Raw genomic sequence first — 72,089 nt, 5'->3', positions numbered from 1 at the left:
TTAAAGAATGTATCTGTGGATAATTGTGGCTTTAATCGGTCGAAGTTGACTCCATGTCGTGGTGTCTCACATAACTCAAAGCCAGGCAAGCTGAGGACAGGCGCTCTCTCTGCTCCATCGTCGTTATGGTAACCAAACAAGTCTTCTTCTGTCTAGGTTTGTTTGTAGGTTTAAGTGTTGTTCTTCTATGTGGTCCACCTACTGGAGGGGAGTGTTTACAGCATTTCCGTTTCACACATGCGCAGTCTACGCGTCACTTTGAAGCGCGGTCTTAAAATTCGGTCAACTCAAAGACGCGACGCATGCTGTAAAAATGACGCAATTCTCGTCACGCGTGCGCGGGACGCAGACGCGGGAGTGTACCATACGCTTTAGGCTTGAGCACTGCCTAGGACACGTCTCCTTGCACACCTTGCCCTTAACAGAAACAGTCACATTAACGTTTTTTGGCTATAACTCTTATTATTACTATTTGGCTATATAACACTTATTAACAGTTATTAGCAGGCTTGAGTTATTAGCAGTTAGTAACCTTAATAATAAGGTTACTAACTAGAATATATAACAGCTTACACAATCAATAAATGGTAATTATAACGTTAGCATACGTGACGCAGCTGGGCTGGCGTATAGGGACATCAAACCATAGACAGTAAAAGTCAAACGCACCTAAAACATTTCAATTCATTTATCCGTAGAGACATGCTTAAAACGTCCCCTGAATCCTCATTTTCTCAGCTTTCATGACTTGATCCGCTAAACAGTCTGAGCTATATGAACTGTAGTAACGTTAGACACCCAGTAATGTGCCCCCTGACTGTAATCAGCTAGAAGCTAGACTAGCTTCTACGTTACAAAGTAACGTAGCTGCTCTAGCCAGCTAACGTTAACATTATCCAGCTAGCTAACATTAGTTACATCAAACAAACCTAAACGTTTTGCTTAATTTCTCCGTGGAGTACAGCTTTAATTTCGACCCATTCCTGAACGTCCAGTACATTCCCCTCTGACTGTAACCGCTAAGGTTAGATAAGTTACTTTGTAAATATACGGTTCTTCCACTCACCTCTTTCGGTGGACTTTTCCCTCCGTTTAAATCTCCTCTCCGGTTCACATATGGTTTCCCAGCATCCCTCAAAGACTTCCTTGCTCTGTCCTTCCATTTGTTCATGTTTGCTCTCCTTTTTTTGCCGAGGTTTTGCCTATTAATGTCCGCAGCGGACATGAAAGCAACCCGCGTCGTTAGTGGACATAAACGTTTTTTCCGCGTGAGACTATTTTAAAGTTTAAAATACAGAGTATTGGTCGTGCATACACCGCCCAAACTGCTTCTAAGTAGCACACATACATTCATGTCACATGGTTATCTAATTTTTATTTTTTTTGGACTTATACGGTTGTTCGTCGCATGGACTCAATTCACAAATGAAAAAGCCATTAGAAAGGTGATTTTCTGACGTTTCAACAACGAAACTGAGTTTGCCATCATTGTGAGAAGTTCCCAAATTTGTCGCTAATCGCTAAAAAGGTTTTCTATCGCTGGGGATGGCCAAACGTCGCTAAATAGGTAACACTGACAATACGGGAGAACTACTTTAGAGCCAGATCCCCGCTCCAAGATGGGATGGCGGCGGTGTTGACGCATGCTGAGAAGCAGAAGGCGACATCTAGTCAGTATATATATCTAAGTTCATGCCATGAAGCTAAAATTAGTTGATAACGGCTGTCATGTTACAGTATGGACGAAACCTACTAGCTGTTAGCCAATCAGAGTCAAGCAGCTTAGCTCGTTGAATATTAATGAGAACTAGCGCAAATCGAGCTGAGTCTTCATGCAGGCTTTCAACACCACGCTAGAATGGCTTGAAACAAGGTAACCAAGGCATGTTTTCCACAAAAAATGTTACAGAGTCCATGGTAGAACTTACCACAAAGTAATGGAATACGTGTGGCAGGGAATCTTTAAGACCATCTTATAGTGTTAAAGGAATTATCCGGAGTAAAATGCACTTTAGATCAATTTACGGATGATTGGGAGTACATACGTTGAGTTGACATCAAAATCATGTCATTCGGATGTGTTTTGAGAAAGTTCAATTTTACCGTTTTTAGTCAAAACTCGTTAGCCTGGAAGTGACCAGGGCAAGCCGCTACAAAACGCTATTTTTATACCTCTTCTACAGTTCCAAACAACATTACACTTACGTGGTAGTGAGTAGAGGGTCCCTAAAGCCAAACTGAAGTATCCCGAGGTCTTTATGTGGTCGGATAGAGTCCAGCATCAAGCCAGTACCTTTCCGGAAATGTTGCTGCTGCAGCTGGCGTCTTTAGGGGAAAGTCCGTAGGAGTCGATTGCCGAGTGTGGAGTAACACGCTCTGGAAATTCACAATTTCGTCGGCGTTTAAAAAAAAAAAAAAAAAAAAAAAACATAGTCCAATATTTCTCGAAATTGAAATGAAGTTGTATGGACTGGACTATGTTTTTAAAAAAAAAAAAAAAAAAAAAAAACGGCGAATTCCGAATTGCATACATTTCCAGGGACAGGAAATGGCCTCTCAGGAAGTATGTTCGTAATCAACCATCTTTGCCTGCACCCTGTGGCTGCAACACGAAACTACATAGAACACGAACACTGGAAATTTCTAGCAAGCTAACTACCTACAACACTACATACCCATACGTTGAAGCTTCTCTCATAGATATACGAATTAACATCCCCTTGAATGTCCATACGAAAATGAAGTTCATCAAGTAATGTCAACTATTTAACTAGTTACACTGATGATGCAAAGTTTGCTAGCAAGTAAGCTAATATGGAAAGTTTGGGGTCATCCCTATGTTCCCCGGGTCCTATGTTCCCCGCTACCGGGGAACATAGGACCCTTTTTTGAAAAAAGGGTCCTATGTTCCCCTGATGCTTCCAAGTAGACTGCAGCCGCACGTCAAGACGCGGGTTGGTAAAGTGCTGTCGCGCGTGTTTGAGCTCCGAGTCGCCTCTTCTTGGAGGAAGAGCGCATGTTTGAATCTGCAAGCACGTTCACTAATGAACATTTCTTGACGAAGCTGGCCTATCTTAGCGATACATTTGAGTTAAATGTCCAGTTACAAGGCAAATACAAGCACCTAGCAAATAAGATTAGGGCCTACTGCATTCACCAAAAAAAACTTGAGTATGGGACAGGCGCCTCGATCGCGACAGTATTATGCCTTTGAGATTTCTGAGCGAAATCGCTGAAACGTCTGATTGGGAGGCACTCTTGTGATCCCATGTATTAAACAGTAGGCCTACATCACATCCCTGCAAAGTTTATTTCAAAAATATTTCCCAACCAGCAGTGCTCAGTATGACTGGATTATGGATCCATTTAATGCAGCATGTTGGCATTTCATTGACTATATTGTACAATGCTGTATAATGGCCTATGCTTCCTAATATGTTGCTGGAAAACAGAAATATGTGTGTTATGTATTTATTTATTATTATATCTGCAGCACCAGCTGATTTTAACTTTGTTGAAGAGGATATATTTAGAACTTGTCATTATTTCAATAAATTTGACAATTTTAAGCTTGACCTACCACTTTCTTAGAGCGATGAGGGACAGGTGGGGCTCGAGAATGCCCCCTCAAAGTGGGGAATGAAAGAAAAAGTTTGAGAACCACGTGATCTAGTTTGTTAACTACCACAGTCACGAGTTGGGTCGCGATAGTCTGTCATTTTTAAAAAGTGGGTCCCCAGAAAAAAAGTTTGAGAAACACTGTTAAATCTAGCCGAGTCTGCATGGCTTCAGTCCCAAGCTTGTCATTGTCTTTGCACTTGGCATGTCATTGTTGATTCTTACTGTACAAGAGGTGAAGGAGGTGATCTAAAATAGCCTTTGGTTGAGCTGTCGGAAGAATGGGATTAATTTTAATGGAACAAAGAGATATCAAACTACTGGGCTGTAGACCCAAAGGGAAATTTTTGGATTATTGACGAGTCAGACCAAAGGGGCTTCGGAGCAACGCGCAGTCCCCCCTGAACGGAAAAATGAACAAAACAAACCAATTAAATATCAACTTAAAAAGGCATGTAGTTGTAGCGCGTTTCTTCTGTGAGAGGTGCAGCTCGTGTGTGTTGCTGTCCTCAATTTAGTGCTGAAGCGGACAATGCGAAGTTACCTAGAATGTTAACTTTGAACTCGTTATATTCAGTAAAGAAGCACTACACAAGTAAAACCATTGTAGGCCTATGTTATAAAAAATTTTCTTCATCTATTCTTTTACTCCGCTATACTCAATGTGGAAGTTAGGAAAATCGCCCTTCTGGCTTGTGTCAATATTGCACCGTGCGCGTATGTGTAGGTCTACCTGGTGTGCTACGACAAGCAACATTGATAGAAAAATACACTTTGCTACCGTTTGTGCACGAAATGTGCACTCGCAAGCATATCCCATGCAATTTCCGTGGTCAGATACAAGGCGGGGAACATAGGACCCCGGTCCCATACAAATAGCGGGGAACATAGGACCCGGGGAACATAGGACCCGGGGAACATAGGTACGCTCCCGAAAGTTTGCTAGCAAGTTAGCAAAGTTTGGGGAATGTGTTGCGTTTGGGCGCATATTGCCATCTAGAGTGGCAGAGTAAAACATTAATACTTGGGTCTACGAAGATCATGACAGTGGTTCAGTCAAATCTTTTGTCTATCCCAGCCGAGCTATAACTGTAGCTCAACTTACCTGTGCATGTAAACATACATGGATTTCTATGCAACGTCACGAAAACATGCATGCGCAACCAAGAGGCAGAAAGCACCATACAACAGCATAGAGCAATGCAAAAGAGCAAAAGAATAAAATTAGTTTTTGTGCTGAAAACTGCACAAATCACGATGGTTAGAGAATGTTAAATATGTTCAATATCCCTAACGGAATGCATGTCTTAGCCAAAAATGGCAAAATACGATGTTATATTAATAATGCAAATGAACGGCAAACTTTGAAATATAGTCTGAAATGAGATGTTATTATCATTGAGACAACAGGGGTATACAAAAAAATCTGTTTGTAGCTTACAGCAGCCGACTATTTAGGTTAAGTTTATAACGTTGTGGACGGCCACCAAGCGTCTTCTGCCCCACGGCTGCGCGCGCATCTAGTTTTGTTGGTAAACAGGAAACCCGTGTATACTGACTGACAAAAAATCAGAATGAGTAGGCTAATTATAACAGACGAGTAGCCCTGTGGACACACAATATTGTTGGAAAATTGAGATGTGTGAAACACTATTTGACTGAAATGGTAATCAGAAATAATTTGTTATTAAAAAAGACTAAAATGTTTTGACTAAAACTTGACTAAGATACCTTCAGTTTTCCTTTGACTAAAACTAAACTAAAATGACGAGACTTTTTTAAGAAAGAATAGCATCTTAAAAGCAGTGCATGCGCATTCACGCTCGAGCATGTTCGGGAAACCAAACGAACGATCGTAAGATGAATCGTAGAAAATCCTTCTAAGAGTGTGTCTCCGTTGTTATCGGGACCTGTGGGGCCCTGGTTCCCTCTACCGACCATTTCTAGACTCAGACTGGTTAGCGGGCTCTCTCTAACATAGGCTGCAATTATTGTGATTTGGAACATGGACAAGAATATAAAGACTATTCTACCACTTTGCCTTTGCAGAATGGAATTGGTGAGTCTTCAATAATTTGTTTTCCAAGCATTTACGTGAAGCACATGACATGCCGTGCCGACTGAAATGCATTCTATTCTGATAGCTAGGTGCCCAGATAGCAATTTCCTTTGGGCCGGATCCGCATAAAAGCCTTTAGATCCCCCTGTAGCGGACATACGGTTTCTGACTGTGGGCCAGATTTGCTTCTGATAGAGGTTTCAGCTCTGCTAGCAATGCTGTTTTATCACCGGTTTACAGATTTGTCCCAGGTCCGATTTCCGCAACTCAACTGGAAGTCAGGAGATGCGTTTAGAATACAAAACACTGATTTGGCCCAAACCTGGATTACGGATATGAGCCTAAGGACCATTTTTTCACAGGAAACCCAGGACATTGATTAAGGTGCTGATTCTGCTAAATTGACTGTTCCTTCCCTACTTCATTGTAAACTTAGCCTGGAAACCAGACTCTGACTTCGCAGAGATCTGGCCTAGATCCATAGGCATTTGTTTATTTCCGGGTGGGAGGGCACAGTTTGAGGTTTAAAATCATTGGAGTTCCTTTGAACCAATCACTAACAACCGGAGTTTCTCTGCAGCACGCCCCTAACAACCACGGGTGCATCTTATCAGCAAACAATCACACGTTTCATCTGCGTAACTCTCGCCAAAATGCATCATATTGTGTTTTGTGAATGTACCGAAGTCAAACTTTCATATAAATGCATAAGTATGTCCAAAGCGCCACTTTTAAGCTTGTATGCGTTGTCGTTTTCGGGTGAAATGACCTTTTGAATGGGATTCCTATAGGGCTACTACTTATTTGATACAATCGCGTCAAAATCGCTATTTTTCAAATACTATGAAGGCTCGACACAACATGAAACTTTGATCGAAGTATCATCAGTGTCTCTACACATGAACTCGAGCATTGAGAACATTGTTGGTGTACACAGAGTTTACTCAAAGAGAGGTCTTGAACAACTCACTTGTTTTTTCTGCTCGCTGCCATTTTGCCATCTTGCAAGGAGTGAGTTGTCCAAAATCTTTCTTTTTAGTAAACTATGTGTACACGAACAATGTTCTTAATGCTCGAGTTCATATGTAGAGACACTGATGATGCTTCGATCAAAGTTTCAAGTTATGTCGAGCCTTCTTAGTGTTTGAAAAATAGCGATTTTGACCCGACCATGTAGCCTACTAAACTACAGTTTGACTCGGGTACGTTCGTAGCCTATTTCAAGTGACAAAATCTATGACTAAAGTTTAGCTGACGATATAACATCCTACTCCACTGTGACTTCGTTCATGACACTCCTGTTAATAGGCTAAAGTATTACTTACATTTGCTCAAAGATTTCATAAGTAAGTCATTTTCGCTCCCTACGTTGATGTATTCCAAGCGATCTGCTTCAGGGGCGGGGACGTAGTAATTGAAACACCATGACTGGGTACGTAATCGCTCTCAGGGACGCCCACTGTTCGCTGGTTGGTCGGCTGCCCAACTGCCGAAGTAAACGAAAGCGGATCAACCTATTCCAGACGGAGTACTGTAGGGAAAATAAGGCCAGGCTATTGTCAACTGGCTGCTAAAGAAAAAAAAAAGGTATTTGGGAATAGCACAAATTTAGAAACCATGGGGGTGCACTATGTTCCCATGGCCACTTCATTTCTACAGTAAGGCTGGAAAAGAAGATATAGTTGGCTCAATATTGATCAAATGGTCGTTTCATTATTTTTATTATTACCTAGCAGTGGTAAAAGTAGTCAATTGTTGTTTGTGTCAGATCTAACAGTACTATGAGACAACCCCATATTCTTGCCACGCATGCAGAAGTCCAAGCAGTATAACGTTAATCAAGGATCTTTGGTTTGCTCACTATCAATCTTTTGACATGACTTGCCAGCCTGCGGTTGGACTAGGACGCAGCCCAACTTTTCAAGGTAGGCTATCTGCTTTTTATCTCTGTTGGTTTATTCAGAGACAACAACAAGCAGCCGAGCGATTGATAACTTTACTGTAAGGTTATATGCTATTATTTTCCAGCAATATACTAGCTTAGCTTGAGCAAAACAGCCATCACAATAACTATTTTGGAAAAAAAGTCATAAGTGTAATTGTGACAGCCTATTTTCAAAAAGGAATAAATGGCTGATGTTTATTTTGTGTTGTTTCAGATTGACCATGGAGATGACTGAGGAAGACATCCTGAATATCGATGGGAACAGTGTAATTAACACGACTTATTTGCACTTCTACAGCCAGGTTCTTGAATAAAAAATAATAAGACACTTATGTGTAAAGTCCCCCCCACCCCCCCATTGTGTTTTTAGCCTAGCTTATGTTTATTAGTTGAGCTATTGGGAAAACGTTACGAACTTTAGCCTGGGTTAGCAAATGTGTAGCAAACAGATTTTTCAGGATAATTAATTACCAATCACATTTCACATGTCAAATAAAGCCGGCTGATATCTGATAAACGGGTCCGTACCACACACAATAAGCGGACCCATATTGCATATGATAAGCAGATCTGGAACACGGCAGTAACACAGAGTATCATACGGAACTGGGCCAGTCCTTAGCCCTTATTGGCACCAGATCCGTCAAACGGATCCAGACCAATTTTGGACCGATGTGCTTTTGGACGCCGGATCAGGTTCATTATGCAGATCCGTTCCGGAGGTGTGGCCAGTAATGTGTCAGCCTAATGTAATGTAACAACTTCACTTAAATACCTTAGTTGTATTGAACAATTGTACAATTGCAGACATTCCTTGTTTTGGTATAACTGTTAAACTTGTTTGCTTTTGCCTTTTAGGCTCCAGACCAGACCAGAGGTGATGACCGTGTATGACATTACATGTGTGCCTGTCTGTGTGCACACCTGTGACAATGTTACTAGCAACATACTAACATACATTCTTACACACATGTGACCATATCTCAACATATCTGTGCACATTCCATTTAACCATACTGAGACTTATCTGAGATCTACACTGAGACATTCTGAGAACTATATTGTTGTGTCAAGTCAAGTCAGTTTTATTTTTAAAGAGCATTTAACATGCACATAGTGCAACCCAAAGCGCTCCAACAAACAAGACACATAACAAGACAAACGATGCTGGATGGAGCGGCGTAGTCGCCAGCGTGCCCATGACATCAAGACATGACAAATACATTTAAAAAATAACAAATACAAAAAATGCTGGACGGAGCGGCGTAGTCGCCAGCGTACCCGTGACACCAAGACATACAACAAAACAAATAAACAAATAAAAAGTGGAAAAAAAAAAGAAAATATATTTAAAAAGGGGAAAGGTGATGTTAAAATTAGTCCAATTTCCAAACCAGCTGAAAATGACCAAGGGCAATGATGATCCGTGAAAACTGCAGAGTGTCTTCACAACCGATATGCCAACAAAGTTCTTTAACGTTAGCAAATGATCAACCCGGTGAATTCACTGGCAGTCTGGAGATCACGTTAACGTTAGGCCTTGTAGACTGCAGTCTAGAGATCACTGGAAGCACAGTCTGAAGTAGTGGGCGATCGTGTAGATCCGCAACTCGGTGGACTTCTAACAGCGACCGTCTGTTACTCCGTGAGACTGCAGCTCCTCACCGCTAGGCTAACGTTAGTCTGCAGTTGGCATGGCAGCTCGCAGGTCAGCAACAGCTCGGTGGCCACGGCAGATCTTTCGCAGAGTAGCTAGCCTAAGTCCAACTGTCCTGAGAGATCCCATCGACCAGACAGTGAAGTGCACCGTTCACGGATGGATGGAAAGATGTCAGAGGCCCAGTTAGTCTGCAGTTGGCATGGCAGCTCTCAGGTCAGCAACAGCTCGGCGGCCACGGCAGATCTCCCGCAGAGTAGCCCAGGTCCAGCTGTCCCGAGAGATCCCCTCGACCAGACAGTGAAGTGCAGCACCGCTCACGGATGGATGGAAGGATGTCCGATGCCCAGCTAGGGCAAAAGCTAGCCATAGCAAGCTCCCAATGGACAAACGTCAACAACGTTTCAGCTGACTTAGAAGCAGTAAAAAGGACTAAGAATAACACGAAAACTATCAAAAATAACGTAAATAAATAGTAAAAACATTTAACTAGACAAACCAATACAAAACAAATAAACATGACATTACATAAAATTACGAACATTACATAAAAACAAAAAAAACATGATGCCAGACGGAGCGGCGTGTCTCGCCAGCGTCCCCGTAACCTAGCAACTTGTGTGAGGATTATACTCACTGACTATATGGAACATGTATACCTGTGAATCATATTTGTCAACCATTCATACCTTTGAATCATACCTGTGTTGTGACATCTGTGAAACTTAGCTGTGCTGTTAGACCTCTGTTTTTAGACCTGGGGCCGTATTCACAAAGCGTTTTATCTTACCACTAGGAGAACTCCTAAATCGCACTAAAATATTTTAGCTAGGAGTTTTCTCTTAAAAGTTATTCACAAAGCCTTTCAGACCTACTCTTAGTAAGGAAAAATGACAACTCCTAAACTAAGAGTGAGTCTTCGTTGCTATGGATGACGTCATTACTCATGCACGAGCTTGACTGAAGTGACCACCTTGATTGGCTGATGATTGTAACGCGGGAATGATTCCAAACACCTCCCTTACGACGATGAGTGACAGCTGACAGGTCTGAGAATGCGTGCGCTACACAAGTAGTGTGAAGGACGGAAGATGATGAATAACTGAATAAAAAGGCCTAGCCTAAATGAATAAAGAGTAAGGCAAAACAAATAGCCTAGTAGCCTAATGAAACATAGGCCTACGGATTGATGCAGTATCATTGCAACATTATTAAATTAATCTGTCACCATATGCCTACGTTTGCAAAGAGGAGAACATTTTAATTTGATTCACAATGAAACGTTACATTTAATTTACATGTTAACAATGAGTAGTTGTGGTTGTTGTTGGTGGCGTTATTGGGTCCCTTATGAATGCAAAATTGTTCCCTCGCGATTGGAAGCTCCTGTTGCCGCATACGCATTTCAAAACATCGCGACGTGAAATGCCGCAAAAAGCTGTTTGTGAATAGGTCTTAGTGAGTTAGGAGTCCTCTTGACTTCTTTTAAGCTGTCCCAGACTTAGGTGCTACTTTTAGGTCTAAAATGCTTTGTGAATTACTTTTAGTGAAAAAAATTAGGAGTCCTAAAGTTAGGAGTGACACGCCCATTATTTTTAGGAGTTGCTCCTAAATTCGCCACTTAGGAGCTACTTTTAGCCTTAAAATTCTTTGTGAATACGGCCCCTGGTTTCTCCCTGATTATTGGTTAACTTTAAAATTGATTTCAACAACTTAGTTTTTTTGTCTTCAAGCTTGCATTGGTTGTTAAATGTTCATTAGTGTGTTCTGAGCATCATTCTGCTGTTGTTTCTGCAGGACTGTATTAAAACAAAGATCGATCAATGTTGAATTAACAATTTATTTGTACTGACTGTCTCATACTTTAAGCTAACATCTAGCTAACACAGTTTCCAGGCTGCACCACGTGGAGGTTTCTGTATGAGCAGCCCTTATTATAAGCGGTCATATAATGATTGTCAAAGTTTTTTTTTTCTTCCCCGTCATCTACTTCCTGAATTTTTGGCCAACGATACCCGGGACACCAAAACACCGGTGCACATGAAATTTGGTGGGTATGTAGCCCCACTAGACTTTTACGGAAAATTTTCGTTTCGTCCCTGGGGGCCACTCCACCGCCAACCCCCCCCCCGCCCCCCGCCCCCCGAATCGCAAAAAAAGCAGTTTTTCCTAAATAACTACCTGAACCGTGGCACTGAGGATGAAGAATCTTTTATGGTATGTTGGTCTCAAGGGCCCACATCAACCTAGCCCATAATCATTTGTGATTTGCACCCCTCCGGTAAAAAATGAAAATGCAATATCATTCTGCTTTAATCACCCCTATCTTCAGTTAAGATGTTCAGAACTGCACCAAATTGTATGTGTATGATTGACCTGGCATTCTCTGGGGGTATGCCAAGTTTCGTAGAATTTCATCCATGGGGGGGGTCTAAAAAATTTAGGTTATGTGTACATTTAGTGACTGTACACTCATTGGCCTGTAGATGACGGTGCACACATATACACATGCACACACACACAGGTACGCACATACTTGGCGATAAGTAGTCGTTTGTCCACTAGATGGCGCATCGTTGCAGTGAGACGTAATTTTGTTGGAAGTTAAAAGTGGGTTGGAAAAACAATGGGCGCTTCCTACAAGGAATGTAGTTTACCGCAGAGAACGTCTAATAAGGATAGGACGATGTTCACATGAAATGTAATTCCCATTTCTTCTTGAAGCCGAAATAAATCTGAGAATGTTTATCGGACATGCTTGGTTTTTACTGCAGGTACGTTAATCTTATAATATCAATAAGGACCTAGGTACAATAATGTTACCGTTAGCGTTGGTTGAGTGATGGAGGCCAATTTGATTGCATTTGTAAAAAAATATAAATGCGGTTATACCAAGCAAATTGATAGCAGCACTGTAATTGTATCTTTCGACTGTCATTTGTTGCAAGTGCTACAAAAATCATTCTGTGCAATGGAAGATTTACCAACGTTACACCAGTCTGATACAGTTTTGCCTATACATGCGTGAGACTGAGACGCTTGTTTATTTGTTTTAAGTGCGTGCAGGGTGTGAGAGGGGAATCGATGTGCTTTGATTCAAGCTTGGTAGTTGTAGTCTGTGAGATTAAAAAGCACGTGTGTGTGAAGTATCCAAACAATGACACCTTCATTTCATTATGGCTGCTTTAGCAACACACCTTAAGCTACTGTGTAGTGGGTCCCATTTAGAAGTGGCTACTTCATTCACGCTTTCCTTGACTCATGGAGCTGCGTGAATTTTATTACAACTTTCCGCACGATATGGCAGTTTAAGTCCGCTTGATACTGTAAGGCGTAAGCCATTGGTTTCCCAAGGAGATTTTATTTGTGTCGCCAGCATAGCCTATTGACAATTTATGTTGTAAATAGGCCTACCTTATAGGCCTACCTGTAGCTTAGGGAAGCTAGCAGCTAATGAAAGCCAACATCCTGAGGGTTTTGCGGCAATTGGAAGCGGAACGCAAGCCTTTGGAGGACATCGGGGATCCATGGCATCCCCCACTCCCGATACCGCTGCATTCCAGTTTCAAAGTATAGGTTCCGGTCCACAATGAACTGGATAGGGATCGACCAATTATCGGCCTGGCCGATTATTAGGGCCGATACTTAGCATTTTTATAAAAATTGGTATCGGTCATTTTTTCCACCGATAAGCCGATATTGAAATGGATAAAGAATGAAACGCGCTACTTTGTCTGTAAAGCGTCTCTCACTCCCTGCATTTGCTACTCTGTGGTCAAGAGCATTGTCCCGCCCACTACACCGTCTGATTTGTTAGTTAGCACGAATATAGCCAATCAGGATCGAAGACTGAACACAGACAAAGTTTAGGATTCTCACTGAGGCAGACTGTAGACTGGGCTTCAGCTGTACGAGCTATTTTTCGAAGGTAAGGAAGGTAGCCTACATTGCTGAAGTTGCAATGAATCACAATCATCTACACTGAAGTTACAGAAACACCACTTTGTAAGCTATTGTCTCTTTGATCCGGATCAATAAGTAAAGCACCCACTTCCTTCATTTAGCGAATTCCCGATTGATGCACGTTACTGTTTACTAGTTAGCCTACAAACTCGGGTGCTGCGTGTTGGGAGTTCTCTGCCTCCGCCTCGTTTGTTAATTGTGAATAACGGGACACCACGGCGGACATATATACAGACAAGTCCTAAATTATGCGATAGCGAACGTCAAAAAGTCTAATTGCTCCTTTTTGAAATGGACTGTCAGAAAAGACAACATGCACCCAGGGCCAGCCGCAATTTAATCCGACCTGAACTAAATCGCGTCCTGAGCTTTAGGCTCTCAAAAGTGTAGCTTGTAGCCTACACATGGACACAAATTGCATACTTAAATAGCCTAAGAACTATTTTAAAACTGTTTTGTTAAACTATTCAACTGTAACACTTGCCATCACGCATGCACCTCTTCCTCTCCCTCTCTCGTGCACTCACACACACGATGGCAAAGCATCCTCTTTGTGACAGGTCCCTTAACAAGCACATAGCCCATTGTGTAAGTCTAGTCTATGAAAATAATTGCTACACAGGATTTACACTTGCAAGTGATGTAAGTTGATAGACAATTGTGTATCAAAAGAAGAAAGAAAAGTTTGCATAATTAAATGCTTTTGAATTATTTTTTTGCAGCATATCGCCTTTACTACCTACCCCCCTTTTTGACAACTTGCATATCGGTTTTACATATCGGTTATCGGCCTCCTATTTTGGTAATATATCTATTAGGATCTAGTTTGTTAGTTACAGTTTTGTCATAACTCCCTGATGCATTTTTGCATTTAGAATAACCAGAGCGTGGATATCTCAATCGGAAAATTAAACAATATCGGGCGCCTATGGACTAGGCTGGGTGAACCCAGCCTGATCTGCCCGCTATTTATTTTTTGATTTCTTAAAAGATTGAGCTTGGTCTGGTGAAAGCCAGACAAGCCATGGACCTCAGTTACACAATGCAAGGGAACATGAATTAGCCTATGTTTTCACGAACAACAACGGACAACAGCTCGCCTTTGTTTTTTATAGCTGTTGAAAACGGCATGGAACTGACAGAGATGTTTTTGTTTATTAATAAATAAATAAATACATACATAAATAAATAAAAATATAACATTATGCTGATACCTTTTACTTTTCCCAAATACAATGTAGCCTACAGGTGTAAGTGACCTTTCATCAATCCAGTTGCAATGGATGAACTGTGATGAACTGCCCTACTTGTGATTGTTTAGAGATTTTAAAGGTTGTATAACAATGCTACAACTTCTTTGGCTATTCTACAATCTATTCACCTTTTCAGCGCCAGTAGGCTACTTTCTGTGCAGCCGCACACACACACACACACACAGGCATGCCAAACAAGCATACACAAAAGTTTCAAGAGTGGGGGATGGAGTAAAAGATGGAGACAAATTGATTACTGTGATTTATTTTCGCGGAAAGGATGTACAGAACTGAGCGGCGGTCATATTTTGTACCGCTATGCGGTACATCTAGTTTAAACTAAAACTAACACTACACACTAACTACACACACCAGAACACACACAGCAAACCACACTAGAACTATATACAAAAAACACACGTCTTACGGTAGCCATTGTCAGGTCTCACACACTCATGCATGTAAATAAAAAAGTCATTAAAAAACAAAAACAATATGCCCCCTACCCTAACCCTGCATCTCCAACCTTTTCTGCTTGAAGGCCCTGAATGACCTAGCAAGCATCCCTATATCCTGACAGCTCTTAAGGTATTGCCTGTATGCCACTGTTGGAATCCCAGACAGTGGCACCAAACTCAGCTCCTGGGCGGACCACATTCTGCTGGTGTTGGCTGGCAGCACCATTGCCCTTGATCGTTCAGGGACTTCATCCTCCTCCTGCAAGAGCTGAATGTCTTTAGGCTCAGGATCACTCTCCTCTGCTGGAGGATCTCTCTGCACAACAGCTGGGCCCAGCCTCTCAGGACCTACTTTAAATGCAATGCCTGGTCCAAGTTGGTAAAGCTGCATTCCCTTTATGTTGTGAGGTAGCGTAAAAAACACCTTGGCTTCCCTCAGACCTTTGATAGTCATTGGGGAGCTCCTATACAGCTCAAAGAGACCCTCAAACTCAACAAATGTCCCATTTTGTATGAGCCCAACGCAGCTAATGAAAGCCAACATCCTGAGGGTTTTGCGGCAATTGGAAGCGGAACGCAAGCCTTTGGAGGACATCGGGGATCCATGGCATCCCCCACTCCCGATACCGCTGCATTCCAGTTTCAAAGTATAGGTTCCGGTCCACAATGAACTGGATAGGGATCGACCAATTATCGGCCTGGCCGATTATTAGGGCCGATACTTAGCATTTTTATAAAAATTGGTATCGGTCATTTTTTCCACCGATAAGCCGATATTGAAATGGATAAAGAATGAAACGCGCTACTTTGTCTGTAAAGCGTCTCTCACTCCCTGCATTTGCTACTCTGTGGTCAAGAGCATTGTCCCGCCCACTACACCGTCTGATTTGTTAGTTAGCACGAATATAGCCAATCAGGATCGAAGACTGAACACAGACAAAGTTTAGGATTCTCACTGAGACTGTAGACTGGGCTTCAGCTGTACGAGCTATTTTTCGAAGGAAAGGAAGGTAGCCTACATTGCTGAAGTTGCAATGAATCACAATCATCTACACTGAAGTTACAGAAACACCACTTTGTAAGCTATTGTCTCTTTGATCCGGATCAATAAGTAAAGCACCCACTTCCTTCATTTAGCGAATTCCCGATTGATGCACGTTACTGTTTACTAGTTAGCCTACAAACTCGGGTGCTGCGTGTTGGGAGTTCTCTGCCTCCGCCTCGTTTGTTAATTGTGAATAACGGGACACCACGGCGGACATATATACAGACAAGTCCTAAATTATGCGATAGCGAACATCAAAAAGTCTAATTGCTCCTTTTTGAAATGGACTGTCAGAAAAGACAACATGCACCCAGGGCCAGCCGCAATTTAATCCGACCTGAACTAAATCGCGTCCTGAGCTTTAGGCTCTCAAAAGTGTAGCTTGTAGCCTACACATGGACACAAATTGCATACTTAAATAGCCTAAGAACTATTTTAAAACTGTTTTGTTAAACTATTCAACTGTAACACTTGCCATCACGCATGCACCTGTTCCTCTCCCTCTCTCGTGCACTCACACACACGATGGCAAAGCATCCTCTTTGTGACAGGTCCCTTAACAAGCACATAGCCCATTGTGTAAGTCTAGTCTATGAAAATAATTGCTACACAGGATTTACACTTGCAAGTGATGTAAGTTGATAGACAATTGTGTATCAAAAGAAGAAAGAAAAGTTTGCATAATTAAATGCTTTTGAATTATTTTTTTGCAGCATATCGCCTTTACTACCTACCCCCCTTTTTGACAACTTGCATATCGGTTTTACATATCGGTTATCGGCCTCCTATTTTGGTAATAATTGATATCGGTATCGGCCCTGAAAAAACCATATCGGTCGATCCCTAGAACTGGATAATGGAAAAAATTGTTTTGAAAAAAAACGATTTATAATGGGAGTCAATAGCAGCACCCATTTCCGGTTGAGATCGTTGGATAGGTATTGATGAGAGGAATGCATTGGACATGGTTTCCATATGTTTCGTGCTGGTTGGTACCTTGTATACAGATATTAGCCTGCTGTTGGTATATATTACCAATCAGCAGTTTCCAGGCTGCACCACGTGGAGGTTTCTGTATAAGCAGCCCTTATTATTTAAACTAAAACTAACACTACACACTAACTACACACACCAGAACACACTAAACCACAGCAAACTACACTAGAACTATATACAACCCTAATCTAACCCTAACCAAAAACACGTCTTACGGATGCCAATTGTCAGGACTCACTCTCTCATGCGTGGAAATGAAAAGGAAAAACTGTAAAATAAAAACACTAGCCCTAACTCTAACCCTAACACTATGAAAAAACACTGCACACCACACAAAAAACACACTCACACTGCCATCATCGCTGCCCTTTTTTTGTAAAAGGCAGTGAAGGTCCTGACACACGTTCTGTGTTTGGCAGGCCTTGACATACCTATTGTATGCCACCCTGTGACTGTCCGCCGTGTCAATGGACACCAGGTCCATCTCCATGGCACTCCACCGCAGCTTAGTCGTCACAGGTAAGACCTTGCTGGTTGACTTCAGTGCAGGGAAGTCCTGGAGCACCTCAGGCTGAATCAACTCTTCGGGTTCTTGCCTGTCCTCGGGGATAGGGAATTGCCTTGTGCAATTTCCACAGCCTCAAAGCTGTTACTTTCTCCATAAGCTCCTGGCCCAGGATCAGCCGTTTCTGTAGGGTGGCCTGAGAAAGTGGCATGTCCCTAACCAGCTCCTTTATAGAATTATAGTCTATAAACTCCCCATTCATGCGCATTCCAATGCAGCTGAGGAAAGTGAGCTGAAGGAGCTTTGGGGTCTTCCCCAAGGGTGGGAGGCGTCTTTCAACTGCATCGAGCCAAGGCATTCAGTAAAATTGAAATCGTTCAAGATTACGGGAGTAGCTCAGCCCCCTCCGTTCAATCTCTTGACAGATGTCCCCCGTCATAGCCGCCAGTCTAGCTTCTTTCGGAGCTTCCGACTCTTGGCCATGTACTGCAAGGTACAGGTTCGGAACCATCCTCACTAATTATCCTTCATACGAAGGACCGGGAAGTACTTTAACGCGAGTTCCTGGAACCCCAGGACCAGGCACTCCACTACGTTGAAGCCGGCCTCTTCCACGAGCTGCTTCCCACGGGCAAAGGTGTGTGGGAAGGAAAAGTTATACTCCGACCCGAGCTTCTGGCAGATCCCCTCCACGGTGATGCTGCCAGTCAGGGACATCCCATCTGGCAGCTTCTCTGATGTCAGGATGTACAAGGGCACAGCAGGGGTGTTGTACAGGTCTGAGAGAATTACCCTCAGCATGACAGCACCAACCACACAAGGCGCTGCCTCCAGCGCTTCAGTGAGGGAAAACAGCCTCCTTACACGCTGGATAAGTTGGCTGTTTCCCGTCCAGGTGTTTAAGGGTGGAGGACTGTCTCCTACTGCGGCACTGTTGAAAGGGGACAGGCCTATGAAGCCCCTGAGGCAAGTGGCCGTCCCAGTGTATTTTTGCTATCTGGGTGGCTACCAGGCTCATTCAATTTTAATTGCAAACAGAAATGTGAAACAACATGACATTACATACTTTCATTTCCAAACAATGAAGGCTGCTTATAACAACTTAATATTGTGCATATTAGGGGTTTGCATGGCGTGTCATCAGATCTGGACGTCGCCATATTGGAAATACTCGCCTCATTAGAAAGCATTAGGCACTGAAGTAACATCGTCAAGGAAAATGGTTAATTATTGCCGTCAAACAGCATTTCTTCAGAAATTAATGTCTAAAGGAACACGCCATCTCCCATCTCCCCCAGAGTTAGATAAGATGATATATATCCTTCTTGTTTTCGTGCATGCAGTAACTCTGTCTGAAGCACCCACTATTAGCATAGCTTAGCATAGATCCTGAGGTGGGCAGTTCCAACTAGCCTATCTCCCAAAAGTGTCAAAATAACTCAAACATTGTTCTATTTACATGTTGTGACTACTGCAGCTTTTCAGGTGCTGTGTACAAATCACTCCACCCAAGTAGCAAGGCTTTTCCTAAATGAAAACATAGTTCCAAGTTTGAATATTCTTAGAAAATCGCCTATTTGTAGCCTGTATGTTGTAACTATACAAGTCACAACATGTAAATGAGAAATTGTTGTAGTTCTTTTGTCACCTTTGGGTGCTATAGGCTAGTTGGAACCAGGGGGTCAGGATTTGAAGGGTTAGCTTCAGCCACTTAGCATGGCATTTGGCCGCCGACATTTTTGAAAACATGGCGTTACATGGTTGCAACTTCCGGCACCAGTTTTTACATGCTGATTGGTAGATGACTGGGGGTCATCCCTATGTTCCCCGGGTCCTATGTTCCACGCTCGGTGCTAGGGTTAGGATTATGGTTAGGGTTATGGTTAAAAAAGGGTCCTATGTTCCCCGGTCCCATACAAAGCAGGGAACATAGGACCCGGGGAACATAGGTACGCTCCCGATGACAGCTCATGCACGATTTTAGTGTTGGGCACGAGCGTCCTCGCACGTCCATGTTGGTTTGCATTTCTGGAAGACGACAAATAAAACAACTAACTACTTGGATTAAGCTACTGATACTTGACTTAATGCCTACATGGTTTAGGCTGTATTACCGGACTTTGTGGCAAATAAAAGAAACATTTTAATGTTGTCATATTAGGCTATTATTTGCCGTATATGTGGGGTGCCAATTACAAGTAACTGACTATGACCATACACTTTGGCAGATGCATAGCAATGACCTATATCCAATTATTAGCCTACTCATTGCGTTGTGTATGAAGACTATTTTAAAACGCACAGGCTGTAGTTCTTTAGAACGTAACGTCTGGATCATGTAACCTATGTCTCCCCAAGTGATTTAAAACTAAACAAATGTCAATGACTTATTTCGTTTGCTTTCTTGCAACATTGACATGATTAGGCTTGAAATGTTCAGGCTGCCAGTCGAGGCAAAAGCCAAATGTCCAACAACAGTTGCAGACTCTATGCCTGCTCGAACCACAATACCCGAGGGATGTGCGCTTCTATCGGAAGTTTAACTTGCATTGGCTTCATTTCATCTCCCTGCAAATGTAGCCTAGGCTTAACAAGCTGCAAATTCACACTGGGTGCAGCAAAAATCCCAGCTATCCACACGTTTCCTACATGCCATGTCTACCAGTGGCGATTGCTGCTCTTTGGAACAGGGGAAGCTCTGATAGAACTGGTCAATTATTAAATTAATATTATTAAGGTGCTATATTGTTCTTTGAGGGCAAACATTATCCCAAAACCCAGAATAGGCCAAACAGTAGGCTATAGAGTTGGCATGGCATCATGTAGCCTACACCGTTATATAGCGCGCTATACCTAACTTAGCCTAAATACACAACTGAAACAAAAGCAAGTCACAAACTCTGTAACTCCACATTAAAGCTACATTGTGTACTTTTTTGAGTTAATTCTTAGCAAAAACCCATTTGTTCTTTCAAAAATATGTGCTCATTCATGTGTAATTATTTCCACTTACTAATCAAAGTATTCTCGTAAGTGTAGAATCTGCTATTCCAAATACATACGCGCGAGTCGCGCAAATGGCTGAATCCATGTTGCGCCTCCATCTTTGAAATACATTCGCCAACGAGGGACATTCCTGGAAATTCAGCTCCGCCTTTCGCGCTTGTAGGCAACACTCATTGCATGATCAGTCTACTCGCGACTGCCGGCAGATTTGAAAGTCTGTTGAAAATGGAGGATTACAACTATTCTCGAGGACATGAAGTCGCCAAGGAAGCGAAAAAGAGAATTAAACCGCCAACGCGACCGGAAAAACAACAGACCAAAGTCAATATTGGAGTGGCTTTTCTAAGATGGAAAGAGCTCGTGAGGAGCAAGGATTTTAAAAGGGACGCCGAAATTGCCTGCTTTCTCCTCGACAGGTAATTTGGCCTATTCGTGTAAACATGCAGTCTATGGTGTAAATTCGAAGTTTTATAGTTGCTTGGCTTAGTATAGCATGGTTGTCCATAACGCTAGAATGACGTCTGGGATACTTTTCCTCGCGTCGATGAAAAAGGATTGTAACATAAATCTGCTATGACGGATCACAGGCAAAGGGCACTAAATTGTAGTTATTTTTCATTGCTTTTGCTTTGTAGCCTAAATATATCCTAATCTGATAATGCTAGTGTAGCCAATTCCAAGGGTGACGTTCACATCCTGAGGCCTGTCCTGTAGTCTTATTAATTGTAGACGTAGCCTACTAAATTGTCTGAACGTTTTTCACTGCATGAAAACAATTGTTGATTCTATGTGATTGTTGTTTGATAATAACTGAAAGTATATTTTTAATATCTTGGTGTTTACCATTTTATGTACTGTTATATGTTGTGAAACGCTCTGCTTATTCATTTCAGATGAGCATCTTGGCGCAATTGCAGAAGCCCCTGAAATTGAGGACCTTGAACAGAGGTAACCCATCAATGCTCATAATGTCTATACCCGATGACATTCTCTATTGTATATTTTCATGATATAAGCATTTATATATTTTTTTTACAAAGCCTACATGACATGAGCATCGTGGAGGAGGATGTGGACGAAATTCAATGGTCTTGTTATGTGATGCACGTGCATGCCTTCATTGTAACCTTGCCTGTAACTCAGTCTAGGCAAAATAGCACTATACAGATTAGTAACAATATGTTGAACTATATAAAATGGCGTGTATGTCTAACGACACTGCATGTCTTCCACAGGATCAGCTTTCCAGGAGACTGCAAATTTAGAATGATGGCCCATGTTGCTTCAAAGGCACCATACAAAAAGGAAGGGTTCATGTGTAAATACCATAGTTTGTTAATTTCTGTAAATAAATATATTGCAAATAACATTGTTGACCATGTTACTGTCATTTGGTGTTTCAAAATGGTAAATTACCACAACTCCTTTTTTAATTATAAGTTTGTGGATGTAATGTATGAGGTACAGCATGAACAGTCTCTTATCAATTCTAAAAGTTTTTATTTTCATGAAAGCAAAATATAGCGATGTACCGGTGTAAAATAAATTAAATACAGTTTTAAAAGGAACAGGCAGTACAAGAACACTAATACAAAACTATTTACAATAACACAACATTACAACATTATAGGAAGGTGAAATAAATTCCAGAGATGTCCCTGAGGGTCAGGGAATTTATCCCTTATCCTACACACACAGCTTGCCCACCCAGCAAAATTACGTTGAAAAGACGTTGAAAAGACGTCTTTTCAAGTCGTCGAAACAACGTTTGAGTTTGGTTGAAAAGTGAAAGGTGAAACGACGTCTTTTCCCGGTCGTTGAAAAGACGTCTATTGAAAGACGTCTTTTCAACGCCTATATTTGGTTGAAACCACGTCTTGTTTAGGTGCTGCCATTGACCTATTTTCGACTAAAATATTGCTGTTATGTATTCATTTATAAGCCTATATTATCCTATTATAGGCTTTTAAAAATGTGCATTATGCATTTCCTATTTACTAACTTAACCCATCATCTATAAGATGATAAATACATAATTGAATACAAGGCTTTTGTAAATAAACAAGTCAGCTGGGTGTCGCGATATAGCCTACCAGTTTTGTGATCATTAAAACATGATAATATGAATATCGTGGAAACAATGCACCCACTTACCGTGTAGCACAACAATGGTAGGCTATATTTAAATCAACAGGTGAGTTTTTTACGCGATCGGAACGCTCTTTCCTGTTAGGCTTCTCTCCCGTGATGTCTCCTCACTTGCTCCCTTCAATGTCACACACGCAAACCTGATGTCATAGCAACGCCAAACTTTTGATTGTGTAGGCTTGAAAACATGCCGGACATGATGGAGAATGCAGGGGATGGAAAAACATTTATCCACCAGTCTCTATACTGCTCTGCCCCGCAGCTAGAAAATGCACGTACGCTGCGCAGTAAAAGGCGATATCAAGAGATTGTATCTAATTCTATTAATTAACTAACTAGCCTAACTAACATAAACATGGCCTATTGGAAATGTTATGCAAAGTAGGCTGTAATGTAACTCCCATCTTGCATTCATATGATGATGCCCATAGCCTATAGCATCACTATGAATTTGAAGATCATGCTAAACGTTTCTTTGTAAAAAAAATAATAATAAATAAGTAGGCTTAAAACATACCTATGTATAGTGATATTTATGAGCTATCAAAGCATAACAGCATCACCACATGTTATCACTAATTAAGCTGCTCTGACAGGAGGTAAGTTATGTAGGCTATCGTTTGTCCATGAGCTGTCAGTTTGTGCAACCATGACCAAGTCTCCTGCCATTCCAGATAGCCTACCTGCAATTAGAATTATGCCTATAGAAACAATGAAACTACAGGTATTTATAACTACAGGGAATATATAGGCCTAGTTTCAATTTCATGTTCAAATTTGTCTTTTCAGTCGAAAATAACTATTGTTGTTGACCTGGTTTGGGAATTTGGGAAAAAGTGAGAGTTGTACTGTAAAATTTTATGTTTTTGAATAGAGAGACATTTAATAAGAAATGTAATATACTTTAAGTGTTTGCTTTCTTATAATGATTACTATTGATATCACAATAATGTTATTGTGATATATTTTGTCGTGATAATCGTATTCTGAAATATTGATATCATTACAGGCCTATAAGTCAAACAAAACATTTTAATAACTGATTGCTTTCTTTATCCCTTTATTAATTGTTCTTAAAGCCTCCACCACCAGAGCGTCCAGGCGCATGTTTTAATTGGTCTGCCACAGCTCTCCCGATGTCATGGTCGGTGGCCCTTTCACTCCATTTTTTAACAGCAGCTGAAATGACAAGAAAAACATTTTCATTAGACTAGGTGTGCTGAAGTGGCAATATTGCAAAGACAACTCAGATAGCAGATTCAGCACTTGAACATGTGAAACTGCTCTAATCGAGACTTTAACAAACTTGAGAAATGAATGGACAATGAACAAATGTGTTAATGCAGAGTGTAGCCCGTGCTGTACTCTTCCTTGTTCAAAATATGTTTGTGCAAGTTGAACAAACAAATGAAAGATAAATAACCCAGTATCAGAGATCCATACCTGTTAGGACGCCATAGAGAGTCATGGCTTTAAAAGCTGTCTTCCCACCATGGCCCATCATATTGAAATGGGACATCAGGCCATTTGTCATCAATCTGAAAAGATTAGCACATAAAGTTACATTTGTATATACAAATTCAAAATGAGATTACTTTTTCCACTAGATTTTTTTAGACTGTTGTGGAGTCTCTATAATGTGTGCAGTGCACTCCCGGTAATCGGATTACAACTTCATGTTCATTCTTTCTACAATAAAACTAAAATTAGGCCCTGGCCTACTGGTTAGCGCTTCAGACTTGTAACTGGAGGGTTGCCGGTTCAAACCCCGACCAGTAGGAATGGCTGAAGTGCCCTTGAGCAAGGCTCCTAACCCCTCACTGCTCCCCGAGCGCCGCTGTTGTAGCAATCATGACAAGTCTCCTGCCATTCCAGACTGTTGTAGCAGGCAGCTCACGGGATTAGTGTGTGCTTCACCTCACTGTGTGTTCACTGTGTGCTCAGTGTGTTTCACAGATTGACCAAATTTCCCTCACGGGATCAAAAGAGTATTTATACTTATACTTAAAACCGATCCGGATTTCATTAAATAGGAAAGAGACAATGCAATAGACAAAGGCACACAAGAGAGACTGAAACATCAGAGGCCACAGGCCAAATAAGGTCAGCATAAAGGTTAAACAGCAAAAACTACATTTTCAAGAAGTACTGTACCCTGTATCTGAACATACCTGTTCAAAATTTTTGCAACACAGTCTTTTATGTCCTTCCCACCGACCTTGCTTAACTGTGCCAACTGTGAAAGAAGTAAATAGACAGTAAATATAGAATCTTAAGCCAATTATTAAGTCAATAACCTACTGATGAGGGCATAAGACAACAACACGTCATCAATGCCCTCATCAGTTTGCATTGGTTGTGGTAAGTGGTATATGATATCTTACCAGAGCCTGTCTCTCCTCCTCCTGATTGAGCTTGTCTTCTAACATGAGGACCTCGTCCATGGTCGTCATGGTTTTTAATAGGTTTGTCCCTCCCCTTTGGTGGTCTGCCTCAATTCTTTTCACCACCTCCATGATCTCCACCAATTTTTTCATCACACATCTCTGGAATTCTGAAATGTGACATTTTCGGATTAGTTATCTTCTATTCAATCTCTTCCTATAGCCTAGTGATTTGGTTATACATGTAAGATAAATCTAGCATCTAGATCTAGTGCCATATTCATAGAATTCAAAGACTATCTTTCAGGATCATGTCTGATATGTGTAAACATACGATTACTGCATGACACTGGTATTCCAGAATATCTTCACTCAGATTAACTGCAGTGTTTTGTATTAAATTGTGCAACATGAACATTCCATCTTTTCAAAGATAAAATTGTAACATTCAAGTCAGTTCCTTGGAGCCATACCTGCCCCTTTAAAAATGGCATGTTTTCAGGCCAATGTGCCCTACTGGAGACAGTCATTTTCGTTGATCAACCACTATATGGGGCTATGGCCAAGCTCTGTAGTGGTTGATCAACGAAAATGACTGTCTCCACGGCTTATTTGATGTGTTTTAATGCAGAAAAACACCCTTGGGTCAATTTTCGCCGGAATTACACTTTAATGCAACAGATTGACACATTTCCAATTTGAACTGATTAAAATCAACAATAAAAATGTGGTTAGAGCTCTAGATTGCTCAAACATCTGGTTGTAGCAAGAATATTTAAAACTCACTGTCATTTTCCATGGGGAATACACTGTTCCTCTCTCTGGGGGAGCGGGCCCTGATGCCTGTGACAAGAACATCAGACATTGAAAATGTTAGATTAAGTGTTATGTGCTATACAGACACATTCATTAATTTTAGATCAACTTACTGTTTGAAGCTAAAGGAGAACCACCAGGACGGGAACCTCTGTGGTTCCTGGGTGAGGGAGAGGGACTCCTCATGGACTGGCCTGTGACAAGAGTAAGAGACAGGGAACATATTGGGGTCGTGTTCTAGACAGTAACGTTCAGACAGCATCTTTTGCTTCAGTTCATTTACTTACTGTTTGAGGCTCGAGGAGAACCACCAGAACGGGAGCCTCTTTGTGTTCAAAGAACAACATCTTAAGCAACCAGTGGTCCCTGGACCACACTTTGAGAACCACTGTGCCACTGTGCTAGACAATAAGGTTCAAACGGCATTCTTTCCTTCAATTCATTTAGGTCAACTTACTGTTTGAACTTCGAGAAGAACCACCAGGATGAGAGCCTCCTCTGTGGTTCCCGGAATGACTGGATGAGGGAGAGGGACTCCTCATGGACTGGCCTGTGACAAGAGTGAGAGACGGGGAACATGTTGGGCTTGTGTGCTATACAGTAACGTTCAGACAGCATTCTTTGCTTCAGTTCATTTAGGCCAACTTACTGTTTGAGGCTCGAGAAGAACCACCAGGACGAGAGCCTCCTCTGTGGTTCCCGGAATGACTGGATGAGAGAGAGGGGGTCCTTATGGACTGGCCTGTGACAAGAGTGAGAGACAGGGAACATGTTGGGCTTGTGTGCTATACAGTAACGTTCAGACAGCATTCTTTGCTTCAGTTCATTCAGGCCAACTTACTGTTTGAGGCTCTAGGAGGACCACCAGAATGGGAGCCTCCTCTGTGGTTCCCGGAATGACTGGATGAGGGAGAGGGACTCCTCATGGACTGGTCTGTGACAAGAGTGAGAGACAGGGAACATGTTGGGGTTGTGTGTTATACAGTAACGTTCAGACAGCATTCTTTGCTTCAGTTCATTCAGGCCAACTTACTGTTTGAGGCTCTAGGAGGACCACCAGAATGGGAGCCTCCTCTGTGGTTCCCGGAATGACTGGATGAGGGAGAGGGGCTCCTGGATGAGGGAGAGGGGCTCCTTATGGACTGGTCTGTGACAAGAGTGAGAGACAGGGAACATGTTGGGGTCGTGTGTTAGACAGAAAGTGGTGAAAGTGGACATAAAGTAGGCACTTTATTCTTGAGTTCAATTCGGTTAACTTACTCCTTGGAGATGAAGGTGAGCTATCCTGCCAGGACTCACCCCCAACATCAGAATGATTGGAGGGGGAGGGGCTCCTCTGGGGGTGGGCTGTGACAAAGTGAGAGAACATGTTGAATTGAGTGATTCATCCATACATTTCTTTTTTTAGTCCATTTAGGCAAACTTACTATATGATGAATCTAGAGTTTGGGTATTATCCAAATAGGTCTGGTCCTCAGATTGGTTTCTGACACTGGGTGTCTCTGTAACAAATATAAATGATCATGCCAAAAAATGTTGAACTCTCTCCCTGCTAACTGATTTGGATTTCTTTTGACATTCTTAACTAGTCCACTTGACTTACCATTAGTCATATTTGGTGGCTTTGGTGGCTTGCTGAGCAGTCCTGTGCTTTTGCCTACATAGAAACAGAGAAAGTATTCATGTCGCAAACAGTATTTGTTTGGCAAAGACATATTTAAGACTTTTTACATTAAACAACCCTGGCGATGTGCAAAAACAATAAAAATTTAAGAAAGGTGCACAGACTCACTTTTTTTGGGTCTGGGTTCTTCATCTGAGAGTTCAGGTTCTAATGAATTACAACAAAAGTTAATTTACATTCCAGGAATACAAATGTTTCAACATTTGGAATGTGATGGATTACAAACAGCTGTTAGTATGCTTGCCTTCAATACAATCAGAAAATTGCTTTCTTTTTATTGCCCTTTTCCCCAGTTCTGGAGGGTCTTCTGAATCTGTCTGTGCTGACGATGTATAATTAAACTCAGTGCACTCCTTTTCACTTTCTGTAAAAAAGTCAGAAGTTGCAAAGTCATGTAAACCAACCGACATGTGTTATTTGGAAATTTTCTTTATAGCAGTGTGAAAAATTACATGGATGTAAACTAGCCCAAAATCTCAAATTTGACCAGGTCATGAAAAATCGATGTTTTCACCTGCCGTGTCTCGCCTTAAGCATCACATACCTGAAGTAAATTTTATTTTTATGAGGGGAAAGTCCAGCCAGCACCCACTTCCTTCATTTAGCGAATTTCCGATTGATGCACGTTAGTGATATGCTGTTTGCTGAAGTTGCAATGAATCACAATCATCTACCCTTAAGTTACAAATACACCACTTTGTAATCTATTGTCTCTTTGATCCGGATCAATAAGTAAAGCACCCACTTCATTTAGCGAATTCCCGATTGATGATGCACGTTAGTGATATGCTGTTTAGCCTACTAGTTAGCCTACAAACTCGGGTGCTGCGCTCAGGAGTTCTTTGCCTCAGCCTCGTCCATTAATTGTGAATAACGGGACACCTCGGCGGACGTTATCCCTACAGTATGTAATGTAGGCCTATATAGTAGTACTACATTACATAGTAGTAAGTCCTAAATTATGCGATAGCGAACGTCAAAAAGTCTAGTTGCTACTGAAACGGACTGTCAGAAAAGACCGGGCTACTAGCTGCACTGTTCACTCAAACAGGTTGGCTTCAGCCCACATCTCCCCTACGCAAATCAAATCAGTGGCTTGAGAAGGACTGTTCATGCAGATTACAACTGGCGCGGTGTAGCCTACACAACTGAGTTCAAAATTGATGCATTAACTTTGCAAAGTTAGTATAGCCTACTTATCACAATGTTGTCAATCGCAAACCCGAATTTATTCACACCGAACTACCTGTAGCTTAATTTGCAGAGGACGAGTGAAAGCACCCGTTTGATAAATGAGCCAGTAGTGGAGTAATTACTTTAAAGAAATAATCTGTAGCCTAGGGTAGGCTACTGCTAAAACAATGTCGTTGGCGATTTAAACTGTCTTATCTAGCGGACGTTTTTACAATAGAGGCTTAGGTAATTGTATGGCCCACGTTCTGGTTCGTAAATTAATTTGCCCTAGGCTACTTCCAACTCTTGACTGCACTGTAACCAATTGACCGCTTGACAGTAGGTTATTTATATTTTTCTGTAGGCTACAATAAACAAATGTTTTCGTTCAACTATGCAGCACAGCAGAACTACTTTGCCTGCAAGCCCACAGAACGGGCACATTTTGGAGAGAGATTTAGAATGCACGCATGCAATTCCAGAATCTGTATCTGGCTATTTGTGTGGTGGATTAAAAACAAACAATGTTTAGACCTACCTAATGCATTTAGCCTAAGACTTCAATACCAACGCTTTCTAAACAACAAAAGCAGAAAGGATGCAAGCCGCAAATGGACCGTGGAATCCCCCCGCACCCCCAGCCGAAAATATGCCGCGTCTCTGGTATGCTTTGGGATGGCAAACATATTTTTTCACATTCCATAATGGCGCCAAAGTCAGTGGGAAACACTAACTATGATAGAATGCAGTAATGCACCCGTTAATGTCTGCCAGATCAGGAACATGCACATATACTCATAATGGTTTGCCAAGCGTAACGTTAGTTCGGTGCTAAAGTTACAGGCAAGGTTAGCTATCAAGACCTTGTCTAAGACACGTTGAGAAACTTTGCTAGTTTGAGTGGCTTTAGCCAGTCATGTAACGTAGAGTCCGGTAATGTCATTAGCAGCTAGCAGGCTCACGTCATCTGTATTAGTGAAAACCTAAGAAATGAAACTATTTAAATGCATAAATTAACGCTATAACTCACCTGAAAAATGATGATTTCTGTAGTTATCCTGGAATGGGAGAAGAGGGGAACAGGAGTACACGAACAGACGAACAGGAACAAATTAATTTATGGAAAAACGATTATGGATTAAAAGCAAACAATGTTTACACCTACCTAATGCATTAACTAAGCCTAAGAATTCAAGCATAGTATAAAACGTTTTCTAAACAACAAAAACAGAAAGGATGCAAGCCGCAAATGGACCGTGGAATCCCCCCGCCGAAAATATCTTCCCGCGCCTCTGGTATGCTTTGGGATGGCAAACATATTTTTTTCTAATCAAATTTTAGATAATGGCGCCAAAGTCAGTGGCAAACACTATGATATGATGCAGTGATGCACCCGTTAATGTCTGCCAGATCAGGAACATGCATATATACTCATAATGGTTTGCCAGGTGTATCGGTAGCTAACGTTAGTTCGGTGCTAACGTTACTGGCAAGGTTAGCTATCAAGACCTTGTCTAAGACACTTTGAGAAACGTTGCTAGTTTGAGCAGCTAGCTAGCGCTAGTATTAGCCAGCCATGTAACGTTAGAGTCCGGTAATGTCATTAGCAGCTAGCAGGCTCACGTCATCTGTATTAGTGAAAACCTAAGAAATTAAACTATTTAAATTCATAAATGAACACTATAACTCACCTGGAAAATGATGATTGTATTTATCCTGGAATAGGGGAATAGGGTAACAGGAGTACACAAACAGACGAACAGGAACAAATTAATTTATGGAAAAATGATTACTATTAAGTATAATATCGATATATAACTATTATTCTATTATCTATTAAGCTATTAATGTATGAATCTACTATATAATCTACCACTATTACAAAATCGCTCACTACGCTATATCTCTGACCGCTCTCCAGCTTTCTCAAAACCCACAGCTCTAACGGTTTTAGAAATGCATTTACCAAAACGGAGAGTTCCCGCGCTTGAACATGATTGGCTGTATCGCGTTCGAAGTCGTTCTTGTCATCAAGATTCTAAGTTACAGCATTCCAACTCGTCCTGCAACAGGCTGTTCCTTTCCGTTATTAACCAGAAGAACATTAATTTTGTTAATAACACCGCCATTTTGGTAGCAACAACTATGAAAACAGACCAAAATTAAAATGGCTACCAAGAGATTAAATTAATTTATAACAGTATTGAGTTGGTTGATATGTGGTCTGAAACAGACGTCTAAAAGACGTCTTTATTTAGACCAGAATGGACCGGCCAAACAAAGACTGATTTTCTACGTCTAATTTTGGTTGAAATCACGGCCATAACGGACCGACGGGATTTAGCCCAGATATCAACGTCCAAAAGACGTTGTGTGCTGGGTGGGTGGGATCACTCTTCTATTACCCTGTCCTAGAGACCCATGCTGCCAGAAAATGAAATGTCTGTAGGTAGCATATCTGAACTCTATTGTCATCACCTGGCTCTCTTACATGGCCTAATGCTGTGATGTCTGTGATGTACTGCCTGTGAATCTGGAGAAAACCTTCATCTAGGCAGTGCTGTGTGTAGTGAGGCAGAAGGCTCACACAGGTGGCAGGGTTTTGTCCACAGCATTTTCTCTTCTGATCGATTGGCATGTCTCTGCAGTGTGTACAACTACACCAAGGCATCCCTGGCACAGGTGGGGGGACGACATGTCTGCACTGATGCATCAAACACCAGACCTGGCTGCCTCACTATAGCAACTGTGTGGTGAGGTTCCTGTGCTCTTGCAGGCTCATTCCATCCACAAGTCTGAAGAAATAAGACACAAGAAATAAGATCAGATAGGCTTGTTTAGGTAGCAAAGTTAGATTGTTAGCAGAGTAGTAGCCTACTCTGTGTCATTTTTCAAGTGTTCACACAAAATGATGAATACTATGTATGTGTATGGACAATGAAAAGGTGAAAATGTTGTGTAACATTTTCTATAGACCATAACGTAATTATGTGTCGTGATTTCACTGGGAGACAACTCGCATCATGCAGTTGACTGGCAACAGCTAGAAATTGCTACAAACAATTGAGATACAAACAGGCAGGGAAGCTACACCAAGCGCGTGACTGAAGCGTTCCGTTCACAACGCGTAAAATCAATTTTAGATGAATGGTCTATTTTTTTCCTGCAGCAGACGCAACGCAAACGAACGTGCCTGGTGCAGCTTCCGAGCTAATTTCGGTGTCATTGACATTGATACTGTTCAGAGAAATATATTAAAAACACAAACCTCCGTTGCTTCTCTCCTTTGTCTTTGAAGTTCTTCCAGTCTCTCCTCGTCATCTTTTGGAGTCTTACTTTTTCTTTGCCTAGGAGGTCTCATCGATCCTCTGCCACCGGCTCTTGGCTTTTCTTTACCTTTCCCTCTTCCTTTACCTTTCCCTTGCACCTCCGTTGCATCGACTGATCTCTGACTCTGCTCACTGAGAAAAATAGTAGGCTACGCTGTAAACATTGCCTTTACACTATTAATCTCGCACATACAGCATAACGATAGCACTGAATCTACTGTACTATAACATTAGCATGCATTCGTTTGGGAACCTGATAGCTGATGCTAGCAATGAAATAGTAGCCTACCAAAATAATGAAAACGTAAAACTAGGCTATTCACTTTACATAGAGGTCATACCCAACATGTTTACTGGCTATATAACTAAATGCAATGTGTAATTGTTTTCTAAAGTAACCTTATAACTGGAAGGAACACCGGACGAAGTCGTAGTACTGGAAGCAATGTTAACTTTGGCATGAAACGGCCACCGTAGGAGTTAAAATGCGCTCGGAATGGGAGGGGCTAGAAAGTAATATTCAGTTGGTTGTCATATAGAATTTCACCGCTAGATGGGAGAAGTTCTTACACAAGGTAGCTTTAAGGTTTTATTAACAGTATGCTATTTACAAAGACAATAGAAACCGACTGTATTACTCCCAAATTATGAGAATTTGAGCTGCAACTTGCCTTGCCTCTCGACTTCACCTGTCAACACTAACGTTAACGCATCCCTTGAACTTGAACCACTTCCTGTCAGATCGCGACATATGCTGTCAATCAAAAAGAGTCCAGCCTCTATGACGGTTCCTCCAATCATCATACAGAAGCTCGGTGTCCAGGCCATCCCACTGTCCCATTCACTCCCAGAGACGCCGGGCTTCCCTGGAAATGACGATTTTGTGGCGCTTGTCCGATAAACGTGTAGCTTTTCTGCACTGAGATCAGCCCACTCTGTAAGTGCCATTGAAAGTCCAGTGAAGCCGAGCGTCTATGGGTTTTTTGCATGGTTTTTGATGGATCGTGTCGTCACAGCAATGTATTACGGGTGCGAAATCACGATAAATGACCGACAAAACCTTATTGCAGAACAAACTAGCCATGAAGATGAACATGTTTTCAGCATGTTCTAGTTGGAATAGTAGGCTAGAAGCTAATGTAATAGTGTTATTTGATGCGATTTTCCGTGATATTTTAGAGGAGGCTGAGCTTCCCCTGTAGTCTTAGAGCAATCGCCTCTGATGTCTACTTAATTGTCATTTAATTAATTGCGTAATAGGCCTACAACCTGTCCAAATATAGTATTTAGGGATCATTATTTGTGAAGCCTAAAGTGACACAATATTGATTCGCATAGTTTATTATCACATATGAACATCACATTAAATAACCTAGGACTTCAGAGACAGGGCCAACTTTACCACCATTCCCAAAATGTTATCGCTTGTTATGTTATGTTATGTTGTGCTTATAACGAGGTGAAGCGCGTTCCCGAACAACTTCTTTTCCTCTGAGGGAATGTCCAATCTTCATCAACGACATACGTTGTACCTTACGTTGTCTCCGTCTGTAACGTGGAATCTAATAGACTAATTCTAGCTGGTGCCGGAAACGAACACCCATGAAACGCCATTTTCGTAAAGATGGCTGCGGTCAATTTCATGCTTTTTTGGCTGAAGTAGCTAGCCTAGCATGGGCCATTTAAATGAATGGGGGCGGGACTTCTCTCCAGTTATATATAATACCTCCATGGTTGGAACTGCCCACCTCAATGAACTATGCTAAGCTATGCTAACGATGGGTGCTTTAGACTGAGTTACTGTATGCACAGAAGAAGTAGGGTATGTATCATCTTATGTAACTCTGGAGGAGACAGTGAATAAGCTAATTCCCAAAATGTTGGCATGTCCCTTTAAAAACACATGGTCTGCAATGTATAGGCTGCGCGGCGGTCATATAGGTTTAGTCAGATTTTTTTTTTTTTCTTTTTCGCATGCCCAAATTTCTGTCAATGAGTCCCGGGACACTGAAAGACCGGGGTACACGAAACTTGGTGGGCATGTAACCCCACATGGATAGCATGGAACCATCGTTTTTCGTTTTGATCTGTAGCCCCCCCGCTGGACTGGACCCCCGAAAGGAGGGTAGGGCAGACACAGTTTTCTGTGAATATCTCGAGAACCGTAGGGTTTAGGAGGACCATTTTTTTTTTGTATGTTGATCTCAAGGGGCCATGTCAACCCATTCCATAACCACTCATTTCATGTATAGCGCCACCTAGTTAAACACAAAAAAGTAAAAATGAGGTGTTGTAATTGAAGGTATCTGTGACCTAACATAGTCAAAACTGCACGAAATTGGAAGTGTATGATCATTATGACACCCTCTGTATGCACGCCAAATTTTGTGGAATTCCGTTCATGGGGGGCCACACAATAAATTAATTTATGTTACTATACACCAACTGGCCTGTAGGTGGCCGGAGACAGTTTTCTGTGAATATCTCGAGAACCGTAGGGCCTAGGAGGTCCACCTTTTTTATGTATGTTGGTCTTAACGGGGCATGTCAACCCATCCCATTACCACTTATTTCATGTATAGCGCCACCTAGTTAAAAAATAAAAAGCAAAAAATTAGGTGTTTTCATCACAATATCTCTGGCTGACAAGGTCAAAACTGCACGAAATTAAAAGTGTAGGATCATTATGACACCCTCCGAATGCATGCCAAGTTTTGTGTACTTTCGTTCATGGGGGGCCTTACAATAAAATAATTTATGTGTACATTTAGTGACGTACACCAACAATGATTCCCGGGACACTGAAAGACCGGGGTACACAAAACTTGGTTGGCATGTAACCCCACATGGATAGCATGGAACCGTCGTTTTTCGTTTTGATCTGTAGCCCCCCCGCTGGACTGGACCCCCGAAAGGAGGGTAGGGCAGACACAGTTCTCTGTGAATATCTTGAGAACTGTAGGGACTAGGATGACCATTTTTTTCCGTATGTTTGCCTCCAGGGGTCATGTTAACCCATTTCATGTACACACATGTGCACAAACAGAACACACATACATTCACAGTAATCATACGTATGACACATACTCACACAGTAGACATATGTACGCTTGCACAGGCACATACGCAGGCACACACACAAGCGCACACGCACACACACACACAACATAAACATGAACATGCACACATGCACACAATTCAAGAATTTCTCAGAATTATGAACAGGCAAGATGGAGGTGGGGTTGTATAAAATGAATTTTACATGTGAAATCTATGAACTAATCATGTTTTGGTACTTGTTGTCTAGCAGATATCAGTGAGAATTGAGTACGTGTGGATAATGCAATTTAGTGAGACAGAATCATATAGGCCTTTCAGCGTGATTTATTTTTGTGGAAAAAATGTGCTGGACTGGGCGGCGGTCATATTTTGTACCGCTCTGCGGTACATCTAGTATTATTTACTTTGGGTGTGTGTCGGGGGTGGGTGGGTTACAGGAGCAGCAGCTGCACTGCACGCGCGCACACACACACACACATACCCAGGTAAAAAAGTAGTATACTATAGTGTGTTAGAAATATGATTAAAGTACATGAAGTATAAAGCAAGTATGCTTACACTTTTTGTACTTTCTGTAAAGTATGTTTAATGTGTACTTTTAGAAAGTATACTTCAAAGTAGATGTTATTAAGTTCAACTTCAGTGTACTAAAATTAAATATACTTATTGTGCAATATTCAAAGTGTTTTTGTAATGTACTTTTTAAAAGTGTACTTTGTTGTTAGTGTATTTTAAATGGTAAAGAAGTTTATTTAGTTTAAGTGTATTAAATTGCTAATACTTAGAGTTGTAATATAGTGTACTTATGGAAAGTATATTTTTTGGTAGGCCTAATACATTGTTTGTATAGTTTCATAGTCATAGTATTAAGTTCAACTTCAGTGTACTAAAATTAAATATACTTATTGTGCAATATTCAAAGTGTTTTTGTAATGTACTTGTTGAAAGTGTACTTTGTTGTTAGTGTATTTTAAATGGTAAAGAAGTTTATTTAGTTTAAGTGTATTAAATTGCTAATACTTAGAGTTGTAATATAGTCTACTTATGGAAAGTATATATTTTTGGTAGGCCTAATACATTGTTTGCATAGTTTCATAGTCATCTCACCTTTAATAAAATACTAATGTGTGTAGCTTTTAGGCCTGATATGTCAGCCGCATGGATGGCAATGTGCAATAACCTAGCCTAGACCAGTGTTTTTCAACCACTGTGCCGGGGCACACTAGTGTGCCGTGAGAGATCATCAGGTGTGCCGCAGAAAATTACCCAAATGTCACTAACTGGTCCAGAAAAGCAACTGTTGCATCAAAGAATTTATAACCACAGGCTCTCATTGATTGTATGATTGCACTATTTGTGGTATGCAGGCATTGTACAACGGGGGCCCCATATCCAGTAATCACAGAATCATCACATTTCCAGTTCATAACAATTAAATTAGATATAGTCACCTACAAATGAAACAGAGGGCGCTTGTTTTATTGAGCAGGTCTTGCATAGAAGCCATAATAAGGCCATATTTGTGTATTATTTGAAATTTTAGGCTATGGTATGTTTATTTTTTCTTCACACAGGATGTTAGTGTGCCGTGGGACATTTTAAGTGTCAAAAGTGTGCCGTGGCACAAAAAAGGTTGAAAAACACTGGCCTAGACACACTGATCTATCAGTTTTGGTCATCAAATAATATTTTTTCTTTTGTTGATTTTGTGTCTTAGCAAGGTAGTAGCCTATACGTTTGTGATGTAGTAGAGGTTGTGAGAGGATGAATGTGGCATTTTGTTAAATTTATAGGCAACACAGTTAAATGTATAGGCAGTCCAGTTGACCAATAACATGGTTGTTTGAATTTGAAATGGAGTGGGCGGATCTGTGCAGCTTTCGAGCAAAACGTGGTGTGAGCAAACATTAACGTTATTTTATACAGTCTATGCTTGTAACTTTATTTGCAAGACAGATGGACTGTAGAGACCAGAAATGCATACGTTTACGGTCCGTATAAGGTTACAGGTTTGTCCAAATTAAAGATACCATAAATTCTAGTCATGCCAGAGACGTTGGTCCTAAGTTACAGAGCCAGAAGGACTCGTCATATGAGATAACAAGGGCTGAAGCCAGTTGGATCTAAAGTGCCAAGTTATTCGTTATCAGGTGAGTCCCAAAGCATATTGTTAAATGATTCTGATGTAGCTTACTCTTTATGACCTTCGGTAGTCTTTGGAGAAGTTAAATTGATGGCTTAGCAATCTTTCAAGAGTTTGTTTTTATCCTTGCTAGTACAAGCTAGCAATGCCAGATCACGTTAGCTAATTTAGCTAACGTTAACGTCATAAACGTCGACCAGATCCCTATCAAGAAGAAAACTAACGTTACATTAGCCTGCTTTGTGTTTGTGTTATTGACAAGCGTTGGCTAGCACTAACGTTAGACAAACTATGATGGAAGAAAGTGTGTTCTTTATTAAGCAACGTTTGCCTAAAGTTCACCAATGTTCTTTAATATTATAGTGTAGGCTAAGTTAACTCACAGAAAGGAGGATGGTGCTAGGCTAGGGTGACCAGATTTGTCGGAACTAAAACCGGGACACTTACCCAGCTAACAATTTATGGTTTCCAAAACGTTCTGGGAACCATAGTTTTTGGTTTCGGAAACGTTAGTTTTTGGTTCCCAAACGTTACACTAAGGTTAGTTTTTGAGCAAGTTTTGGTTCCCATGGAAAGTTTGCTGAACGTTCCGGAAACGTTAGTTCTTGGTTATATAAAACGTTCCCCTAACGTTATCTAAAGGTTGCAAACTTTAGAGAACCTTCCCCTAACGTTCCCCAACCGTTGCAAACTTTAAAAAACCTTCCCCTAACGTTCCCTAACCGTTGCAAACTTTAGAAACCTTCCCCTAACGTTCCCTAACTGTTCCCATAACGTTCCCTAACATTTAGGGAACGTTCCCTTCCCTAAATATTGCAACCTTTAGGGAACCCTCCCCTAACATTGCAACCTTTGCATACCAATTACTTTAAACAGCACGAGCAGGAATGCATTATTATATATTAGCAGGAAAGAATGAACAGGCAAAATCGATGGAACTTATAACTTTAATATAAAATTATCAAAAGACAAAAAAAACAATATAAAAGGCCTCACTGTATATATATATATATATATATATATATATAAATTAGACTTAGTGTTAGCTAAGTATATTAACATAAGGCATTTGACTTTGGTAGGTGCTACATTCAACAAATAGACACACTGTACAATAGACAACAATATACATTGTGGCAGATACCAACACAATATACAAAGACATAATACCAATACAAGTACACATGGAGTGGGCTGTTGAGTGCAAAGTAATAGTGCAAATGTAGAGTGCAAGACTTATATTGGAATGATAAAGTATGTAATGGGCAGGTAAACGGTCAAAGTGGGGATGACCCCACTTATCTGCAGTTCAGGAGAGTGACGGCAGTGGGAAAAGAGTTGTTCTTGTGTCTGGTTGTTTTTGTGTGCAGGGATCTGTAGCGCCTGCCAGAGGGGAGGAAGTTAAAGAGTGTGTGTGCAGGATATGTGGAGTCTTTGGTGATGGTCTCTGCCCGCTTAGGTCCCAGAGTACAAGTCCTGGAGGGAGGGCATTTTGTTCCTCCTCTCCTGCAGCTCAGTGACTGTCGAGCAGGACGACAGCAATATGTCATCGACTGGAGCAGAGGGAGGTGACTGGGAGCTCCTTAAGAGCACGAGCAGCTCATCCATCTTCTCCTCAAATGCGTCCATTCGCTGTGCCGTGCGGTAATGGTTGTCCTTATTGCTATGGAAAATGGATGGTGTTAGTTTTAGTTGTTAAATACATTATATACCTGCATATGTGAACAAATTAAGTGAGTGTTCTTACCTCTTATTTCCGTCTCCATGGCCAAGCCACCTCCCTCTGTGTGATGAGTCACTTGTGCTGTTTACAACAAAAAAAAAGTTACTTACTCTCAAGTTCCTTGTCATGAAATTGTATTTACTTGGAAATGGAAAATTCAAAGACACTGTACCTTCAACTGGGTCCCAAGATGAAGTGGCAGGCGTTATAATAGACCCATCCAGCTCTGGGCAATGAGCTGGTTGCCTGTGTGGTGTTGACTCATCTAAAAAGAAAGTAAATATGAATATTGGTCAGTTAATTTATGGTAGGTTTCTTGCACATGACATTTGCAAAAGATAAACCTATGCTGTTACATTAAACAATCGCTAAAAAGAAAAACTCACATGCAGGTGGTGGAGGCAGTGACATCTGCTGACCTAATAAAAGGCAGGAAGAGACAAATACATCAGAACAGTAACATGATATGCACTAGGTTAATAAACATGAATGTCAGTAGTTCCATGGTAGGAAATATGACTCAACTGGTTTTCTTTAATAATACATGTATAAATGTTAACTTACAGACAGGGCTTCCAGGCACACGCACCATCCTGGAATGCTTTCTTGCTTGCGGAACGGATTCATCTGAAATAAAAGACCATACAATCTGCACTGATTGCAAAAAGAATATTTGAATTGTGCAAATAATGTAGTCTGTATTTAAGAGGTCTTACCATCACGTGACCATGCACTGCCTTTTGTGGACGCTCGCATCTTCTTCCGCCTCAATGCTAGAAGTGTCCATCAGCCGCTGACATTTTTCCATAGCTTTGGTGTATGAATCTACGTTAAGAGAACAACGTTTTTGTGAGCCAGTAGTAGAGCAAAGCAGTATTTCCATATAGAGAAAACTATTATTGATAGTATTGCAGCAATCAGTCATCTGTACACAACCAGATTTTCTTGACTGGATATTTGGCCCAGCTTTTGACTTGATTTTTGTATTGTAGCCCAGAGAATTTCTAATGGGGAGACACAGCATCCATAGAAATGCATGGGCTTAGTTTGTAAAGCCAGTATGGCAGCTGTGTATAGCCTACTACACACATTCCGCCCCTTCCTGTATGCTTCCCAACAGACCTCGCCTACAAAAAGGAACCAAAACTGCCATCTTTGCCTATAAGGAGATCAGGGTGTTAATTTAACCTAACTACCTATGACAAGTTACATTGCAAGTTAGGTCTGGGGTAGCAAAAATCTAAGTTGCTGTCTTAACGTAGGCCTGTTGAAGATCACAGTTAGCCTACCACTCGAAGGCAGAGGACAAACGTGTGTTGAGCAAAATGTCTGCATTTCAGACTTCTTCGTCCCCGGGAGAGTGCAATAATTCTCTCCCCATGTTATTTTCCCATAGCAAAAATTGCAAGATAGGCTACCGGATCTCAGCTTTTTGAAGGCAAAATTCAGAGGTCTATTCACTTGAATCGTCTATCCGATCAACTGTGTTACAAAATGGCCACCGACAGTGTAGCCTATACATTATCAGAGTCAGATTATTAGACATTCTCTGACATTATCTATAGCCATCTCTATGGCTCTAGTGTAGCCTACATATGCAGGACTGTTAAGTAGGTTATACCAACTTAAAAAGCATCACCATCTCAGTATACCCACTTAAAATAGACTAGGATTAATTTGGGGTTGATCACAGTATAGCCTACCCACTACAGCTAACTAGCCTACATCACAGTAGCCTAGATCCAGCTACTTACAGTAGGCCTATATCCACTAGCCTACACCACTGCTGCCGAGTGACTTGCCTAAAAGGACTGACTGTACACTAAAACTAATTAAAAGAAACGGTAGCCTAGTGCTATTATTTGTAACATCAACGTGAGCAGGTTAACACGATGACACAAAACATACAATGCTGCAAAACATAACACGTTGAGAACAGCTCAAACAAAGACAAACGAGCAATGTGCTCTGGTAAATTACAAACTTGGCAGAATCGGAATATAACAAAGCCCTACAAGTGAAAGGACTTAAGGTTAAACCTCAAACTCTTGCATTACAACCACTAGGCCTACATCATGAAACTGTAACATATTTCACTTACTTTCGTGAGATCGAATTCAAGACGAGTGTAATCCATTCCAAGACTTCTTCCAGCGGCGTTCAAGAATCACGGAATTCAAACAGAGCCCGTTTACGGAAGTCAGGACAAGACTTCAATCGATCACCTGAAAGCAGAGGCGCTGTCTTCCCCCTACTGGCGTGGGGGTAGGCCTACGTGTAAGGGAGAGCCTGTCTGATTGAACTGAAGTGAATTGTGAAATGAAAGAAGTGAATTTTCTTAGTTGTGAAAAGTGTTCTATTGATAGATTTTTGTTTAAAGTTCACCTAATACGTAAAAAAAAGCACAAAAGTATATATTTTTTATTTAGTAAAATTGATATTAGCCTAAAATAAATATTATCTTGATATGATGTTTACCTTACTTAGATTTTATAAGACCAATCATTTGAGTGGATCTAAATCAAGTGACTGCAAACATTTTGTATGTTACTTCAAAAACTGAAATGGAGCTTGTGTTAGTATCGACTATAGCTGTTATTGTCTCCAGTTTCTAAAGCTGATAGAGGCGCAATCAATCACACAATGCCATATAACACATTTAACACGGCATGGAATTGGAATGAATAGAGACGCATTACCATTGACGTCATTGCCACCTAATCAGAATGTAAAATGTGTGAATGTAAAATGGTAATGGTAGGCTACAGGAACAAATGAAACATGTTCTGAATGTATTCTAGTGATAGCAGAAAACTATTATAAAATATGTTATATTTTATTTACCGAAGTATTATTGTTTGTTTAATCCAACGTGAAACTGCAATCGGTTCTGAATGCAGACCAGGCGTCTTCCCCCTACTGGCGTGGGGGTGCACTCAGAACAACCAAAAACAACCAATAACAACTAAACGGGAACGTTGTGTGAAGGTACTGTGCAACCACAGGAGAACGTTTTGGTTGGTTGGTTCCCTTAACGTTTAGGAACGTTAAGAAACCCTTAGGTAACGTTCCCTAACCGTTGGTTTTTGGTTTGGTTCGAACTACCCTTTAGGGAACCATACACTAACGTTCCCGAACGTTCCCTTAACGTTTTGTGTTAGTGGGGTAGTGCGTGACCGCGTTTAACGTGAAGACAGATATTTTTTCTTTAAGCCCAAACGGTATAGGGGGTATCGGGGGTAAGTTCTGCGCACTTTCAGTCAGAGAAAAAGGTCCTGTACTGTATGCCTAACGAGTGCCAGACATGCATGAAAACATTTAACTCACAGTCATTTTGAGAATGATGACTTTCTCTTCAACATTGTCGTAGCGTAGCCTAACCGTTAAAACGAGGCAGATATGAAGAGGCATGCAGCAATGTTTACGGATACATTACGTTGGTTGCAAAGATTATGCAGACTGCTATGATTGACTGACGCACGCACGCACACATTATCGAAATCATACGCCGCTAGTCTTTCTACATGGGTTTAGTTAATGATCGGGCTATAATAAGATCAGGGGCGGAGCTACGTGGTGGCCAGGGGGGGCCACGGCCACCACTGGTCAAAGCTTGGCCCCCCTGCTGGCCCCCCCAGCTCCGTTCAGTGAAAAGTAAAAAAAAAAAAAAAAAAGCCCTTTTCGACGGCACTTTGCCAACACTTTGCAAAGCAGGGACTGAACCAATTACTGCACTATCTACGACCATTGGCCCAGTCAGGAAGTGTAGCCCACGGTTGTGATCAAATCGTGAGTAGCCTTGTGCAGCAGCAGCAGTAGCGGGACAATTCAAGTCATCTGTTAAAAAACACTTGACAGTAGACTACTACTTAACCTCAGTAACAACAGGTGAGTTGATGATGAGTTGGAACATTAATGCTAATAAGATGTTAGAATGTGTCACGAATCATAGCCAAGTGAGCTGCGTTGGGCTGTCCTTGTTAGGTAGGCTCTGACATTGACTTGTGGGGCTGATCAGAAATAATCGGATGCCCGCGGTAACGCTGTTACAAAAATATTTCAATAAAATTTGGGTGAAATGCAAGCATATTAGGCACATATCTCCGGATGGCTCCAATAACAGTAGGCTAATAGGGCCTAGCCTAGGCTACTTTTTAAAAAAACCGAATTTGCTGACTGCGTGGTTCTTGCCATAGTTGGTCAGGCAGAGGCAGGCTGCTGCTTTGCCTGAGTTCTTTGTTACATTGCTCCAGAACTGTTCATCGCAGCGAGATGAAACCTTAATTGCGTGACAGAGCAGAAGTGGGGCTTTCCAACGAGACTAAACACTTGCCTGTGCGATCAAGTATGAAAAATAAATAAATAATTAAATCAAATTGATTCATATTTACAGTTCACCTGCGCACCCATTACTCGCGTTTGAATTACTCGCGAACCCGTGATCGCATATCAGAAGAAAGAGGAGACACAGGGCTATCTATTGGTACCAAGTATCGATTTTTCCTGGCTATAAAAACAGACAACGTGACTGCAAAATAACATCATGTACAAAAACCAACGCTGCACACATTACTCTCGTTTGAATAAGGCCCTACTCACGAACCCGTGATCCGATCGGATAGATAGGCCTATGCCACGCATGTCAGATGAAAGAGGAGACACAGAGCTATCATTTGATACCAAGTACATAATTCTGGGTTAAAAAACAGACGAAATGACATCAAAATAATAACTTAATATAGCTCGACTTGCCCCACGTGTTTGTACGTTTTTGTAAGCATGTTCATAATCCAACGTTATCATGTGTTTCTCTATGGCAAAGTATGTTCATAATCCGGTTATGAGATCCCAGCAAATTTCTGCATGGCATCTAATTCGAGACTCACATTGCATCCCAATTTATTCGACAAAGAAACACCTTTTTGCCTTCACTTTGTTCATGACAATGCAGTAAAAAGTTGTTTTAGAATCATCATGAGTGTACACACAGAAAAAGCAAACTCAAAAGGTCATTTTTCATTACTAAATAAAAAAAAAGGCATTTATTTCTGTAAGGCGCACACCTGTAAATTGTCAGCCCCAAAGCCCCCCTCCACCATGGTTCTTATATTGCCAGTTTCAGGACAGTCTGCCCAACACATACATGAAAGTCATGTCCAGCTACAGAGATAAGAATGGTATAATACGCTTTTTGTCTTTGTATTATTTAGAAATAAAAACCAAATCAATGCAAGTATTAATATGAATTGGTGGCAGATCTGGGTTGTCTAGACTGTTCTGAAAAAATATAGCATGTGTAAATGGCACTTACAATGACCAGGATAAATGCTTATAACTAAAGGTAGTGAGAATGGCCAAAAATAGAGTAGGGCTCATAGGGCTAAATAAAAAAAATGGCATTTATTTCCATAAGGCACACACCACATATTTTTCACATTTGCTCAGCCCCAGAGAATCCCTGAGTTTGAGTAGTTTTCAAATAGTTTTGATTCCCAAGTGCCACCCCAATAAAAAGTCTGGACCCAGCTGGCCCCCCCTATAAAATAATCCTGGCTACGCCCCTGAATAAGATCATGCCGGCTATGTAATCTCTGAAAAACCGGGACACTTTAACCCTTTGCAGACCGCGCCGAACATTCCATTTTTTCATACTCGATGGCCTTATGGCACAAAAAGGCTTATTGTGTGATTATGCTACATGACAGAGATATGATTTACCCACCATTATAATCAGGAGAAATAGCCCTTTCAAATGGTATAAAATATAATTAATAATTTTGAGGAGAACACACATATTTTTTAAAAAATATCTTTAAAATTCAACCCCAAAAAACACAAAACTATCAGTTTGTCAAGATTAATCTCATTTTTCCCCCAATTTCTGTTGTAGATAGAGAAAAACTTAGAGTGTATGGGAGATTCACAATTTTGTCCTCTACTCAGTGATGAAAACAGAATCAATGGATCACCTTTTGTTCAAAAGTTATGATAAATGTATTAGACCTTTGCAGACGGCACAAAACATTCCGATTTTTCATACTTGATGCCCTTGTGAGACAAAAAGGCTTATTGTGTGGCCATGCTACATGGCAGAGATAAGATATACCCACCATTGTAATCAGGAGAACTAGCCCTTTAAAATGGTACATATCATAGTTAATAAGTTTGAGTGTAACACACATTGTTTTTAAACAATACCTTCAAAATTCAACATCAAAAAACACGAAAATATCAATTTGTAAAGATGAATCTTGCTTTTCACCTAATGTCTATTGTAGATATAGTGTGTGAAAGATAGACAGTGTTGTGATCTCCTCAGTGAAAAAAACAGAATCAATTTATCAACTTTGGTTCAGAAGTTATGATTAATTTACTCATAACTGCAAGTCGCAGTAACATGTAGAATTTTTAAAGAGTAGGATGTTTTCCTTTCCTGGTTTGACATCTGACCAAAAATACACAGATATAATGGTCATGTAACAAATATAAGATGTTTTACCATCAAAACAAGATGCATAGCTAAATATAGGATGTCTTACTGTACTCTGAAGAGGCTAAATCAATTGTGGGGAGGAAAGATAAAGGCTGAAATAAAGACTATCCAGATGGTAACTGCTTCTCCATGTGCTTCATTCTACTATGAAAACAAGAATAAGAGACACTGGCACATGTGTTAGGTTTACGAAAGAAGAAATAAATCATTTTATTTAGATAAGTCTTTAACAATTTCATTAAATAATCAGGAACAACAACTTCAGGTAAATAACAAAACATATGTTTACAAACAAGCAGTAACTATTAGAACTACAAGAATGACAAGACAACAGTATAACAAAGATCAACAAAATACTTTAACATGATGAACAAAGCATCAATTCATATTAACATTCACACTAATAAGTGTTAATTAATTAAACATTAGAAGAAATTCAATACATTTAACAACCATACAGCATATAATTTGATACAATATATAATTATCGATATCATTTGCCCTACACATAAGGTGATACACTAACGCCGCATTCACACCAGATCCGTGTGTGTGTGTGTGTGTGTGTGTGTGTGTGTGTGTGTGTGTGTGTGTGTGTGTGTCCATCTAAGCCTAGCAGACGATGAGGTGTAAATGCTACTGGAGTTGGTGTCCCTGTCTGTGTTAGAAGGATAGGCAAAGTGTATGCTTTCTACCTAACATGGGACTTGACCAAGCTCAAAATAAAGAAATTGTCAGATAAGAAAATTAGAAATTGAATTACAAATCTAACCAAACTATTATCACTATAATCCCTGTCATTATTGTTATAAGCAACACTCTTATCACAACCAGAAATGTGCATACGCCCAGTTGGGCGAACACACACACACACACACACACACACACACACACACACACACACAAACATGCTTACCCAGCTGAGGATGATGGGAGATTACTCTCCTCCTCTACCACATCATTGTCTTCCTCTTCATCCAGAAACTACCCATCCATGTCCCATGTCCATGCCACCGTGGTCCTTGGGGTCATGTTTGCCATCAGCAGTCGGCTGCTTTCACCTCAGTTGCACATACTTCTCTCCCTCCATCTAAAATAACAAAAAATCACAGGTCTGTTAGTAAATAGGTTGTTTAGTTTTATTTTACATTACTTCCACATAATCTTAATCACCACCAACCATGACTCTTTTCACTAAAAGTATTATTGTCACTGGAGGACTCCAATATTGTTTGGAGAGGTAACATTAGTCTCAGAGCTCACTAGGTGTTATTGCCTTGGCTAAACCATACATAGCATACCAGCTTACAAGCAAACATTGATTCATGAACATGAGTCAGGAGATATGACAGAAAACATCTAAACAGCGTATGCATACACATACACACCGTGCATAGGCTACTGCAGTTGCGTAAAGACAAAACACCCCCTTAGAAAATAATGTGTCGACGAGTAGGCTTGGGTGTATGAGCTCCCATCATAGTTAGCCACCCAAAAACCTCATAATCGTAGCAGCCAACCTTACAGCCTAAAAGCTAAACAATACTAAGACACATTTATAACAAATCTTCAGTCATGTATTCATGAAAACAGCAGTCAATGAATAAAATCCTTACGTTACACCATCGGTGATCAACACAGTCTTCATGTCGGTAACGTAACATTAACGTTGTCATTCATGTCAGATGTTTCTATCTAAGTAAGCTAAGCAACTTGGCTACAAACAACTGTAAATTGTGCTATACATATTACGAAGGAATGAAAGGTTTATTTGACAATAAAATACCGATTAGGTGTACTTGACATAAAGTTGGCAGTCATGAAGCACGGGAGTGAACTTTATCGCGACTACGCGTCAGGGACATGTTGCAGCCTCTTCTGATGCTAACGTTACCTAACTTAGCTAGTTTTCTGTATCAGCTGACAAGCAAGGAACATCGTTCAAAATAGAACAAATCGTTAAAATGTCAGTCCTAGTAGGTCTGTAATCTTGGTTGACATATAGTAACCCCTCAGAAATGACTGAAAATAACGAGTTTACTAAAGATTACGGTGTGCTAAAATATCAGCTGTCATATCAGCTGAAGTGAACACACACACGCATTATGTTACGGCCATGCATACAAGGTGTAATTACCAGCAAAAATAACTTTTAAAAACGATTTTGAAGTAATAACATGGATAACAAGTAGTAATAACATAAAAAGACTTGTTTTTACCTCAGATGATCCAGTAGTTTCTCCTTTAGACGACGTCAAGATCAACGATGCATAGTCCTTCCTGCCGTTTTTCCTCTAGTGGAGGGATACATCAACTCTTGATTTTTCCTTCACGTAGTAAAATAAATTCGCGCCACAAATCCCTTAACCAATCATATCGCCAGAAAGCCTATGATGTGACGTTTTTGAGGAAGTTTTCATTGATAAAATTGGTTGGGGTATGGCTGAGTTATTAGACTGAACGTCATCGGTACTGGGGTACCGAAATTAGAACGTGCGGTCTGCAAAGGGTTAATAGTGGTTGGTGTAAACCGGGACATTTTAGCGTCCTGGCAGGCTTTTGTCGGGACCCAGGACACGCATCTCAAAATCGGGACTGTCCTGGTTAAACCGGGACGTCTGGTCACCCTATGCTAGGCTTGTCACACTTCACATTCATTAGGCATGCTAATGACATTGTAGCTGTTTTTTTCTTTAATCGTGGAGACCAGGCTTGGAATTTCACCATTTTGGGGGCAAGGCCACTTGGCCTTCAGTTGGGCATATTTGGTGGGGGGCACAAAGGCCAAATGTCAGGGCACCAAGGCCAAAGTTAACCATACAGTAGAATATAAAAATGATTGAAATTGTATTTAGCCTATTCAATAGACCTGCATCACTGTATGAAACATTACAAAAACATGACATATTACATAGAACTGTAAATCATCTGATCATCTAATATTTACAGATATTTAGGCTATATTTAACATTTATTTCATATTTGGCCTGTTATGAAATCATGTATTGAACCATTTAAGCACAGATCAGCTTTAAGAAACTCAAATAGCCTAGATGCATGCATAGCATTTTGTCATCATTAAGGCTACTTTAACAAACTCTTAGTCAGCTGTATATCCTCTGATTTTAATATTTACCGATATCTAGGCGATATTTGTAACATTTATTTTGTATTTGGTATGTTATGAAATCACGTAGGAAAAAATTAAACACGTTGTGAAACTTAAAGCCCAAATTTGGAGATATGCATGTCGAAATTTGCTACAAATTCAAAACCGGATTACTCTGGAATGGCTAACTGTACAGGGGACTGCTTTAAACCTTCGTGTTCGGTAAGGTCTGCTGTTTATTTTGATATATGGTTTGCCATGTTTTGAACGAAGGGTTCGTTAAGTATTCCAAGATGAATGAGGGAGATGGGTGCAGATCCTAGAATTTATGATTCAATTTAATCATAGTATTTATTTGTCTCGCGAACCGTTCACCAAATGGCTAACATTGTTTAAAAGCTGAGAAAAAGCTCTTTCATGTGATGTGATACTTGTGATGCCTGTATGATGAGTAGGCTACTTCGCGAGTAGTTCAACTGAGAAGAATGGGAATCTGGACGCACTTACTTTCTTGCCGTGCGCTGTCACTTTTCCACTGCGTAAAATGCTACAATAATTTGCGCTGTGAAAGATTATTTTGTCAGGCCATAGGCTAATAAAATACGCTATTAGTCCGACGCAAACCAGAATGTTGAGAGAAGGGGGCACCAAGGCCACAGTGGCCTGTAAACCTCTGATTTTCAAAGGGGCTTCTCGGCCAACGCAAGGGGCTACGACAGCCAAAATGGGTCTACAGGACAAATTTCATGCATTTTATGAAGTAGAACATTTTTTTCCACCATTGATATTAGAGGGGGAATTAAACCTGGTGTTCTACTAAGTTAGTGCTATGAAGCTTAGGCTACATGATTGATATTATGCCTTGGTTTATGCGATAGATTTAGATTTTTTTTTAATTATTTGTTTTTGACAGAGCATTCAAGTTCATTTCATGGTAGTGTTTGTAATTTACCTAGTTTTAATCTGTAGCCTAACTATGTTTTTACAGGTGTTCCTGGACAGTTTTGAAACCGAGATGTCTGAACGCCTCAAATAATCAGCAGTAAAGGTAAATATTCTTCATCCAGGACCTTGTCCCATTACTCTTAAAGCATAACTCAAGCCAAAATGCAACCTAGGGTCTTTTTGTGAATGTACCTGAGTCAAACTTTCGTTTGAAAGCATAATTCATAAGTCAGAAGCGCCACCATTAAGCTTGACTGTATTGTCGTTTCTGGGTCAAATGCCATTTTGAATGGGAGTCGTAGGGGCAGAACTATTTTGATACATGATGATTTTGATTCATGCATCAAAATAATAGGCTAATGCCCCTACATTTAAAATGCCATTTGACCCGAAAACGATAATACGGTTGTATTGGAAACAAAGGAATCTAAGGTAATCAAATGCAGAAAACAGGGTGGTTGCACTCATATCGGTGCCAAAGTGCACAACGCTTTAAGGAAAGACTACCTGGCCAGTTCTACCCATACCAGGATGGCAAACAGATGGTGTCAATACCAATGTGACCCATAAAAAGTAAATGGCAAATAGGTATAGATAATCTGTATTAATCTCATCATTGCCAATGGATTTCTGTGTAAAATATTGTTTATCTTGTAAAATGTTGTCCATCTTCTTTCTGTTCACAGACAACAGAGACAAATTATCTAATACCAAGGTCAATGCATTTGACTGCTGTCCAGCCCCGGGTTGCCACCGAAAACTTTATGCATCTTGGACTGGAAGATGGTGTGCTAGTAAGGAAGCTAGCTACCACAGCCTTTGCCACCACATCTCAGTGTTGGGAGGGAAGTTCACTCACTGCACAACTATACCAGCTGTACCTTTCCTCCTCAGCCATGATCCGTAACCACCATGGTTTTCTTTCTGGGCCAGAAGACTTTGCAAACAAATAAGCAATAAATGATCATGCATTACAAATTTAGCCATGTTAGACTGTTAAGTTGTTGGCTTGTAGTCTGGGTCTCCAGTAAACAATTTCAAGCTTAGAGGGCAAATTCTCTCACCTAGGAGGGTAAACAACTTTTGTTTTTCATGAAATCTGCATTTTGAATTGATGGTCTACCAATGAGGCTGTAGAGTATCGCGACACAATAGTGGCAAAAAGCACTTGCGCAATGAAACATGCATTCGGCTGTATTATATTATATATTATTTCACACACGTAGATATTAAATGTGTGCGCACAAATTCTCTCTGCGCGTGCACACTCAGAGGAAACTGCTCCCCAAGCATGGAAGAAAATGCTGCGAGTGAGGAGGAATCTGACCAGCGCTCCAAACAGCCACTCAAAATCTATGCATGTGAAATAATATAATACGCCCAAATGCATGTTTTATCGCGTTACCACATCCAACTTGAAAAGATATGCTCAAGAGATCCATAACTTTCAGAAAAATGTTTTACTTTTGTTATGGATGAATATTATGTTTTGTTTTCATTCATGTCAATAAAATGTTTTTCTCATAATCAAAGTGTAATTTGTCATGTAACAGAATAAGTAGGAGAGTACTAATAGTACAATTTTAAATCACACTAATATTATACTTAAATTGTATGCCTTTATAATGCTTAAAGTATCTTAAGACTATACTTTTATTAACATAACTGGAAACTTTCAAGGCACTTATTGTAGTCAGGAAGTACATTTGAAGTTAATTTAAAATATTACAGAAGCATGCCAAATGAATAGAAATGAGGAAGATAAGAGTGTATTCAAAATACACTACTACACTATTATTAGTTATACTGTAATGCCTTTTAAGTACATTTCCAATACACTTGGGATGTTACAAAATTGTACTGCGACTGTGTTTCGAATGCTCATAAAATCTCTTTTTGTATAATGTACTTAAGAACACTTAAAGTTAGAAAAAAGTTGTTCCATTTTAGCACACTAATTACACTCAAAGTATAGTCAAGTTGGTATTAAGTTGAACTTAATACATAATTCAATACACTTAATTACACTTGGATTTGACGAAAAAAGTACAAACGGTACTTAGTACACTTTCAAAAAGTATACTTTTAATAGTTTTTTTTTTTTTACCTGGGTAGATTGACATACAACAAAAGTAACCTTTACGTTTGGCAGAGCCTACATAACAATGGTGAGAAAGAGCAGAGAAAAGAGCATAACTTAACCACACACATAATGCACATATGTGCCAAGACGGAGAGGTCAGACACAGAGAGAGTGTGGAGCTCTATCTATACGGTCCAGTCTGTCAATCTCACTCTTACTTTACAGTAGGCTACTACACGGGAGGCTGTAGTAGGCCTGGAGACATGTTAGACAGACATCTATGTTACTCTGCATACTTGACCTCTAAGTGCTCTGCTTCTCACTGGCTTTGTATCAGTTTGCTGTGCAATTTAGATATGTGGTAAATTGGCTGGAAAAGACAAAAACACCATAATTCCTGTTTTTGGCAGTGGCACAGGTAAACAGAGGTGCGTTAAAATTCAGTAAACATTGGCAAATGTTTCTGATGAACATGTTTTTTCTAAACAGTTAGATTTGAAAGATTTGTTGCTAACATTAAATTGTAACTGTAATGGCATTGTTACCTTCGTCAAGCCTAAATCCAGTGAGAATACATAATCAACTAGGATTACAGTATGTATTATGTGTTATTATGACCGCCGCGCAGCGAAGTGGCGGTCATATAGGTTTAGTCCGATTTTTTTTTTTTTTTTTTCTTTTTCGCATGTCCAAATTTCTGTCAATGATTCCCGGGACACTGAAAGACCGGGGTAGACGAAACTTGGTGGGCATGTAACCCCATATGGATAGCATGGAACCATCGTTTTTTCGTTTTGATCTGTAGCCCCCCCGCTGGACTGCACCCCCCGAAAGGAGGGTAGGGCAGACACAGTTTTCTGTGAATATCTCGAGAACCGTAAGGTGTAGGAGGACCATTTTTTTTTGTATGTTGATCTCAAGGGGCCATGTCAACCCATTCCATAACCCCTCATTTCATGTATAGCGCCACCTAGTTAAACACAAAAAAGTAAAAATGAGGTGTTGTAATCGCAGGTATCTGTGACCTAACATAGTCAAAACTGCACGAAATTGGAAGTGTAGGATCATTATGACACCCTCTGAATGCACGCCAAGTTTCGTGGAATTCCATTCATGGGGGGCCACACAATAAATTAATTTATGTTACTATACACCAACTGGCCTGTAGGTGGCCGGAGACAGTTTTCTCTCCGAATGCATGCCAAGTTTTGTGTACTTTCGTTCATGGGGGGCCTTACAATAAAATAATTTATGTGTACATTTAGTGACGTACACCAACAAAGATTCCCGGGACACTGAAAGACCGGGGTACACAAAACTTGGTGGGCATGTACCCCCACATGGATAGCATGGAACCGTCATTTTTCGTTTTGATCTGTAGCCCCCCCGCTGGACTGGACCCCCCGAAAGGAGGGTAGGGCAGACACAGTTCTCTGTGAATATCTTGAGAACTGTAGGGCCTAGGATGACCTTTTTTCTCCGTATGTTTGCCTCCAGGGGTCATGTTAACCCATTTCATGTGCACACATGTGCACAAACAGATACACACACACACACACATAGATTCACAGTAATCATACATATGACACATACTCACACAGTAGACATATGTACGCTTGCATGCACAGGCACATACGCAGGCACACACACACACACCCACACACATAACACAAACAATCAAGAATTTCTCAGAATTCTGAACAGGCAAGAAGATGGAGGTGGGGTTGTATAAAATGAATTTTACATGTGAAATCTATGAACTAATCATGTTTTGGTACTTGTTGTCTAGCAGATACCAGTGAGAATTGAGTGTGGATAATGCAATTTAGTGAGACAGTTAGGATCATATAGGCCTTTCAGCGTGATTTGTTTTTTGTGGAAAAAATGTGCTGGAATGGGCGGCGGTCATATTTTGTACCGCTCTGCGGTACATCTAGTTAGTATTATGTGTTTGTCTTTTGCAAGAACACACACACACTGACACATGCACACACACACACACACATACACACACACACACACATATACTCATACACACACCCTCATGTCAACCGTTCCAGCCAACATTGCCTTGCCTCAACTTCAGGAGAGGGAACAGATGCAAATCTAATGAAGCAGCCACAGATGGCCTGAGAGAGTGTGTGTGTGTGAGAGAGAGAGAGATGGAAGGAAGAAAGAGACTACATTTCCCATTTCAAAGTGATATGTTTGTAAAGTTCTGAAGAGGAGAGTGTGAGTTGGCCGCATGCCGTAAGTGCCTTGGACATGCCAGCCTTATGTTAAACCTCAGTAAAGTGGTGTGGTGGGCTTCATAAAGACCTACTGTATATCCAATTAGAATTAGCTATAAAGTGGTACACGCCTGTACTTTAAACTCCAAGTTATCGATTACTTAATAGTCGTAAAACGTAAAAGTTATAGTTTTCATTGCTTTCATTTACTTATTTACTTGATAACATAGATATGACATTACCTGTTACAGTATATAATCCATCCTGAAATGAACACCAGATGCCCAAGTTGCTAAAAAGAAATTCAGTAACACTTTAGTTTAATACACAAACTAAAATTTGTGCTCAGTAAGATCTGTATTAAGTGTAAATACACATCTATTAGGTCTTTATTCAACAATTTCTTATTGTTGAATAAAGACCTATTTTTAGTTAGTGGGATTCCTTGCAAATCCTTAATAAGCAACTAGTTGGCCTTGACCTAAGATTATTATGACCGCCGCGCAGCGAAGCGGCGGTCATATAGGTTTAGTCAGATTTTTTATTTATTTATTTATTTTATTTTTTTCGCATGTCCAAATTTCCGTCAATGATTCCCGGGACACTGAAAGACCGGGGTAGACGAAACTTGGTGGGCATGTAACCCCATATGGATAGCATAGAACCATCGTTTTTCGTTTTGATCTGTAGCCCCCCTGCTGGACTGCACCCCCCGAAAGGAGGGTAGGGCAGACACAGTTTTCTGGGAATATCTCGAGAACCGTAAGGTTTAGGAGGACCATTTTTTTTTTGTATGTTGATCTCAAGGGGCCATATCAACCCATTCCATAACCACTCATTTAATGTATAGCGCCACCTAGTTAAACACAAAAAAGTAAAAATTAGGTGTTGTAATTGCAGGTATCTGTGACCTTACATAGTCAAAACTGCACGAAATTGGAAGTGTAGGATCATTATGACACCCTCTGAATGCACGCCAGGTTTCGTGGAATTCCGTTCATGGGGGGCCACACAATAAATACATTTATGTTACTATACACCAACTGGCCTGTAGGTGGCCGGAGACAGTTTTCTGTGAATATCTCGAGAACTGTAGGGCCTAGGAGGTCCACCTTTTTTTGTATGTTGGTCTTAAGGGGCATGTCAACCCATCCCATTACCACTTATTTCATGTATAGCGCCACCTAGTTAAAAATTAAAAAGCAAAAAATTAGGTGTTTTCATCACAATATCTCTGGCTGACATGGTGAAAACTGCATGAAATTGAAAGTGTAGGATCATTATGACACCCTCCGAATGCATGCCAAGTTTTGTGAACTTTCGTTCATGGGGGGCCTTACAATAAAATAATTTGACCAAACCAATGAGTGGGTCCGCAACCCATTTGTCAATATCCCGAATAGTCCTAACTTGTCAGCGCAGGAGGAAGAGCAGTTGATCGAAATTGCAAATGACGGTGGTCTTAAGAGTGTGTATAAGGAAACCTCTCTGGCGGGTTTTTGGATCAAAACCAAAGCAGAATATCCCGAGATAGCCGTAAAGGGCTGAAAACGTTTCCCACCACGTATCTATGCGAGGCCGGGTTTTCGGCAATGACTGCAACTAAGACCAAATTGCTCAATCGACTGGACATTTCAAACACACTGAGGGTGTCACTGTCTTCTATCACCCCCAGATGGAAGCTTCTTGTTGCAGGGAAACAAGCAGGGCTCCCACTGATTATATTCGTAATGCACGTTTAGTCCCCATCTTTTTCCCGCTGTTGTTGCAGGTAGTGTGTGCTTCACCTCACTGTGTTGGGATAAATGCAGAGACCAAATTTCCCTCACGGGATCAAAAGAGTATATATACTTATACCTATACTTATTTTGCGAGAGAGACGCTCATGGCTTTCTCCAATGCTTCATAAGACGCATTCAAAGTTTTGACTTTCAATCCAAGGGCGACATATCGGATGATTTCAGGACAATTTGCTTTTGTTTTAAATTATCCAGTAACCTTCATTTAAACGTGAATATGTGCTTGGTAGGCCTAATCAAAAAGACAATAATATGTGACATGCCCATGCCATCTATTGCCTGCTTAGAGGAGTTTATTGGCCGTTTTCAACACCTTTATCGTGCGAGAGGGACGCTCATGGCTTTCTCCAATGCGCCCACAGGCGTTTCACATGAAGCATTTGGTACGTGTCCATAATCGCGGCAAAGCCCACCGCGGCGCACATAGCCCATGTTTTGTTCCCATATTTTGTTAAGCATGTTCACACTTATAGATGTAGCTTCAAGTTGTTCAATATTCATAGTTCATATTGTTCAATTTTCACTTCTTCAAGTTCACGTTTTTCACAAGAGATTGTTACCTTCACTGTTCCTACATAACTGGAGCTAGTTCTTTTCAAGTTGTGCATGCACAACACATATGGAACATGGAACCGGTCCATGGTACATAAAAGGTTGGGGACCCCTGGTCTAGCAGATACCAGTGAGAATTGAGTGTGGCTAATGCAATTTAGTGAGACAGAATCATATAGGGCTTTCAGCGTGATTTATTTTTGTGGAAAAAAGGTGCTGGACTGGGCGGCGGTCATATTTTGTACCGCTCTGCGGTACATCTAGTTTATATTGTATGGATCAAAATAGAAACGTATAGCCTTCTAATATGTTATTACTATTCTGTCACTATAAGACATATTCAAAATTAAGAGTCAATACACTCTCTGTTTGGATCCATACTATATAACCAACCTTGTTAAGCACTAATCCATACACACATTATTCATGCATAAATGGTCCTTAAACTAAACTCCAGAATGTTCTGATTATTATTCCTTAACATGCTCTAACATGGTAGAACCAAAAGCTTCACCAAATGCAAATACATGCTTACTACCCTGAACAGAACTCTGATGTTGTGTTTCCAGTCTAATATTTTAAATGGTAACACATCAAACAATGTAAGTATTTCAGTATTGCACTCATTTTAACCAAGACGGTAGTTAGATATAGTCAGCAACTGTTTTAAGGATAACTTCATGGAGGCAGTATTGTTTAAGAGGGCCTTGTTTACTCAAATATCTCTGCAGCACTGTCTAGTACTACAGTAGTTCTGTACTCTGTAATTGTAATTTTGTGGTTCAGTGTCCTGCTTTGTGTGCAGGATCTTTAAACCACTGTTATGTCTTCCTCTTCACTAAGCCTCCTGCTTCCAAACCTCCCCAGGGCTTTCCAACCCCCGCCCCCCCCCCCCCCCACACACACACACACACTCCATCCTCAATGCATGGACCTCACTCATGAGGGAAACATGAACCTGTGTAATTACCTGTAATAGCATTATGTGGAAATACAGCCTTGATTATAATCTCCCTGCGCGGATTTATCTCAGCACGATGATGATGAACTCTGATACGAAATCTCCGTAAAGTCCTGCAACCTCGGTGACTCTGCCCCCCGCCCCCCCGTGCAAATTCCCAGCTGCGCCGGTGAGCAGTGGCTCTGGGGACGTGGAGCCGTAGAAAAAGCTCTGACTGGAGCCTGCGCATAATGAATCCCTCCCTGGCCACCGCCGCCGCACCACAGAGCTGCTGTTTGCTCGGCTAATGGAGCGTTGTCTTTTTGGGAGGGCCACCCTGCTGTGAGCACACACACACACACACACACAGACCCACACACACATACACAGTGCTCTGCCGACGGCAACGATGACAGTGGAAGCAGAAGGGAGAGGGGAGAGAGAGAGGGGTGCATTCCTGGAATGAGAGTGTGTGTGTGTGTTGAATCTGTGCGTTCAGGGACGAGCTCTGTGCTGGCGACCAACTGGAGAAATTAAATGAAATGAAGCAAAGCTCTGTGGCAGCCATGGATGCTCGGCAGGCATGCAGATTGTGTGTGTGTGTGTGTGTGAGAGAGAGAGAGAGAGTGTGTGTGTCTGTGTTTGCGCACACGCACCTGTGTGTGAGAGAGAGAGTGTGTGTGTGTGTATGTGCGCACGCACCTGTGTGTGTGTGTGACTGGGAGCATGGAGGTGCATCTCAGTATGCCTGCATGGATAATCGCTGCTGTTTGGAGAGGAGGAGACATGAAGGGGAGATCATGTGGAACAAAGGCACCACTGTAGCCTGCACACTCACACAGCCCCTCTGTACACTACACACAGATCTCACAATGAGCACATTTACGTACATTTCCTTCACTCATGCAGTATCTCATGTGTGCTAATCATGGAGTCAGAATACCTTGTTCCCCTGTGTGAGCTGTGATAGTCTGCTGTTCTTGCTCTGCTGTGATGTTGATGTCTGTAAAGGCCATCCATCTGCCTTTGGTGTGTTGATATTTGGAAGTTACCCCCTACCACCACCCTGTCACCCCCTGTCCGGTCTCCTGCTGGTGATGGGGTCAGTGCTTCACCCCTTTCACTTGGGCTGCTCCTGCTCCTCTTCCTCACTGTCATATTGAGTCTTTTTTTGTTGGTCAGATTTCAGATTAACTGTCACACTAAATACAGTACATGTAGCCGCCACGTCATTTGTTTGTTTCTGGCCTAATGTGTGGCTCCACCCACATGAAACTGTCGACCAGTCACAAGCGAGGAAGAGTGTTTCCACAGCGACGGCTGCCGGACTTGTTGAGGGAGGAGGGATCCGTCCTGAATGCCACACTGACCAAGCAGTGTGTGCTCTCACAATAGGCTCTTCACCATCATTTCTCTCTCTCCCTCTCTCTTTCATTCTCTCTCTCTGTCTCTCTCTGTCCTAAACTTTGCTATGTGCTAGGGGAGAGAGAGGGGGAGAGAAAGAGAGACAGAGACTCTTTCCCTCTCTCTCTCATTCTCTCTCTGTCTCTTTGTCCTATACTTTGCTATGTGCTATCTCGTACCCCCCCCCCCCCCATGTGTCCAGGGCCATTAGGGAGTAGGCCGCAGAGATTGGCGTGTTTTGACAGATGCTCGTTGTGTCTCAGGCTGCCTCAGAAGGCATTATGGCTCTTGTCAGACAGATAGGGGAGAGTGAAAGAGAGACAGAGAGAGAGAGAGAAGGAGAGAGATAGTAGAAAAGGACAGAGAGGGAGAGAGAGAGAGCACACGAGGGTGGAAAAAAATGTGATGATTAAAAAAAGCATACCGACAGTACACAGAGGACAGTGTTTTTCTTTTTTTTTATCAGTCCTCTTTTTTTTTTAAACCCTGTGGGTTTATTAAATCGGGGAAATGAAAGCAGATAAAAACATGTGGGAAACACAAGTCGCCTCTGCAGCCGCCACTTAGGCGATATGATGTCATTCTGGGCCGTCCCAGTGTAATTTGATAGTGTTGACAAGAGGGAGCTTTCATGACCTGTCCTATCTCTGTCCCTCTCTCTGTCTCTCTCTTTCTCTCTCTCTCTCTCTCTCCTGCTGCATCTCTCCCTTTCTCTCTGAAGCTCCCTACACCACCAGACTCCTGGGTAGGCATACACCACTGGCCTACTCTAGCTGCCTGCCTAAAGCTCAGTGAGAGGAGAGGAGGGAGAGCTGTGTTATAAAGCAGGCACACTGGGCTTTGAATTGGAGAATCAGGATGTGAGTGGTTTGCTATCTTGCTATTTCTAATGTGGATTTCTATATGCATCTTACTGTATAGACGGTTTTCTTCCTTCTCTCGTCATTGTGTGTGTGTATGCGTGTGTGTGTATGCGCCTGTGTGTGTGTGTCTTTCTGTGTATGTGTCTACTTGAATATGTGTTTATATTTGTAATGTTTATCTTGATTTGCTTCTGCATAATGTCCCTACTCCTTGTACAGTATGCGTTGTGTGCAGTGGTTTGTTTCTGCATAATGTCCCTACTCCTTGTATGCGTTGTTTGCAGTGGTTTGTTTCTGCATAATGTCCCTACTCCTTGTACTGTATGCGTTGTGTGCAGTGGTTTGTTTCTGCATAATGTCCCTACTCCTTGTATGCGTTGTGTGCAGTGGTTTGTTTCTGCATAATGTCCCTACTCCTTGTATGCGTTGTGTGCAGTGGTTTGTGTGTATCCGTGCCCCTCTACACAGCCCTAAAAATACCCCTCATGTTGCGTGTTCCCCTCGCGTGTATCAGATGACGCTCCGGCATCATGGCTCTGCTGACATCTAGGTGTGTCACCGCGCACCGTCCTGATGCGTGTGCTATGAGGTGACCTCCCCTCAAGTCATACTCGCGTCCACCTGGTTCACTGCGTTCGGCTTCATCTCCCTTTCCCTCTCCGCTCTCTCTCTCTCTCTCTCCATCCATTCCCCACTCTTTCTCTCTCTTTCTCTCTGTCTCTCTTGATCCATTTTTTTCTCACCATCTCTTTTTTCTCTTTAACCTCATCTCTCTTCTGCCTGAGGCCAATTCACGCGTTGGGGCCAGAAAGGCAGGCGAGGCACGCGAGCGCACAGTGGCAGGCGGGCAGGTAGGGGCTAGTGACCACAGGTTGGGCTGTCCAGGGCTGGACCAGTAGCGATCCTGATCCCCTGGAGGTGGTGTTCTTCCTGGCAGCGTGGTTGGATGTCTGCGGCAGAGGCTATGGCATGCGTCTCGTGCAAGAACAAGAGAGCGTGGGAGTAGACCACGACGCTTGGAGGAAACAGTCCTCTGAACAAGCCTGTGATAGAGTAACATGTATCAGTAATTTTAAAAGTCAAATCATGCGTGACTAACACCTAAACTGCAACTACAGTACACTCTTAAAACAAATGTGTTGAAAACAACACAACATGCGTTGTTTTTAACACATCTCTGTGTCCAGATAGGGACAACACAGTTTGTGTTGTTTCTTTTTTTTATTTGTTACACAATATGTGTTGAAATAACACAACTTGTTTTGAAAACAACACAACTTGCATTGTTTTCTAACACATCTCTGTGTCCAGATACAACACAGGGATAACACATTCGTTTTAACAGTGTATGAAGGCTACTATATCAAATCTGTCGTGAACACTGCCATCCATCTCTTCCTCCTAATCATCGTCGTTGTCATCATCATCATCATCATCATCACTGTGATCAACATCATCATCACCGAGGTGTTTATCTTCAGTAGTTTTTCAGTTGTGTGCCTGAGGATCTCCTTTCCCTGTGAGGTCTAATTTATGTTGATTTGTGTTTTTTCTCTCTCTGTGTGTGTGTGTGTGTGTGTGTGTGTGTGTGTTCGTCGTGCCTCTGCTGCTGATGCTGCCGTGTGTGGAGTAAAGCCAGCTTGAAAAACAGACTTCCCTCAGAAGACGCTGACTGAGTCTGCGAGGCTTTTTGATGACTGAGGTCACCGTTTCTCCGATGCAGAAGTTTTCAGAGGAACTTCTCATCTCTTCCTGTCCTCCCCTAGCTCTGTCACTCTTCTCCTCTCTTCTCTTCTCTCTCACTGTCTTTTTGAGTCAACTCATGGACTGTCAGATAGTTGTGTACACACATACACACCCACCCATACACCCCCACATGCACAGTTGTACACACACACACACACACACACACATTTGTGCATTCACATGGCTAGAGTTTTTCAAGCAAACACAGCCGCACAGAAAATACACTTGCAAGCAAACAAACAGACAAACACCCACCAACCCACTCAGTTGCCCACAAACACACACTGGCAGACACACTCACACACACACACACACACGCACACACACACTCTGAGATATCTCAGGGCGACATAGAGTTGGCTCTGCATCAGGAGAGCTCTGAATCACGCCGTCTGGCCAGACTCTCCATGGACAGAGTCTGTCCAGGGGCGGAGAGGGCCCTTTACGCCTCAGCACACACACACACACACACACACACGAACACACACACACACACGAACACACACACGAACACACACACGAACACACGCACACAAATGCTGGAAAAGAGAAAGAGGGAGACGGACCATCTGAAAAAGTGCAAAAAGTGAAAAAGAGCAAAAAAGATGGAAAAGAATGTGAGAAACAGCCAGAAAAAGTCTGAAAGACACACACTGGGAAAAAAAAGAGAGAGAGAACCTACATGAGAGCGAGGGAGAGGGATGAAAATGGATGAAAAAGAAGAGATAGATTTGAAGAGACCAACTCCCCCGGCTCAGTCTTTCATAAAGTGCATTTTCTGCGGCTAGACAAAGGAAGTGGCGTTATGATGGGGGCAGAGATGGAGAAGGTGGAGGTCACATTCATCTGCGGCTCATCCTCTCTCACTCTTGCGCTCCCTCTCTTTCTCACCCTCTCTCTCTATCTCTCTCTCTCTCTTTCTCTCCTTCACTCTCTTCATAGCCCACTTCAATCTGCCTCTGCCAAGACCCACGGCCACACAATCCCATTCAAATACCACAGCCAATATCCAGGAGAGAACTCCATTTCGACCCGGAATGGGGAGACTGTGAAACTGGATTGTGTGTTGTTGATGCTGCATCAGGTATATGTCTGTGTGTGTGTGTGTGTATGTGCATATGTGTGTGCGTGTGCATGTGTGTGTGTATGTGTGTGCATGTGTGTGTGTGCATGTGTGTGTGGGTGTATTTGTATGAGTTGTGTGCATTTTTGCATGTGTTTGTGCAAATAAGTCTATTTAAAAATCAAATATTTTTGTAGACCGATGTTAGGCATGACTCTCACAGAGTCGTACATTCACTCATCACTGACCTCCTCAAAAGAAAAACCCACAAGATTCTCTAAATTCAACTGAATGATGATGAATCAACCGCTCCAGTCTTCTCACCCACCCCTGCATATCCTCTGGGCGTGTCTGTCTAAGTCAACTGCCTATTCCATTGGGGTGGGAAGCATTTAATACCACAGGAAGGATGCCGTCTTCCTCTGGGCAGCTTTAAGACACCCTCTCTCAGAGTTGTCAGAAATGCGTTCTCCTCAGCTGATTTGAGCCCAGTATGATCTGAGAGAGATTCGTCCTCTCTCTCAACGGCACGTCGTCATGGCGAACACAGAGAGAGGGAAATGGGCTCGCCAGGGAGGGCTTGCAAGAGAGGCTGAGCGAGCGAATGTGAGGAGGATCTGTTTGAAATGCAAGCCGGAGAGGGAGAGAGAGAGAGGGAGAGAGAGAGAGAGAGGGGTGATGAGAGCTGAGGAGTGTGAAAGAGAAGAGGGTGATAGGAGGAGAGATATGGGAATTATGTAACAGGGCCTCGCTCTGATTCCGACAGCTCTGTCTCTGACACATACATCATTTCTCATTACCTGCACTCTCGGCGACATACACGTCAACCTCTCCACACACACACACTCTCTGATTCTCACTGGCGCTCACGTACGTACACGCTCGTCACTCTCTTTGCAGCAGACACATACACACACACACACACACACACACACACACACACACACACACACCAGCACAAACACAAATACACACACACACACACCAGCACAAACACACATGCACACACACACACATACATACACACACCACACACACCAGTACATACACACATGCACACACACAGGCACACACAGACACAAACAAACAGTTTCACATTTCATGGACTGTGCATGTGTACAATGTTTAATGTGTACAGTGATACAATGATATGTACACATACAGACACAGTGCACACAGACACCACACACACATACACCCCCCCCCCCACACACACACACACACACACACACATATATTTACCTAGAAAGCTTGTGTCTCTGACTTATGATTCAGTTTTAAATTGAAACTGTTCTTTCAGCAACCTTCTCATTTACATTAGAGACCAACAGATGAATGTTTTACATTGTTTCAGTCTACAAAATGAATACCGAGTGTGCAGTGTTGACCTACAGTAGCCATTACATGGTGATGAGGTGGGCTGTGTGAGGGAGCTGTCCATGGTCCTGAAGACACACATCGCATAACTGCACAAAATATGCTACAACATTCAATGCACCAAACAAGATAAAGATTTTCCAGCGTCTATATAAAGCTATTCAACACACACACACACACACACACACAGAGAGAGAGAGATTCTTTCTGCCTGAAATATCACGCTGTGGCATTTTGCAAATTGATGCTGAATGAGGACGAGGATCAATTCATTCCATTGGTACATCTCTTTCCAAAGTTTATTTTGCTTCAAGACTAATGTTCTAGTTTATATCTCTGTACCATTTATCTTAATAAATTCCTAATGCTGGAATATAAATCGTAACAAACCGCTACTAATACTGTTGCTCTTTTCCCATTCACGATGTGCTGATAAGCAAGTCTCTCTCTCTTTCTCTCTCTCCCTCTCTCTCTCTACCTCTCTGTCTCTTTCTCTCTGTCTGACTTACTGTCGCTCTGTAAGTTTTGCTGTTTATCAGTCAGTTAGTCAATCTCCCTCCTTTTGACTCTCCCTCGTTCTCTCTCTTACTTTGTGAGACTAGGCACATTCTCTCTCTCTTTCTCGTTCTCTCTCTCTCTCTTTCTCTCTCACACACACACTTATACACACACACACACACACGTAATGTGTGTGGGTGGAGGCTGCATCGTGGAGGGCTTAAAATAGATGTTCCATCTTTTAGTGAAAGGAGGCTGACAACAGAAGGGGTAGAAGATGAAGAAAGGAAACAGAACACAGAACATGGAGGAAATGAACAGAAACAGGAGCAGTGATGTAAGGCTGAGTATTGAGTATGTTTCTCTCTCTCTCTCTGAGTGTGTGTGTGTGTGTGTGTGTGTGTGTACAATCAGTGTCTGGAGAACTAAACAGAGCCAGAGAGCAGCATATGATCTCGGCATGATTAACAGGTTGAACAAGATACCTGTGATTTTGCGTGCACAAACACTGACTCAGACACATTGTGCATATGGGCATATGTGTGCAGACACAACCAAGTTCTTCTGTCTTCTCGTACGTACATCACACGGTGTCATGCTCACATAGGTCTGGCATTTTAAATGATTCTGCACATACAAGATCAGGCATCAACACACACACACACACACTAACAGTTGGATTTTTGCATTTTTAAAGGGAAGCAATCAGAACACACTTTTGTAAGCCTCATGTCATGTGTTCTCAGCAGGCAGTCACATACCGCTCCTGCACTTTCTCTAATTGTACCCTTGAAATGTTCCAGTTCTGGGCCCTTCTATCTCCAAACTAAGTCCACATGTTAGTTATCAACATTATCCTTATGCCATGTCACTTCATCACAATGAGGTGAAGCCTCTTAGACAGACACTTCAAATCAAGTGTCTACACCACCGGCTCCTTATCGCTCCGCATTAACACTGGCCAGGCCTAAATAGCCGAAGCATTATTTCAGAGAGTGTGTGAGCATGGACTAAAGTAGCTGTGAATAAATAGCCTCTTTCCTTAGTCTACTGATACCTGCACAGCCTGCCAGGTAGCCGCTAAGCTAGGGATAAATGCAGTCTGTTAGGAGAGAACATCCAATCTCTTGTGCTGTGTGTGTGTGTGTTGTGACAGAGAGAGAGAGAAAGAGAGAGAGAGAGAGACAAAGACATACAGAGAGAGAGAGAGAGAATGTGCCCAGCCTCACACAAATCTCCACAATGCTTAAGATAAGTAGCAAGCCAAAATAATGTGTTAAGGCTTATGTGCTTGTGTGTGCATGTGTGAAAAAGAAAAAGTGATGGATAGATGGGAAGTGCAAAAGAGGGACAGAGAGAGAGAGAGGGAGAGAGAAAGAAATAGGGAGTGAGTATGTGTAGGACATATTTCTCTGGTGCCAGCAGATGACATCATCATGTCAGGCTTTTCACCCTGCACCCAAATGAATGGGTGACCTGGCACCAGTCCACGCTATACCTCACCAGCTGTAATGCAAAATGGGTGTGTGTATGCGCCTCACAAGGAGCATAGTTCATTCACTGTATTGCAAGATGAGTTAGTGTGTATGTGTGTGTGTGTGTATATAAGTGTGTGTGTGTGTGTGTGTGTGTGTGTGCATATGTGTGTGTGTGTGTGTGTCACTGTTTCTGATGGGGCCCAGCCTCACACAGTCCAGTATGAAATGTTTGCTGACTCATCATGGCTGCAGCAACAGCAGCAGCAGCAGCCTCTTGTGACGGAGCAGCCCCCCCCAACCCCACACACTCACACACACACACCTCCACATGAGCGCTGAGTGCGTTGAGAGCCCCGCTTCTGTCAATGTTGAGTCCTCTCCATTAACCACTCCCCCCATACCATCCTTCACACGAGTTCACATACACATAGTGTGCAGATTGGTGTTCCCTCTTTCTGTAGACACAGGAGGACACACTGTATAAAAGTACAGCGATGCCAAGTTCTTAGAAGGGGGTCAGTGTTATTCAGTGGGGTGTGTGGCTTTACAAGGGCGATACACATCTCAGCATCATGTCTAACGGTGCATGATATTTAAATATGTGCTTAGTTTGTTTACCGTATGTGATTCTCTCTCTCTCTCTCTCTCTCTTTCTCTCTCTCTCTCTCTCTCTCTCTCTCTGATGCTTAGGCTGTGTTATGACATTTTAAATTGTGTATAACTACATGTCCAAATACTATGCATTCAGATGTCTTTATATTGTATGCACTATTACAGTCAACTACAAATATGACTGTCATAGACCTCTGAGGTTTTGTGTAAAGCTTCAAAAAAGTGTTTCTGAACATACCAAGACCTTTTGTGCATGTACATACGTCTGTTTATTTATGACACGATGCACTATGCTCCTAGTGGGTGGCAGGTGGGAGGTGGGGGCCTTTCCCATGGCCCTTGGTAGGTATTTGGGTCAGTGTTGTCCTAATAGTGCCAGCAGAGAGAGGAGAAACAGCTAAACTGATAAAGCTAGGTGTTGTTATGATAATTGCTATTCATTGCCCCCTCCCCCTCATATTTATTTATTTTTTAGCCCTTCAGAAAATATGCTGTGCTGGTACTTTCCTGTCACCGCCTGCCAATTCTCTCAACCCTTATTTTCTATGACAAATGTTACCTAATACAAACCATTTTCCTTTGAATTATATAATCCGTGACTAATGCTCCTCTTTCATGTGGAATATTAATAATATATTTGCATTTTTCCTCTGTTGCACAAATAGTGTTTGGGAACTACAGAATTTAAATTAAATGCTAGTGCTTCAGATCCTGCTTCTGCTGTGTATGTGTATTTGTGTGTGTATGCATATGTCTGTGTGTGTGTGTGTATGCATATGTCTGTGTGTGTGTGTGTGTATGCATATGTCTGTGTGTGTGTGTCTGTGTGTGTGTGTGTGTGTCTGTGTGTGTGTGTGTGTGTGTGTGTGTGTGTCTGTGTCTGTGTGTGTGTGTGTGTGCGCGTGCGTGCATGCTAGCAGCAGGAGATGGGCCTTTTGTTATGGAACAGATGTGTTGATTTTCATATATAATTTATGCATATCTAATGTAGGCACTTTTAACAAATACTCCGGCAAATAATTGAATAGATTTTTCATGCTTGGGAGGGTGGTCTGTTCTGTAGGCCCAGCTGGAAACGGAGATGTTAAGAAGAAAACGAACTGCCCTCCCCTCAGAAAAAAAAACTCGCTCCTACTAAATCTCTCTCTCCCTCTTTGGTTTCTCTCATCCCCAATTGCACAAAAATTGAGATTTGTTAGCATACCGTTTGCTCTCTCTCTCTCTCTCTCTTTCTCACACACACACACACACACACACAGAAAGAGAGAGAAAGAAAGAAAGAAAAAAAGAATGTCTGACTGCAGTTCATATATCCTCTTTAGGTCTAATACGACTTCTCCAGATCATTCTCATATAACCACATCTCCACAGACTGAGGCTTAAGAAATTAAATGCAAAGCACATATTGTCTCGGCTGTTGTAACTCCTTTATCATAGACGTGGCATATTTAATACTTTTCTTATGAGGCGGATCATTTCCATGTGTTGGGACCACAGGAGGATTGCTGATCTACTCCTCAGTCTGAACATATCTAAAAGCCTACACCACAGGTAGGCCGACTGATAAGTGAGTCACACACCGTTCACCCGACATGGACACACATCCCAGGGAACACGGCACTTTCTTTTCCACATGCAGCATTTCATTTTCTTCAAGGAACAAAAGCCTTCCTAAAGCATAAAGGGGGAAGGAAATGGGTTCAAACATTTACCTTGGACATGCACAGGCACAAAACGCAAACACATGTGGGGCTATATTTTAACGGTCTGAAACGGAAGTGTCTTTGCGCAAAACGCATGTCACTTTGTGGGCGGATCTTGCATTAATCATGGGTGTGGTTTGGGCGTAACGTGCAATAAACCAATCAGGGCGTCATCTCACATTCCCTTTAACAACAGGCACGCTTGTTCCATAGCTGATTGCTATTATGGTGGCGTATTTGCCAGGCGCAGCCAGGAGCATTCACAGCACTATAATTTTACTGTTCAGTTAGGAACAGTCAGCTATTGATTTTTCTTCTTGACAAAATGTAATACAGAATTGTCACAAAGACATACTTTCCGATTTTTTGGGATCACTCTCACTGAATCACGAGATTATGAATGCATGGTGATATTTTTGCTATGTACAATGTAATCTAACATTACCTCTCTATAGACAATGCATATCTTCTGTCAGTTAATCTCTTCTCTCCCGTGCTGCCTCTGGGGCATTTGGGTTAAATGGCATCGGCATGCAATTCAACATCGCATCTCCTTAAGTCCTCTAATATTTCCTAATTTATGTCATCAACACATCCGTGATTCGTGAAAATGTGTAGGCTACGCTAGATGTATGCCTATTTTTTCACCACTTAATGGACACCGAAGTGTGCGTTGCGCAGTACAGGCAGCCTGTGAGAAACAGTTTCCAACTTTCAACTCTGCACAATATCCCATTAACTGCATGACAGTAGGCTATTTACAATATTTTCTGTTAAGTAGAGTTTGTAAACACTTTATCATCAACTTAATGCACGCACAACATTCGTTTGAGCAGGAGAGAGAATAACAATGAATGGGTGCATCAACTACAGAAATTGTAGCCATACTTGCTGCTTTCTTGTACTATTTGCTGGTTAACAGCACATAAAAGCTGATTTAAGCTAATTCACTAACTCAAGACTTTAAGGCCATCATGGATATAAAACGTTTTTTGAAAATAACGAAAGGATGGAGGAAACATAACAAAGCTTGGAGTTATTTCAGATGGGCTACAACAAGGTAGGCAAAATTGTGGTGCTTAAAACCTTAGCGCAGCTGGAATAATGCTTAGGCTGATGTTAAAGCGCACGCGATGTTTAAAGCCATACACATAAATTGGAACAAAACTAAAGGTAACTTTAGCCTTTATAGGGCTGTATAAAGTTGCCCAAATTAATAGGTCATAATTAGGCGTTGTTGTAAAGATATTGCATGTAGATGTAGTACTATATAGGCTACTAAATTTTTAGGTCACCAATGCACAAACAAAACCGGGAAATGGACAAATATTATCAAGGCTTTGAATGTTTCCGTCTGTGCTAGGGGGTGTCTGTAGATTGGTGTGCAACGCATTCATTCATGCAGGCCTATGGTCATGCATGCACCCTTAAAATAGCATCTGCATTTGCGCCACAGACTTTAGACCAGGGAGTTCCTGGTTTGTGGCGGAATTGTTTTCTAAAACTCCAAAATATCAACAGTGAACGTTTGTGCCGGAACACACCCCGTCTTTTCGCTGAACCGCCCCGGTGGGCGCAATCGAATTCCCTAATTTACAGGCACGTACCTGTGGAGGGAAAATTCCAATATGCGCTGACTGCAAAATAGGAAAGACAAAAGTATACAAAGTCAATTGCGCTGGGACGCACGATAGAGCCCGTGATGTCACAATGGGCTTTGTATGCATGGGCTTTCTGAACACCGTGACATCATGCACGTTTTCTTTTTCTTTTTTTTTGAGAAGGGTGTCTGATCTGTATTCTTGCACATAAAGCTTTGCCACATCTCCCTTTCCAAGTTTCAAACCATTTCCTGGTTTCTGTACTATTTCTGCAGAAAGAACATTAGAGAGAGGGAGAATAAGTGAGAGAGTGATAGAGAGAGAGAACGAGAGAGGTAAAAGAGTGTGAGAGAGAGAGGGAGAGATGATGGGATATGATGGAGGAGAGACAGCAATTCACCACTCTATTCCTGTGATAATGACACAGCTAGCTCTCTGACAGACAGAATGAGATGGGGACCCAGGAGGCTGCTGAAGATTTAGGTAACGGGTGTGTGTGTGTGCATGGGTTTGTGTGTGTGTGTACGAGTGTGTGTGTGTGTGTGTGAATGGAGGATAGTGGTTGAAGAGGGTTCTTGAATGGAGATGTGTCCTATTTTTTTAGGAAGTAAAAATAAATGTGTTTGTGCTACATTTGAACATTTGAAGTGCTAAGACTTCTCAAGTATGGTATGTACCAGGTTGGCTATATGTACTGTAGGAGAGAGAGAGAGGAGTACGATAGAGAGGAGGAGACTTGAAGTCATTATCAGTATGTGTAATGCAATTTGCAATTTGGCTAATGTTTGCTTTGGATATGTAGTCATGATACCAGGGACATTTTGGAAAGTGCTCCCCCTCTAAGACAGATATTTTTGCATCTGGACAAGCAATACAGATTAATTACATAAATCTTATCATAAGCCAAATAAACAATGTCTTGTTGGAATGACCCAAAGTTGCTATGCATTCAGAATAAAAGTGTGCATTGAGATCTCTAATAAAGTTCTTATAAAAACATATAATTGACTAATTACCATATGATTACCACATTTATTACTACATATATGTTGTCGGCTAGTTAGTCTGTTACAACGTTGTGTCTACAGAGTAGATAATATGATTTTTACACTGGTGTTTCTTATTTTGGTATTCGGTAAACAGATTCTGTCTGATTTCATTTCTTTCCCTTTTCCTTTCATGTTCCTGTTGAAATGGAAAGGTAAAACCAGGACAATGTTCGGGGAAAGTCCATAAATATCACTTAGGAACACAAGGTTGTTATGGCGACAGTTCGACAGTTCCCTTTGCGAAGAGGGTGGTCCATGTCGCCACGGCTACGGCTGCTTTCCCCGGCACAAAGCCACCACTCCACGGAGGAGTACTTCATTTCTCTCTCTCCCCCTCCCTCTCCCTCCCTCCCTCTCTCTCTCTCTCTCTCTCTCTTCATGACTTCATTCTAAAGTGCTTAGTCCCTCGTTAGCACGCTGTGCCATTAGGTTGGGCATTAGAGACTGCCTATGGCCCTCAGCCACTCGGCGCAGCCTCCCAAAGACTCCGAGAGCATTATGACTCAACTCTGAACTACCTCAGAAGAGACATAACCCGGGCCTGTAAAAACTCTCTCCCCGGCTCTGAGAGAGACCTGCTGCTGCTTATGAATTGAGCTGGTGCTCAAGTGGATGGTAAAGTGGCAGAACATTGCCGAAGGCCACAGTAATGTCACGCTGGGAAGCGTAATAACATCAAAAAGTTGTGGAACATAAATTGTGTGTTTTTTTTTTTTTTGGTAAGACTACAACGTGAAGCTACAGTTTGGGATTAAATTAGTCTGATTATTATGTCACACATTTTTTTTTTAACACAAGCAATCAAGTGAAAGGGCTCTAGCAAAATAATCAAAGTTCTGGCAAATACTATGCAGACACTGATACCCTCACAAAAGCATTTCTTTCTCGAAGGATATTACTGGCATCATAACGTCATCATATCATACCTTTTTGTACACGTGGAATATGTTTATTGATAAGATAATACAATGAATGACCCATTTGGTGTTATCTAATTTAAACGTTAAAACCTCATATACTTTTAAGTCACAAAGATTCCATTTGATTAAATGTGTTCTAGTATGCTCGGGTCCTTGGGATGCATTACTGTGGATCTTAGAACTTAGAAGCAACACCAGAACAACTTTTATGATGAAAGGTATGTTGACGTCCAACAGTGAATTGGTCTTTATTACTTAAAAGATCTATGTTGCGGGCTGACATGTCAGAGTTCCTTAATGCTTCTGTGCTCTGGTGCTCGGTGACACTCGTATAAGCACACCTTGCTGAGGACGGAGCCAAGTCCTCACAGGTAACTCAGACTTCACACATCCTGTAGGGGTAACAGGGTGGGTATTCATCAAGTCCCCTACACACTCACACACACATACAGACAGACACACACACACCGTGACCCATCCTTCTCATCCTCTCTTGTGACAGTGTGTAGATCCAGTGTGCAGTGGCATCCAAATACCAACGATAAAGATGGAGCTGAGAGAATAAGAGAAGAAGAGAGAGAGTGAGAATAAGAGAGAGAAAAGAGAGATGGAGAGAGAGACATAGAGATGACAGTGACTGTGCTCACTCACTCACTCT

General features: G+C 41.6%; 1 protein-coding gene and 3 long non-coding RNA genes across 4 annotated transcripts; 1 reads left to right on the top strand and 3 right to left on the bottom strand.

Moving 5' to 3' along the window:
- Positions 1-20,702: 20,702 nt before the first annotated feature.
- LOC143122548 (uncharacterized) lies at positions 20,703-21,874 on the top strand. Its single transcript, XR_012986718.1, has 3 exons — positions 20,703-20,921; positions 21,399-21,453; positions 21,741-21,874. It is a non-coding gene; the product is annotated as an uncharacterized LOC143122548 (long non-coding RNA).
- A 1,769-nt stretch (positions 21,875-23,643) lies between these two features.
- LOC143123343 (uncharacterized) lies at positions 23,644-28,113 on the bottom strand. The gene is made up of 16 exons (XM_076284675.1): positions 28,082-28,113; positions 27,782-27,901; positions 27,646-27,684; positions 27,457-27,510; positions 27,281-27,355; positions 27,114-27,200; positions 26,887-27,000; positions 26,695-26,787; positions 26,503-26,595; positions 26,311-26,403; positions 25,967-26,047; positions 25,824-25,880; positions 25,038-25,207; positions 24,825-24,889; positions 24,097-24,191; positions 23,644-23,832 (listed from the first exon to the last, which is right to left on the bottom strand). Exons 4-16 carry the CDS (start codon positions 27,464-27,466, stop codon positions 23,717-23,719), a joined length of 1,149 nt encoding a protein of 382 aa, XP_076140790.1. The 5' UTR covers positions 27,467-27,510; positions 27,646-27,684; positions 27,782-27,901; positions 28,082-28,113; the 3' UTR covers positions 23,644-23,716.
- Positions 28,114-38,171: 10,058 nt separating this feature from the next.
- Positions 38,172-39,224, bottom strand: LOC143122547 (uncharacterized). The gene is made up of 3 exons (XR_012986717.1): positions 39,138-39,224; positions 38,990-39,046; positions 38,172-38,905 (listed from the first exon to the last, which is right to left on the bottom strand). It is a non-coding gene; the product is annotated as an uncharacterized LOC143122547 (long non-coding RNA).
- A 6,414-nt stretch (positions 39,225-45,638) lies between these two features.
- Positions 45,639-47,730, bottom strand: LOC143123342 (uncharacterized). The gene is made up of 2 exons (XR_012986821.1): positions 47,678-47,730; positions 45,639-46,548 (listed from the first exon to the last, which is right to left on the bottom strand). It is a non-coding gene; the product is annotated as an uncharacterized LOC143123342 (long non-coding RNA).
- Between the last annotated feature and the right edge of the window lie 24,359 nt (positions 47,731-72,089).

This window comes from Alosa pseudoharengus, unplaced genomic scaffold (assembly GCF_046254945.1).
Source record: "Alosa pseudoharengus isolate Yale_2024_CS ecotype anadromous, Long Island Sound unplaced genomic scaffold, YU_APseudo_1.1 YU_APseudo_1.1_scf_14, whole genome shotgun sequence".
In the NCBI taxonomy this organism is placed as follows: Eukaryota; Metazoa; Chordata; class Actinopteri; order Clupeiformes; family Clupeidae; genus Alosa; species Alosa pseudoharengus.
This window is presented reverse-complemented; position numbering and strand designations above follow the sequence as displayed.

Excerpts from the sequence above, each read along its gene's own strand:
- LOC143123343 (XM_076284675.1), bottom strand. Across the intron at positions 26,404-26,502 it reads TTCTTCTCGAGCCTCAAACA|GCCAGTCCATGAGGAGTCCC; the intron begins GTAAGTTGGCCT and ends CTCTTGTCACAG. Across the intron at positions 26,048-26,310 it reads TTCTTCTCGAAGTTCAAACA|GCCAGTCCATGAGGAGTCCC; the intron begins GTAAGTTGACCT and ends CTCTTGTCACAG.